The sequence below is a fragment of the Castanea sativa genome, chromosome 10, assembly GCF_040712315.1.
Source record: "Castanea sativa cultivar Marrone di Chiusa Pesio chromosome 10, ASM4071231v1".
In the NCBI taxonomy this organism is placed as follows: Eukaryota; Viridiplantae; Streptophyta; class Magnoliopsida; order Fagales; family Fagaceae; genus Castanea; species Castanea sativa.
In genome coordinates, this window is record NC_134022.1 from 14,038,053 (window position 1) to 14,105,975 (window position 67,923).

Genomic DNA, 67,923 nt, shown 5'->3' on the forward strand with positions numbered 1-67,923 from the left:
GTCCACAGACAAATAATCTATATGGTAAATCATTGTTACAATAGTGCAGCCAAAAATAAAACATTTGTACAATACTATCAACTATTACCAAAATTATCTAAATGTTGTTTTTTACAATATAAACCTATCTCACCGTCAATACCAATCCCAATATCTAATATATGAATCATAAAAAATTCAAACCCTTAATCTGTTGAATCCATTATCAATAGTAGTTGTTTCACTTCGTAAACAATTGACATACACTCTTGATCAAAATTAGGAGGGTTTTATGAACTTGATCACATGGTTTCCATCAAATTTAAGAGGGAATCCTCTTTTTTAGTAAAATAATAAAACTTTCTAAAAGCTTGGATTCCTTTGAAGTTATTAAGGGTAAAAAACTCTAATCTTAATGCACAAACACACCATGAAATAAATCATTAAAAAAATCAAACCTACTTCTCAAACGGAATCATATCAAAATCTCTTCCAAGACTCCACCAAACCCACATATCTGTCATGCTTAGAATTGGGACCATAGGCACTTGAAACAACGACTTGTATTGATCATCCACACATCCAAACTTACATAAACTGAATAATTTCCCACATCCCCATCAAATTTCTCTACTACTCTTCTAGTCCACAGCAATAGTTGCCCAACAGAGGCCCCTAAAGTTCCAAAGTGACACCAGTCCACAGACAAATAATCTATATGGTAAATCATTGTTACAATAGTGCAGCCAAAAATAAAACATTTGTACAATACTATCAACTATTACCAAAATTATCTAAATGTTGTTTTTTACAATATAAACCTATCTCACCATCAATACCAATCCCAATATCTAATATATGAATCATAAAAAATTCAAACCCTTAATCTGTTGAATCCATTATCAATAGTAGTTGTTTCACTTCGTAAACAATTGACATACACTCTTGATCAAAATTAGGAGGGTTTTATGAACTTGATCACATGGTTTCCATCAAATTTAAGAGGGAATCCTCTTTTTTGGTAAAATAATAAAACTTTCTAAAAGCTTGGATTCCTTTGAAGTTATTAAGGGTAAAAAACTCTAATCTTAATGCACAAACACACCATGAAATAAATCATTAAAAAAATCAAACCTACTTCTCAAACGGAATCATATCAAAATATCTTCCAAGACTCCACCAAATCCACATATCTGTCATGCTTAGAATTGGGACCATAGGCAGTGGAAACAACGACTTGTATTGATCATCCACACATCCAAACTTACATAAACTGAATAATTTCCCACATCCCCATCAAATTTCTCTACTACTCTTCTAGTCCACAGCAATAGTTGCCCAACAGAGGCCCCTAAAGCTCCAAAGTGACACCAGTCCACAGACAAATAATCTATATGGTAAATCATTGTTACAATAGTGCAGCCAAAAATAAAACATTTGTACAATACTATCAACTATTACCAAAATTATCTAAATGTTGTTTTTTACAATATAAACCTATCTCACCATCAATACCAATCTTAATATCTAATTTATGAAATATAAAAAATTGAAACCCTTAATATGTTGAATCCATTATCAATAGTAGTTGTTTCACTTCCTAAACAATTGACATACACTCTTGATCAAAATTAGGAGGATTTTATGAACTTGATCACATGGTTTCCATCAAATTTAAGAGGGAATCCTCTTTTTTAGTAAAATAATAAAACTTTCTAAAAGCTTTGATTCCTTTGAAGTTATTAAGGGTAAAAAACTCTAATCTTAATGCACAAACACACCATGAAATAAATCATTAAAAAAATCAAACCTACTTCTCAAATGGAATCATATCAAAATCTCTTCCAAGACTCCACCAAACCCACATATATGTCTGGCTCAGAATTAGGACCATAGGCACTTGAAACACCAACTTGTATTGATCATCCACACATCCAAACTTACATAAACTAAATAATTTCCTATAGCCCCATCAAATTTCTCTACTACTCTTCTAGTCCATAGCAATCGCAGCCCAACAGAGGCCCCTAAAGCTCCAAAGTGACAGCAATCCACTAACTAATAATCAATATGGTAAATCATTGTTACAATGGTGCATCGAAAACAAACATTTGTATTGTAGGGTCATTAGACCTAGGAATATGTGTGGGGATGGCCCAAGAGTATTTCTTGGGCTAAAGGCCCAATCCGATGACACTATATGGTCCGAGGATGTAAGAATGTCAACTCATAAAGCAACACTAATAAGTAAAGAGGTTATACATGAACAAGTATGTCCAATAAGATAGCCTGAGGAAGATTGTGTCCTCGGCTATGTAGAGCCAAGGTAGGAGAAGGGCTGGTTAAACATCCACATGTAATATGCTAGAAAATCCTATAGATAAGGGTAAACATGGTAAACGGGGAAGATGAGAAAGAGGACGGTGGAATATTTAAGATAAAGCTGTTACCACCACCCCTGCATTGAATTCTCTGCAAATTGCTATTCTGGCCGCATTAATGGGGAAGTGAAACCTTAGCATCGGAGTTTGGCCTTGCTCCTGTTTCCAAAGACTTCAGGGAGGTGGATGGGACAAGTATCTAAACCAAACAATCTAACCCTTACGTGGAGGATGAAGAGGAGAAAAAGGATGGGATATAAAAAGGAAGGAGGGACCTTGAGAAAGGGAGGGAGAAAATAAAAAGAGAAAAACAACACTGTATATCTCATGATCCATAGTTGTAATCTATCTGAGGAAGAGATAATATAACTGATCCTCGGCGCATGTCTGAGGAAAAGATTCTTTAATATAAACAGTTCCTTGTGTGTATCATTGGGAGGAAGCCCATCATTTTTGTTATCTAACATCACTAAAACCTAGATTCTAGGCCCACTCTCTACAAATTTTATTGTAAAAGGCCTTTCAGGCCCATTCCCTTCTGACTGTGGGTTTTGGCTCAAATTGTGTCCTTAAAATTGGCGCCATCTGTGGAAAATCTTGTGTTTTAGGAGGTTTGGCATTATGGTAGGCTCAGGTCCACACCGTGCGGAGTCTGTGGGGTCCCAGCATGAGGATTACTCCTTGCATCTTGAGCACGAAGAGGACCGAGAGGGTAGTGTACATACAACGCACACCAGCAAAAGTAGGAGTCATTCACGAGGAAGAAGCAGAGTTCCTCACAGGGAAAATGCTAAGGCCATGCAGAAGGAAATTGACCACCTAAAAAAGAAGTTACGTCACGAAAGGCAAAGGCGAAGGCGAACTCCTTCTTTCTTTGATCGTTCTTCTGAGGGCTCTAGGGATGACAATTATAGGCCGAGGTCAAGGACTCCCCCGGATGAGTCTTTCTCTTATGAGAAAGACAACCTACGTGAACGGAAGGGTAAAAATTCTTTTTCTGGAGGCATTACATTAAATCTCCAAGTCACCCTTCACACGCAAGTTGGAAGAAGGGAAACTCTCTCGGTGCTTCACACAACCAGCATTCACCATTTATAATGGCCGAACAGATCCTGTGGAGCATGTGAGTCATTTCAGTCAGAGGATGGCAGTACATTCTAAGAATGAAACCTTTATATGCAAGATCTTCCCCTCTAGCCTAGGACCTGTGGTGATGAGGTGGTTTGATGGCTTGAGGGCAGGTTCTATCAATTCTTTCAAGGAACTTATATAGGCATTTGGCTTTCATTTCATCACATGCAGTAGGGTTCTTCGGCCATTGGATTCGTTATTGTCCATGGCCATAAGAGAAGGGGAAACCCTAAGAACATACTCAGACAGATACTGGGAGATGTTCAATGAGATTGATGGGGACTTTGATGATGTGGCAATAAGGACCTTCAAGTCGGCCTACCTATAGAGCACGACTTGAGGAAATCTTTAACCAAAAAGCCTGTCAGGAGCGTACGTCGACTCATGGACCTTATTGATGAATATAAAAGGGTTGAAGAAGATCAACAGCAAGGTAAAGGAAGGGTGAAGGTTATCTCTCAGGAGAGAAGGGATTTCAGGTCTGACAGATACAACAATAACAGGCCTGGGAGAGATTTTGCCAGGCAAGTTGGTCCTACCTCCCCTCAGGTGGTTAATACCGTCTTTAAGGAACTGGTGCACCAGTTGTTGGAGAAAATTAGGAATGAACCATACTTCAAGTGGCCCAATAAGATGGCGGGGGACCCCTCGAGGCGCAACCAGAACCTCCATTGCCATTATCACCAGGAGAGGGGTCATACCACTGAGGATTGTCGAACTCTGTGGAACCATTTGGAGTAGTTGGTTAAGGAGGGAAGATTAAAGCGATTCTTGTATCGGCCTAATGGGCAGGAAAACCACTCAGGGGCAGTGTACCAGGGTAGCACTTCATCAAAGCCTCATTTGGGTACGATCAATGTTATTTTTGCTACACTTGGAAGAACTGGCTCTCATCCTTCCAGGGTGATGTCTGTGGCTCGAACCTTGGCCGAGGATTCTAGGGATGAGCCGAAGATGATTAAAGCGAATATCCTACCAATATTAGGTTTCTTAGAAGAGGAAAAAATCGGGACTATACAACTACATGATGATGCTTTGGTGGTTACACTGACGATAGGGGGCTACGATGTGAGGAGGGTAATGGTTAATCAGGGTAGTGGTGCAGATATCATGTACCCTGACTTGTTCAAAGGGTTAAACTTAAAGCTTGAAGATCTTACGGCTTATGATTCGCCTTTATAAGCTTTGAGGGGAAGACTGTCATACCAAAGAGGCAAATTAGGTTGCTTGTGCAATTAGGTCTAGAAATGGTAAACGTGGATTTCATTGTGGTAGACACCTATTCTCCCTATACGGCCATTGTGGCAAGACCTTGGTTACATGCTTTGGGTGTTGTGTCCTCAACTTTGCATGTCAAAATCAAATTTTCATCTGGGGATCAAATCGAGGAACTGCTTGGGAGTCAATCTGTGGCTAGATAGTGTATGGTGGCTGCAATTCTGCATCAGCCTAGGCCAGAATCCTCGGCCTCGGCTGAGGGAGGGCCATAGCAGTCAATGTCTCTAACCACGCCCAGGGTACCATCTATAGAAGAGCGTACATGTGAAGAATTGGAAAAGGATCTTATAGATGACGACCCTGAGAAATTCTTTCAGGTAGGAGTTCAGTTGCCACCTGAAGAAAAAGCAAAACTGGTTATGTTTTTGAAGAAGAATGTGGATGTATTTCCATGGAATGCTTACGAGGCCCTCAGGGTTGATCTGAGTTTCATTTGTCATCATTTGAATGTCAATCCAGCTGCAGTACCGAGGAGGCAACCACCTCGGCGATCCTCTAAAGAGCATTCTGAGGTTGTCAAGGAAGAGGTGCTAAAACTCAAGAAGGTTGGTGCTATCAAAGAGGTGTTTTATCCTGAATGGTTGGCTCATATAGTGGTAGTAAAAAAGAAGAATAGAAAATGGAGAGTATGCGTAGACTTCACAGATTTGAACAAGGCTTGTCCTAAGGATTCTTTCCCAATGCCTCGGATAGATCAATTAGTGGATGCTACTGTCAGGCATCCTCGGATGAGTTTTTGGGACGCTTTCCAAGGTTATCATAAAATAACTTTAGCTTTGGAGGACCAAGAGAAGATTGCATTTGTGACTCCTACGGGAAATTACCATTATAAGGTAATGCCTTTCGGTTTGAAGAACGCTGGAGCTACCTATCAAAAGATGATGACTAGGATGTTTGAGCCATAGCTGGGAAAGACTATTGAAGTATATGTGGACAACATGGTGGTGAAAAGAAAAGCGGTCTCCACACATGTGGAAGATCTTAGTGATACTTTTCAGACGTTGAGGAGGTACAAGTTGCGACTTAATGCCTCTAAATGTTCTTTTAGTGTAGGATCAGGTAAATTTCTAGGTTACATGGTAACTCACCGGGGGATTGAAGTTAATCCAGCTCAAGTCAAGGCAATTAACAACTTGCACCCACCTCGAAATCCTAAAGAGGTTCAGAGGTTGACAGGGATGACTGCTGCCCTCAACCGGTTTATTTCTCGGTTCGCGGATAGGTGCAGACATTTCTTCCAGTTGTTGAATAAGTGGAAGGGATTTGAGTGGACCGAGGAGTGTGCTTCGGCTTTTCAACAACTTAAGGAATATCTTTCACAACCACCCATTATGTCTCGGCCGGAAATCGATGTGTTCGCATATATTGCGATGGCTGATCATGCCGTTAGCTTGGTTCTTATACGAGATGATAATAATGTACAAAGGCCAGTTTATTACATAAGCAAGTCTCTCCATGAGGCCGAGGTGCATTATTTACCGTTGGAAAAAGCAATCCTGGCAGTGGTGCATGCTACGCATAGGCTTCCCCATTACTTCTAATCTTATACAGTTATTGTTTTTGACTCAACTCCCTCTTAAGTCTATACTTAGGAGTGCTGACTACACGGAAAGGATTACCAAATGGGGTACCATCCTAGGGGGTTTTGATATCAAATATATGTCTCGCACCTCTATAAAGGGACAAGTCATTATAGATCTGGTGGCAGAGTTTGCTGAGCCCTCATTAGATGAGAATGTTAAGGGATTGGCCATGGATGAAAAATTAGTTGGCATGATCTCGCGCAAAGAAACTTTGTTGTGGAAAGTGTATGTTGATGGAGCAGCGAATCAAAGAGGATCTAGTGTGGGGCTAGTTTTTGTGTCCCTTGAGGGAATCACTTTTGAGAAATCCTTGAGATTGAGGTTCTCGGCCACCAACAATGAGGCAGAATATGAAGCTTTACAAATGGACATGGTTTAGAAAATGGGTGGAAAAACGGTACAAATGTTCTCGGATTCACAATTGGTAGTAGGCTAAGTGGAAGGGAAGTCAGAGGCAAGAGATCCAAGAATGCAAGAGTACCTAACCCGGGTCAAGTATATACAGTCCAAATTTGAGTCTTTTTCCTTATTACATATATCCAGGAGTGAGAATACCCATGCTGATTCTTTGGCCACACTTGCGACTTCCTCGGTGCAAAGCCTACCTCGGGTCATCCTTGTTGAAGTTCTGTGGAAACCCACTGGGACGAGTGGTAATGCCATCCGAATTCATCAAATTAGGGTGGGACCTAGTTGGATGGATCCTATAGTGTCCTTCCTTAAGGATGACATATTGCCTAAAGAAAAGTCCGAAGCGGATATGGTACGCAGGAAAGCACCTCGGTTTTGGCTGTCCGAGGATCAGAAATTGTATAAACGCTCTTTTTCAGGACCATATTTACTATGCATACACCCAGAAGCAACGTAATTACTTTTGGAAGAGTTGCATAAAGGAATTTGTGGAAGTCACACAGGAGGAAGGTCTTTAGCTCATAGAGCCCTTACCCAGGGGTATTGGTGGCCTAATATGCAGCGAGAGGCACAAGATTATGCAAAGAAGTGTGACCAGTGTTAGAGATTTGCTCCCAACATCCATCAGCCAGGGGGTGTCCTTAACCCTCTGTCTAGTCCATGGCCTTTTGCTCAATGGGGCTTGGACATTGTAGGGGCTTGGACATTGTGGGGCCTTTCCCAAAAGCAGCAGGGAATAGGAGGTGGCTCCTCGTTGGAACAGATTATTTCACTAAATGGGTTTAAGCTGAGCCATTGTCGAATATTAGAGATGTGGAGGCGAAGAAGTTTGTCTGGAAAAACATTGTCACTAGGTTTGGAATCCCTCATACTCTCATTTTAGATAACGGCCTACAATTTGATAGTAAGGCCTTTAGAAGATATTGTTGTGATCTAGGCATCACGAATAGATATTCCACTCCAGCTTATCCTCAAGGGAATGGACAGGCCGAGGCGGTCAATAAAGTGGTAGTCAATGGACTCAAGAAAAGGTTAGATGATGCTAAGGGAAGATGGGTGGAAGAATTGCCACATGTCTTGTGGACGTATCGAACTACACCTCGAAGGTCCACTGGAGAAACACCATTCTCTATGAATTATGGAGTCGAGACTGTAATACCTCTGGAAACTGGGTTTCCCACACTAAGGATGAGTTCTTTCACCCCAAGCAATAATGACAATTTACTGGAAAAAAGCCTAGACCTAGTTGAGGAACGGCGGGAGAATGCCATGGTTCAACTGGCTTACTATTAACACAAACTCAAGTAGGGGTATGATTCCCATATGAAGCTACGACCACTTGCACCTGGAGATTTGGTATTGAGGAAAGTTTTAGGTACTGCAAAGAACCCAGCATAGGGAAAACTAGGGCCCAACTGGGAAGGACCTTATCGCATTACCTCGGTTGCAGGCATAGGGGCTTATTATTTTAAAGATCTTGATGAACATGTTGTACAACGTTCCTGGAATGTAAACAACCTACGAAGGTATTACTATTAACAAAGGGCATTTCTGTCATTTTTGTTAACATTGTGTTGACTTGGTTATCAAGTTTCTAAATATCAAACTGAAGCTTGGTCATGCCTGGATCCTCGGATCATATGCCTTGTATAAATTGATATTTTGTTAAGTGTTAAACAGAACCTTAGTTATGTTTAGTCCTCGGATCATCTACTTTGGGGAAATTAATATTTTGGTTCTTGTTTCTATGTATCAAACTGAAGCTTGGTCATGCCTAGATCCTCGGATCACATGCCTTGTATAAATTGATATTTTGTTAAGTGTTAAACAGAACATTAGTTATGTCTGGTCCTCGGATCATCTACTTTGGGGTCCTCGGATCATCTACTTTGGGGAAATTAACATTTCAGTTTTTGTTTCTAAGTATCAAACTGAAACTTGGTCATGTCTGGATCCTTGGACCACATGCCTTGTATAAATTGATATTTTGTTAAGTGTTGAACAGAACCTTAGTTATGTCTGGTCCTCGGATCATCTACTTTGGAGAAATTAACATTTCAGTTTTTGTTTCTAAGTATCAAACTGAAATTGGTTATGCCTGGATCCTCAGACCATATGCCTTGTATAAATTGATATTTTGTTAAGTGTTGAACAGAACCTTAGTTATATCTAGTCCTCGAATCGTCTACTTTGAAAAAATTAACATTTCAGTTTTTGTTTCTAAGTATCAAACTGAAACTTGGTCATGCCTGGATCCTCAGACCACATGCCTTGTATAAATTGATATTTTATTAAATATTGAATAGAACCTTAGTTATGTCTAGTCCTCAGATCATCTATTTTGGGGAAATTAACATTTCAGTTCTTGTTTCTAAGTATCAAACTGGAACTTGGTCATGCCTGAATCCTTGGACTCCATACCTTGTATATATCAATGTTTTATTAAATATTGGTTAAAATCATGATTATGTCCAATCCTTGACAATTTATTCTTGGATCAATCCAATCGCATATCTTGAAGACCCCTAAAAATGTGATAAGTAGATGGGAGTTCATGAGCATCACTTAAAGCATTTGCAACTATATTAAACATTTTTGTTGCCTGGATCATGTTGATTATTTCCTTGGAATTATTAATGGATATGGAAGGTAAAGTGGGTTATTATCCTATTATGATATATGGACTTTTCGATTACAGAGTTACTTCACCAGATTTGGTTAATTAACTAGTTTTGAATTTATCAGAAAAGAATTATCATTTATGAGAGGAATAAATCTAGGAGTACATCATTGCATTAGAGGTGATAAAAGCAAACATAGTGAAAATGATATATCTATGATAAGTCTCAAAAACATAAAGGGAACAAGCTCATCTCTTCATTGATTTAAAGTTCTATGGAAATACAACTTGCTGGCAAAATGCTTTAAATAAAGAGAGAAGGAAAAGGCTAAAGGAAAAATGATCAATCAGGGCTTCAGTTTTATCTTTAGGTTGCCCTTAGGTTCTTTTGGAAGCTAGGTTGGGTCCGAGGAGTTAGAAGCAGTCCCTTTGCCTTTTGGATCTTCCTTTATGGTCATTGGAATGGTTGCTAAGACCAGTTCCAATGTCTTGTCAGACCCTTTTTCTTTGGAAGATTCTTTGGGAGCGTCAGGAGGCTGCGTATCCACATAGGCCACTCCTGCTGGTTCAGTGTGTTCTTTGGTGGCTTCAGGTTGCTTAAGCTCTTCGGATTGACCTTCAGTAGAGGCAGGGTCTTTGGCTGGGTTACTTTGTTCGACGTCCAGCCTTTGAGTAACAATGTCATCATTGGCACTGGGTGGAGCAGAGACTTGGATGGCTGGGGGGTAGTAGACATTTTCTGTCTTCCATAGGGCAGAGGAAGCATCAACCCTAGCTCGACTGAGTGCCTCATTCTACACCTGAAGGCAGTAATGTCTACATACCTCCGAGAATTGTGATTTAAGGTCTTCCGTTGTCTCAGACACACCGACCTCATATCCATCTTGCTCAGCTTTGTCCACTGCCTTTTCAGCCTTTTCTTTTGCCCTTATAGCTTATTCTTTAGCTTTGTTGGCCTCTTCTCTAGCCTTCTCAGATTCCTCCAGGTTTTTCTTTAAGGCCTTTATTTGTTCCTTCGCCACTACGTTTTCCTCATCGGCCTGACGAAGTTGCAAACGTTGCGTCTCGACCTGTTTCTCGGTCGTTTTTAACGCCACCTCGGCGCTCTTTCATCCACTTTCTGCCTTGGTCAGTTCGGTGGTGACCTTTAGCAGCTTTCTCTCTGATACCTCGAGGGTTCTCTGGGTGTTGGTGTGCCTTGTCTCCTCACTCTTTAGGGCTTTGTAGGAACTAATAGCAATTTTTTCAGCCCTATGAGCATATTGGACAGCCTATTTACAAAATATAAGGCAGACCACAGAGAGATGGTTAAAAACAAAAAATCTTAATGCGAAAGAGAAAAGAAATGAGTAATAACTATATAGAATTCTTACCATGGCGAGCTCCTTTTTTAACGTCATGAAGATGTTTTGATCTCGCATCATTCTCAACTCGTGCATGTCCTCTGGCAGCAGGAGAGCTTGCTCAAGTGCGTCCGCCTCGCAAGCAACTGTTCCTTCATTAGATTTCCTGATAGATGCATCGGTGGTAACCGCATGGTCATCCATGGTTATTTCTGGGGCCCAAATTGGGGCAGATACAAGCACATGAGTCTCGGCCTGTTTCTCCGACCTCGTCTGCATTGTGTGAGTATGTTTTGCTCCCTTCTCGGGCACCACATCTTTTGGGGGAAGGTCTTTTCCTCCCTCAATCGCATCCTTCCCCTTGTGCTGATCCCTTTTTCACTTAAGATCAGCTTGATCAGTGCGTTGGGACTAGGTGGGTGGGGGAGGAGGAATTTTAGGCTGAGAAGACTTCTCTTGGCCTTTATCCTTAGTCTGAGGCGGCTTGGTCTGAGCTATCTTCTGGATCTCTTAGCCTCCCACCTGAGCTTCCATTATTTCTTTTAGAAGCGGCTTGGGCTTACGTTGGATCCCCATTGCATCGGGATTGTAAATTTCTCCTTGGGTATGGGTTGAGAAGGATCTGCCGAGGTCACCAATTTGACCCTTAGAAGAAGGGGGTTGGTTGAAGACTTCAAACTCGTCCTCGGAATATGAAACTTCAACAATGTCTTCTTCTTCCTTTATGATGGGTTAAGAGGAGGCCGCTTCACCAATTGTGTGTTGTGTGGGATTTGGGATGATGGGAATATCCTCCGGTACGAGTTGTAAGGGTTATGTAACATGGGTGCCCTGAGGAATGGAGGCGCCCTCGGGTAGAAGAAAACCCTCGACAGCAACGCTTATCCGGTGTAAGTGTGGGTCCTTGGCTCTGATCATGCACTTTGGCACCTAGAAACCTTTGGATATAAGATCGTAGCTGAGGATGAGGTGAGCTGCATGGAGTTGGTTGTCTGTGTGCACAAACACTTCAACCTGCAGTATTCTATCTAATCTTGTGAAGTCAACGAGATTGGGATGGTGATCCGCTGCGTGTGGGTCTGCAAAACCGTTGAGAAGAAAAACAAGGTTAGAATAAATAAATGCTTATATATAAACCCAAGTTTAAAAAGAGTGACTGTGAAATAAGACAATCGGATCCAGAACTTCACTTAGTTCCCCCTCCCTTGTCGGACAGGGAAAACCATCGTGCCAATCCCCTGATATGATTAGGAAGTCTTTTTTTAAACTCTTGTTGGAGTCAGGGAGGCATTGGATTAATCTAACTTCGGGATACCTAGATTTTAAGTAATATCCCTGTCCTTTTTGGTGGTGGAGGTTGTAAACCCAGTTCACATTGTGATGGGTAAGTCCCAGATCCATCTTTTCATTTAAGGCATCTACGGAACCCAAAATCCTAAACATGTTAGGGGTGCATTGGGTAGGAGCTAACCTAAAAGCCCTAAGGTAATCCCTCATAACTGTCCCCATAAGGATTTTCATCCCTCCCTCTATGAAGGCGATCATTGGGATTACTACCTCTCCCTCTCGCCTTTTTATGAGCCATTCCCCTTCCTTACAATATTTAAGGGACACCCCCAATGGAATCCTACACTTAGCCTTAAATTGTTCTATTTTTTTCATTTGAATCTACTAGGGATTTAAATCTACCCATTTGTGGGAGCAGGGTGTGGGTATGGTGGAAGAACTAAGAAAATAGATGAGCCGAGGATAAAGAAACACAACGAGAAAGAGGGAAGAAAAAGGATGATGAAAAAGAGACTCTGGGAGAACTTACTTTAGAATGACAAAGTCACCTCACCCCGGTACTTGGTAAATGTGAAGGCGCGTATAGATCGTAAAGGGTAGTAGCTACGTTGTACGAGTGTTGTAGTGTATAAAAAAGGGTTTTGAATTGTTAGTGTTTATATTAAATGGGAATTATGAAGCGGGAAAATTCCCGCCTATGTCCCAATGCAATCCTCAACAGTTAGATGCGCATCATGTTGATGAGAGTGGGGGACAGAGAGACGCCAAAATTTAATTTGGGAATGCTCCGCATTCTGAAACGTCAGGAATGTGTAATGGACAGTTTAAAAGTCATTATCCCTGTCAGCAAAGATGTGTGGTGTACACAGATTAACGATGACAGATGTCAAGATCCTCCTTTCTTTACGAGGTAGCAAAATGAGAATCTCGAGGGGCTATTGTAGGGTCATTAGGTCCAAGAATATGTGTGGGGATGGCCCAAGAGTATTTCTTGGGCTAAAGGCCCAATCCGATGACACTGTATGGTCCGAGAATGTAAGAATGTCAACTCATAAAGCAACACTAATAAGTAAAGAGGTTATACATGAACAAGTATGTCCAATAAGATAGCCCAAGGAAGATTATGTCCTTGGCTATGTAGAGCCGAGGTAGGAGAAGGGCTGGTTAAACATCCACAGGCAATATGCTAGAAAATCCTATAGATAAGGGTAAACATGGTAAACGGGGAATATCTAAGATAAAGCTGTTACCACCGCCTCCGCATTGAATGCTCTGCAAACTGCTATTCTGGCCGCATTGATGGGGAAGTGAAACGTAAGCACCAGAGTTTAGCCTTGCTCCTGTTTCCAAAGACTTCAAGGAGGTGGATGGGACAAGTATCTAAACCAAACAATCTAACCCTTACGTAGAGGATGAAGAGGAGAAGAAGGACGGGATATAAAAAGGAAGGAGGGACCTTGAGAAAGGGAGTGAGAAAAGAAAAAGAGAAAAATAACACTGTATATATCATGATCCATAGTTGTAATCTATCTGAGGAAGAGATAATATAAATGATCCTCGGCTCATGTCCGAGGAAAAGATTCTTTCATATAAACAGTTCCTTGTGTGTATTATTGGGAGGAAGCCCATCATTTTTGTTATCTAACATCACTAAAACCTAGATTCCAAGCCCACTCTCTACAAATTTTATTGTAAAAGGCCTTTCAGGCCCATCCCCGTCTGACTGTGGGTTCGGGCTCAAATTGTGTCCTTACATGTATAATACTATCAACCATTACCAAAACTATCTAAATGTTGTTTTCTACAATAAAACCTATCCTACCATCAATACCAATCCCAATATCTAACATTTAATCATAAAAAATTCAAACCCATACTAATCCCAATATCTAACATATGAATCATAAAAGAATTTCAAATACACAATCTCAAAGAATTAGAAATTAAAATTCCTTATGAATTTCGAATTTAAATCCCCAAACTATACACTAAAATCAAGTTTTTAAGCAGTCACCACGTGAACCCAGATAAAAATTCACAAAATTATTCCAAAAAAATTGAAGAATTATAAAGAGAGCAATAAAAATTTAGAATTATAAAGTGAGCAAAAAAATTTCAAAAGAGAGGAATGAAAAATACAAATTTTCAACCGTGAGTTGCATGGTAACAAATAATCCCTAAAAAAAAAAAATACTATTTATACTATAATATAGGGTTATGGATTCCTAATCAAATTTGGTTAGGGTTATGGATGCCTAATTAAAATATAATATAGGGTTATGAATTCCTAATCAATTTTAACACATAACTGAATATCCCAAATACTTTACAAGAAATAGCTTTATCCGAACACAAAAACTATGATAATTTTTCAATAACGTTATGAAATACCCAGATCGGAAAATTAAACACTTATATTTATTGGGAAAATTATAAAAATAAAATATGTTAATGGTATAGAAAATTATTTACCAGTAGTGGCGGTGACTGATTTGATTTTCTCTTCAAGCTTTGTTGCGGTCCCATCGTCACCTTCGCTTCCGAAAAAACTCTCTGAGTGTGAAACCATAGTTGTATGTATTGCCGAAGGACCAAACCATATGGTTGGTGATGCCTTCTTTCTATCTTGGACTTGACATTGTGGGGATGGCTTCTTGGTAGGATTGATTTTCAGTGTTGGGTTTTGGGGAAGGAGAAGGTAGAGATATAGAGAAGAGAGAGGAATAGCAGAATGTGGGTCTGCGTTTTGGAGGAAGGATAAGGCAAAGGGCTGGTTTTGCATTTATAGGGTTTTAGAAAAGTTTTTTTTTTTTTTTGCACTTATTATTATTATTATTATTATTATTATTATTTTGGTTTTTATCGGGTTTAGAAAAGGTTTTTAAAATACTGTGCTTACGTGGAAAATTGTGGAAGCTTCAGAGGCTTCAGTTATATATATATATATATATATATATATATATATATATATATATATATATATATATATATATATATATATATATATATATTGATAATTATTATTATAATGTAACTTAATAAAATAATTGTTAAGTGGGTTAGGGCAGTAATACTGTGCTGTATGAATTTTTTTTTATCATAAAAAATTATTATTGTGCATTTGTATAATAATTTTTTTTTTTTTTTGAGAAACTGTATAATAATATTCAAATGACATAACAACCAGCCAATGTTACTCGATAGTCAAATAGCGCCTCCGGTTCAAGATGTGGGGACGGAGGTGGGGTAAATTTAGGATTTCTGATTACAATAAAAACAAAGTGACATGAGTCACACGACAACTATGCATGCTGTAATCTTTTATTTTCAATTACTTTTAGGTGTAAGAAAACATAATTTACTTATTTAATTAGATTTAGCTCAAATCATCGTGTTTCATGTATCTTTCTCATTCTATTGTAGTGCTCGAAGCCCTTGCCGTTGGTAGAGCTTTAAAATTCTCTCTTGACTTAGGCATTAGTTCGGCTATTTTAGAAGGGGATACAGAGATAATTATAAATGCTCTAAAGGAATCCTCTCCTTCTGTAGCTTCTTTCAGTCTTTTGATTCGGGATGCTAAAATTATTGAAGAGTATTTTTATAGTATTATTTTTTCTCATATTTGTAAAAATGGAAATCCATAACTTTGCTACAGAGTTCATTCTAAAAAAAAAAAAACTTACACAAATCAGATCCCTTCAACAGGAAATTGCATTTTTAATAGATCATATTTTTTATTCTTTTTTTTTTTGTTCATTCAATCCCCCCCCCCCAAAAAAAAAAAAAGAAAAAGAAAAGAAAAGAGAATAAAATTTTGTAGAAATCCTCATTCATGCCCTTTGCCTTGACGAAAACACATATACAGTATCCAGAAGAATTTAGATCGGAGTGAAATAATTAGTAAAGTTTCATGCATTGTGCTGCAAAACCTCCTACATCTATTGCAAAACAATTTTACAGAAGCATATTACATTGTTATTCACTTCTCTAAGTTTTCAAAGTAACACACTAACACTAAATTTCACAACTTACATAAGGTCTTTATGACTTTTTTTTTTTTTTTTTTTTGATAAGTACTTAAGGTCTTTATGACTATAAGTCTGTTCTGTATCATAGGCCCCAAAATACCGCAACATATTATAAAAATTCGGTGGTACTAAACCTCATAGTACCTTAGCAATATTCTTTATTATTATTATTATTTTTTTAGAATACTAAATATTTTTAACACATACACGGAGAGAGGAAAGAAGGTTTTTGAAAGCTTGTGCTGTGTATCTAAGAGTTAGACAATTTTAAATACTCTTGGATATACACCATTGTAATATTCTTTATTATTCAATTTCATTAATTGAGATCATTAAATCCTCTTGATTTTGGAATAACATATGAAATACAGTTAATTTATTTGCTAATAGAAAAATATCAAAGATTCAAAGCTCCTACGGAATTATTATAGAAAGTTCCCAAATTGACCTCATAACGAGTGAATGAACCTTTATTTGTGATTTTCAATTTTTTTTTATTTGCTTTGTTTGTTGTTTTTAACTCTAAATTAAGGGGAAATATTGGTTTTATGCAATAACCAATTTAGTTATTTAACCCCATGCCCAGCCATATATACCTGCAGGTATGGCCATGTGATTCGTGAAGCACAGGAAATGCTTTAGTGAATTGAATGTTGCATTATTTGATACATTAATAAAAACTACTAACCTTTTCCGCAAAAAAAAAAAAAAAAAAAAAAAAACATAATCACCCGTGACCCATTTGATTAACATTGTACTGTAGGAGTAGGGGCCAGTAGTAATTTAATCGACAACCAATTACGTACATTATTCAACCTATTTGACACCGTGAATGGATTAATTATAGGAGACAATACAACTAGCTGCAACCAAGTTAATTCTTCAACCATTTTTACACTGGAATAGGGACAACTCGTAGAGGATGAGCTCTCTGTAAGGTTATGCCAAACTTGTCATCCATCTTCATGTCAACAGGTTTAACCCCATCTTCAAGTTTCCAATTGAATGCCTGCACAAGCGAACCCAACATCAAGTGTAACATTCGAATTGCCAGTAGCAAACCAGGACATGTTCTTCTTCCACCACCAAATGGTATTAGCTCAAAGTTCAGTCCTTTAACATCAATTTCTGACCCTAAAAACCTTTCTGGCATAAATGATTTTGCGTTGTCCCATGACCTCCGGTCTCGTCCTATAGCCCATGCATTCACCAGCACTTGTGCACCTTTTGGGATAATGTAGCCACTGATTTCTACGTCTACTTGGGCTTTCCTAGGAAGCAAGAAAGGAACTGCTGGATGCAACCGCAATGTTTCTTTGACTATTGCTTGTAAGTAAGGTAACCGAGGAATGTCTGATTCTTGAACTGGGTTACCTTTGCCAATTACTTTCTCTAGCTCTGCTTTGGCTGTTGACAATGCCTCTGGGTTGTGGAGTAGCTCTGCCATTGCCCATTCTAGTGTGGCTGAAGTTGTATCAGTGCCCGCAACAAATAGGTCCTAATCCATGTTCACAAACATGTTCATCATTCATAAATACAGTAAATAAATAACTGACTATTAAAGAGATTGTACTAGTGGACTTTGTCTGTGGCAGAGTTTTGGTAGAGATACTGATGTTTTGATGGAAAAAAACATTCCACTCACCTCACTCCCTTTGTCAAAGCTTATCTTTAGCAGTTGTTGAAATTAAAGTGGACGCTGATTTCCAAATTTCTCAAGTGGGGAAAAATCAGTGCTACAAAAGCGAATAAGTGTGTATACACCTTAGCTAAAAAGTGGACAAGTCAACTTGTTGCGCCTCTGAAGATTTTTGTTGCTCTGTATTTGGAAATTAATATGTTTTGTTCTGAAACTTCTGTTTCTATTTCGTTGAAAAAAATGTACTATTTCCATCCAAAAGAGTTTAACTTCGGTAAGGAGTTGGTGTAAAAGTACCAATGAAAGAACCTCTAGGTCTGTTGTGTGTATTCGTGTTTGAGGATTGTAAAATTTAATTGAGTTATGATTGTGACGTGGTGTTCTCCCATTGGTAGCGTAAAACTTCGCTTTTATGCCAGCTCTTGACTGAAGTTAAGCTTAAGTGTGTGTTTGGTCAAAATTATTTTTACCAATTTATTTTCAGTTTATTAAAATCTTATTACATTTTTTGGTACTATTCATAAATCTTACTGTACTATTTTAACTAATTTTTACTTTTATTTACTATATTTTCAGTAAAAAGTTTTCAATTTTAACAAAATAAACAAATCTCAAACAGATTCTAAATAAAAAAAAGTGAGATGTTATTTTATGTGGGGTCTAAGTAAAGAAATTGTTTGAGAGAGTGAAGGTGCTCTAGCAAAACGAGCAAGGTTACATGCAAGCAAAAATTTCACAGCAATTAAGTTGATGAGTTTTAAATGATTCTTATTTATTGACGTCACTTAGTACCATTAACATTTTGACAAATCGACAAATGTAAATTTTTTTGTGTAATATTACTTTTTCCAAGCAAAACTCTTGGCTGCATGTACTGTTCTTTGAATTTGAATAAAATTTCTTATTCATCCAAAGAAAAAAAATTGAAAGAAATTCAAGAAGAAGCAGAGAGGGTAAGAAATAATACTAACCAGGAACAAACGCTCTATCTTAGTTTTGTCCATCTCCTCACTGTTCTCTTCACTGATGTTGAGAAGAGTATCTAACACGTCCTTGTTCGTGTTAGAACCACACACTTTTCTCAAGTGGAGCCGTTGGCTAATAATGCGGTCAAAGAGCTCTAAAATCTTTCCAAAGTGAACTGCCAAACGGTGCCTTACGCGTTGGGGGTCAACCTTTTTTAACACGGGAAAATAATCTGCCAAGTTTGGTCTCCCAATCTCTTTCATGACATTCCAAACGATCTCCTTGTACTCTCTAGCCGTGTCAGAATTTGGGTCAGCCAAATCCACCGAAAAAATGGTGGTTGATAATAGATTAAGCGTGGTCTTGAAAGCAGCGCTCCCAACATCTACTGCCTCACCGTTTAGGCTGCTTTGATGAGTATCAACTAGGAGGTCTTGCACTTTCATGTGCCTGATAGCTTGGTTAGCATCAAGAGTCTTGTTGGAGAATATTTGTTCCATGCACATTCTGCGAAGGTTTCTCCACCGGGTTGAAACAGGTATCCATGGCAAGCTAAACTCGTCATGTCTGTGGGCTCGGACTGCATCTGGGATGGTTCGATTAGACAAGTGCTGGTCATGTATTTGAAGGACTTCTTTGGCCATAGCTGCTGAAGAAATGACTACTGTGGTTACTTGGCCTAGTTTTAGGCTCATTATGGGACCATGGACCTCGGAAAGTTTTGCCAGGGACTTGTGGGGTTTGTCACCAAGCTCTAAGAGGTTTCCAATCAATGGAAAAGCTTTTGGACCTGGTGGAAGCCTTTTGGGGATTTCTTTGCTTCTTGAAATTACATGCAAGGCTTGGATTAAGAACCAAGTGAGGCAAAGACATATTATACCGCTAAAGAAATTCATCTTTATCTATGAACTCTGAATACCAGGAGAAAAGAGCTAAGTGAAAAGTGATACAACACTATACTTCACCGTTGTTCCTTTATAATAAACAAGCAGAGCAGAAAAACACACCCACTTGCTCTAACAGTACCAAAAAGCAACACCTATTTTTGGAAGGACAAAAAATAGATGAAGGTATCCAAGTTGACGTATTCTATCCAGACGTGGCGACAACGACACTACCACATTTTGTTTTGATTTTTTGAGAGGTATTTTGTTCCTTTCTATCAACCCAAAAAAAAGTCCAAGATTCAAAAGTATAGTTCTAATAATAATAATAATAATAATAATAATAATAAGGGTTGTGTCAACGGTCACAACACCCACTTGCTCTAACAATACCAAAAAGCAACACCTATTTTTGGAAGGACAAAAAATAGATGAAGGTATCCCAGTTGACGTATTCTATCCAGACGTGGCGACAACGACACTCTACCACATTTTGTTTTGATTTTTTGAGAGGTATTTTGTTTCTTTCTATCAACCCAAAAAAAAAAATCCAAGATTCAAAAGTATAGTTCTAATAATAATAATAATAATAAGAATAAGGGTTGCGTTAACGGGCACCGGAAGGTGCCCGTTAATAACAACTTTTTTTGTAACTTTATGACAGTTTTTTGTAGCTTTTGACAATTTTTAATTTTTTTAGTAATTTTTTTGATAATTTTTTTCACTTTTTTTTTAAGTAAGACCCATAAAAAGAAACATTAACGAGCACCATCCAGTTAACATTTCCCTAATAATAAAATATATTGAAGAGTACTGTAATGCGATGTTCAAAAATAAGTGGTTAGATAGAGAACCAGTCGACTAGAAAGAGACACGAGCAGATACTACAGCGGATGATGGTCAAGAGATTCTAAAGATCAGATATTTTCCAAGTCTCTTGTCCAGTCGACAAAAGTTTTTTAATAGCAAAATGATGTCATATTTTTCATTATCTTTGTTAAACTCGGACCGGACCATATAGTCCAACTGGATTAACTGAAACCGTTCACCAAAGCGGTTCTTTTAACCTCAAAAGCTGACATATATGAAAAACTCCAACCTCAGGCTAAGCCTTTGATGAAGCTTCAACCTCAGACATTGAGATCGCACTACTATTTTTTTTATTCTTCTTTTCAATCTCGCTCGCCTTCTCTCTCTGTGTTTTTACCGATTGCTGTTTCTGCATTTTCTCTTTCTCTACATTTTTGTTCGTTTGTTGTTTCTGTAGTTTTCTCCCTCCTTGGGTTTTTCCTTTGAACCCTAGAGTCTTTTGGTCTCTTTGAAGATGATTGACAACTTCCACTCTGTCACCCACTAAACACATGCTGTCAACTACTCTTTTTAAAATTTTATTGGGTTTAATCAATTTTTTAATGGTTTGGCTGTGCACTCTTCTAGCTTTTGTTTTTTTTTTTTTTTTAAATTTAACTAAGTACATGCTGTCAAGTGTCAAGTGTCAACCACCCTTTTCAAAATTATATTGGGCTTTGTTCTTTATTTAATCAATTTTTTAATTCTTTATCCGGCCACTCCTAGGGCTTTTGCTTATTTTTTATTTTAAAATTTTTTATAAATAGTTGAATATTCAAATTAATGGACTTTGGCATAAAACAATTTATTGAATAGTCAAATGGGCTTGAGCATGACTTGAGATAATTTAGATATAAGCTCTCATATTTATTTTTGCTTAAGATTTAATATTTCTTATTTGCCTTATGAAAGTTATGATATATAAAAGACATTTGAAAATGAGATCTCTATATTTATTTGGACTATTTTAGTTCATTTTTCTAATTATATTAATTTATATTTTAAATAATTATTAAATTAATTATGACGTTATCACGGTTCAACCTCGGTTCGACCTCAGTTCAACCTCGAAAACCTTGAACCTCTCCTTCCGGTTTATTAAACAGTCCGAGTTTTAAAACCATATCATGCATCAAGTTGCATGATATCATTGTCGCGATCCTCATGGAGATTAAGAGTCTCCAACTGTCATACTGCTCATAGACTTGGGCGAAATTTTTTTCCACAAAAAGTGTTCTAAAAAAATGTTTGATTTTTATATTTTTTGTCATGTTCTTGAAAATGTTGTATGAAAATTAAATGTCAACCTCTTGCTCGTGGTTAATTTAAGATTTTATCAACTTAAATTAATCAATTATGTATGGTCGATTAGCATATGTTAATTTTCATAGATTAATTGTCATGCCCCAAACCTAAAAGGGTCCAAAGCGTGATAAAAGAACTATCAGGAGAGATTACAGGAGATTTTTCTTTTCTTTTCCATAGAATAAGAATGTATAACTAATGGTGAACTAAGAATCAGACTATCTCCAGTTCATCCATAGTGTCATCCAGGACCAAAAATGTTAACCCAGCATAAGAAGGTCGTCCACCATCATTAGGTCGTCTGTGGGTATGAAGGTCGTTCATCAGGGAAGCACCTAGACGACCCCTCAACACTTAGAAATTTTTAGGATAAGTTTATAACCAAAAGCTTATAATCCGGACCACGTTCTTCTACTACAAATTGTGAGCAAAATCCTCACTCATCACTCTAACTTCTCACTAAGTTTCTAACTTCTATAATAGTTGTAGAAGATAAGACTAAACCTTCTAACTTCTATAGTAGTTGTAGAAGATAAGACTGAACCTTCTAACTTCTATAACAGTTGTAGAAGTTAAATCTGAACCTTCCAACTTCCATCCATGTGGAGGAAGTTACTAAACAAGTAACCGCTCCAAACCTCACTATAAAAGGACTCATCTATATCAAATGAAGGTAAGTTTCCACTACTCCTAAAAAGTTGGAATTCTTGAGTTCTAGAGAGAAAACTAACTTAAGTATCGGATGGTTCTTAACCAGTTCACCCCAGTCACCTTTGATCTTGTGTTTCTTATTTTTCCAGCCTTCCAAGTATCTAATAGCCCATTGAATTCCAGAGCATTCAGCCTACTGATTTTTTGTGCATTATCAATAACTATACTAAAATCTCCGCATTATAAGTCAGAACTCTATAACACATTTACGAACAATAACTAAAAAATATGTGTCTCTTCATAATACATGAATATATTACAAAACTCCAATTGGATTACACAAAGTCACAATCTTATCAAGAATAAGGAACCTTAACATCAAGTCTAGGCCTACCACGCCTAAGGCTAACAAACCTCAAGTGCCTAACCTCCTATTGAAGTAATCAAGACCTTGTTGAACATAGTAAGATCGAGTCACCAACCATTTACAGCACAAATCTCCAAATTTAACATAGCAGTCCAATCATCACCAATGAAGTAAGCTCCATACCTGAGGTATAGCTAATTGATCTAAAAAACTGTTAGAGGATGGGATGAGCTAAAGCCCAGTAAGTAGCATAATTAATAGGGGTGAGAGAATGCAAGTTTCATGATGATAAACAGTTTACAAAACATGTTTTAGTTTGAGAAATTTCTAACTGAATCCTGCAAGATCATTTTCAATAATAATGTGACAAGAATGATTAAATGATGAAGCATAAAGTTTCTCAATATAATATCATGAAACTATATACTATAATCTATGAGTACTAACAATATAATTCCCAAACCATAAAATCTAATATAAGGTAATTTATCACAAATATACCATACTACCACATAGACCGGTCAAGGGATCCACCCATTCACAATTGCCATGATAAATGTCCTCTCTGGTATGCAATTGCTTGGCCCCATGGGCAACAGCTTCACTCATACTCTCAAGGTTTTGTCTCTCTCCCCATAGGCAATAGGGAGAACGTGTCAAATAGGACATCTTTTGCATGTGGTCTTTTGGCCCCATGGGTAGCAGTCTCACCTGCACACAATTAAGGAACCACTTCCCCCCACGAGTAGCAGGGAAGAATACGTCACCCAAACTGAAAAGGCATTGATCTAGATCTAATTCCATTGTCACAATGACTACGGAAACTAAATCGGGTGATCATCGGGAAATCACACATGACATAAGGTTAAAATAACATAAAGCTCACAAGTATGCATGTACTTTCAAATACATAGTTTGCATTTAGGTATTTTCAGAAAAAACTTTAAATAATCTAACTTCTACAAAATTTGTAAGGTTTTCAACTTCATTCTTGTCAAAAAGATTTTCTATCAATTTCCCAAGTAACAAAACAAGATAAGCATCTTTAAATTTTCCATTATACCATAAAATCCATGATTTCCTTATCAAATATTAAATAAAAGATGCTCATTTTTCCATGTTAACAATTCATGCATTTCTCCAAATGCAATACCAAATATGATGCACTTTTCATATATAATAGTATATAATAGGGTCACAACACAACACAACACAACATTTTTAAGAAAACATATATCCATATATAATTTTCCAAAATATGTTTGACCCAAAAACAACGTTTATGCAACATGGTTATTTTTCAAAAATCCCATTAAAAAGCTACTAACCTTACAACTGGCAGAAAACCTAATTCTCCAAGTTCCAAAGGAGATAAGCTAGAACCTAAACAATATCAAGCAAATTTATCACAACAAGCATAAAACTTGAAATTGTATTTAACTACAAATTAGGAATTGCCAAAAAAGCACTTAATTAGGCAAGTCTAGTACTTAACCTCATCAATAATGTATTCTACTTCTAAAGTATCTCAACAATTTAATTCACAAGACGTAGACTCCGATTTATAATGTTAACTCATTCAATATCATCTCCAACAATATTATGACTAGCTTCCATAAGATTTTTACAATATCATCAAGAGATCAGTGGAAGCAAAACCACAATATCCTCCAAAACAAACAATTTATAACTTCAACTAACTCCAAATAATCAATAAAAATTATATTTAGTATGAGTTTGAATTGGGCTGAAACGCAGTGCGTCTACGTTTTAGCCCCCTTTTTTTTTTTTTGCTGGACGCACACCTGTCACTGTTCATTGGCCATGAACAGTGATTTTAGGCGTGAATAGTATTTTTCACACATTAAAAAATTATTTTGCTATAGTGTTTTTCAGTTTTCAGCTGTATCCAAATAGACCCTTACCATCTATTTCACATTAAAAAGCCAAAGCCCCAAAATTTTCACCACTTAGATAATCACAATTGTAAAAACTACAAATTCACTCATCAAACAAATCCACCAAAACAAAACCCATACATATAAACATATAAATATCACTTCCAAATCTCATAGAGCTTAGATAAAAATATGACCTCAAGAAAAAGTATAAAATCCCAACAAAAAGATTAAAAATTTTTACTTTAAATAAAAGATGTGAAGGTGCTTAAAAGTTCTTAAGAATTTCCTAGTGATTTTGTGGGAAAAAATAATGATGGTATGGGGTGGGTACCGTGGGAGAGTTTGAGCGAGTGAAGAGAGGAGTGTTAAGAAAAGAAAAAAAAAAAGAAAAAGTGAGGAGCTTTGGCCGGCCAAGAGAGAAGATAAATTGAAATGAGTGGCAAAGGTTTACAAAGTAGAGAAGCAATGGAGAACAGTCGAAAGAAAAAATTATTCTGAGGGAAACCTTATTTATGCAACATACAATTTACTATAATAAGAGAAGATTTTACAAAATACTATAAAATCTTTATACCTAGACTTTACTTGGTAGATGAAGTTATAGTTGAATCCTTCTATTAATCCAAAACCCATGAAATCTTCAATATATGAATGCCTTCATAGGTGATGCACTAACACTAAGAACCTCTTAAAAATTTGATTTACCGTAGTGACGTATTAGACCAGTAATTTTTGCTTTGATCCTTACTATAGCAGTAGCAACATTGTAGAACAATTTTTTTTTCCTATTTGCCGTGTACTCACATGTTAGAAGGTGGACTGGTGGAGGCTTTGATGTTCTCTCTGAATAGCTCTAAAAAGTTGGCTTCGCAACAACTCTTGAAGTCATGCATAAAGGCCCCTTATATGGGCTTTTAATTAGGGTTCAATATGCTCGTGAGTCTGGCTTCATTAAAACACCCCAGTCACAAGTTCTCCAATCCTAGATTTATCTATACCCTTAATTGAGAAGTATTCCTGTTTTGATCGTTCGAAGGTCAATTGAAGGGCAGTCAAATTCTACAATTTGTTTTCAAAAGTGTAATAACGAAGGATTGTAGAGAGGGCCTAGAAAAATAACTAGTCAACTAGGACAAGCCACAAAATATACCATAAACAAAGGACTGGTGAAGACATTATAAAGAAAAGCTAATACCACAATCAATTCCACACACCTATGCATTAAGCAGTATTTTTTATATATATTATATTAACTACATAATTGAAAATTTTCCGATGTGTTATCTCTCCAACATACACCTTACTTTAATTTCAAATATGATAGTTTTAAATAATAAAGATGTAGTTAATAAGAGCTTTTCATTATGAATTTATAATTGTACGCTATTAGACTAAACCATGTAATTTCCTTTCTTTATCTTTTAATTTTTTTTTTCTATTTTAGACTTTGATTATTTTATAAGTAAATGAAGCTAAATAAAATATGATAATTTGTAATTGGTATATATTATTTCTAAGTTTTGAAATACAGAACTTGATACAGATTGAAAAAAGAGTGAAATAAAAATATTAGAAATTCAAAAAAATGAAGAAGAAAAAAGCAAGAACATATATAGAGGGAGATTGTTGGAAGCAAAATTAACGAACCTAGGCATAATTGTTAAGATTTTAGACTCGATTGGAAAGGAAGAAACTCTAAACGTTGAAGCTTGACAAGCTCTATTGCGTTGTTTTTTTTACCTTCTAAGGCAGGGAAACCAAGGGTTTTACTGGATGAGCAGCTAATAGACCAAACAACAGGCAAGGTACATCAACCATCAATAAAACACCCAAAAATGATAAAAATATAAATAGATTAAAAAGGAATATTGAAAAAGAAGTTATTGTTTATTCAAAAACGCTAAAAATGTGATAGGATTTCCAAAACTGGTAAAGGTTGTCAGAGTTAACAAATTTTATATACTTGATGAAAACCCTTATTTGGTTCTTCCTATAAGACACATATAAAATCTATTCAGTTTAGGTTGAGAATTATGTATTTGTATATGATTCTAATTCATAAAGTCAAATCGATCAACCTCAATCAAAACCAATAATCCAAATACCTAATTTAAAGATAATCAAATCAATAACCCAAAGACCTAAATCTAAGACAATCAACAATCAACCCGAAAGGACAAAACTTAAATCTTATTTAGTGTCTGTTTGGGAACAGCTTATTTAGTTGAAATTGAAATTTTTTTGTTGAAAGTACTGTAGATAAAGCTAAAAGGTAGTTGAAATAATACAGTGAGACTCATGAATAGTATCAAAAGTGCAATGAGATCTATGAATAGTAGAAAAATAAGTTAAATAGTAAAAAAAAATTGGCTTTTTAAGCAATCCCAAATGCACACTTGATACCAATTTTCTTGTTTGAAAAACCTACACTGGTAGCAGTTTTTTCAGCGATATTTAATGGTGGCAAGAGGCCAGGCTGAAGGTGGGTAATGTTTTAACATGGTGGTGGTTCTCAGATCTTGCTTTCTCTCTTTGCCACTGATGGAGTGAGAGAGTTGCCATGGGCTACGGTTTTGACAATTGAGGGAGGTAGAAAGAACGACTTTGTTGCATTTGAACAAAGGTTTTTATTTATTATCTATTTGTAAAGAAGAAGGAATGGTTTATTGGGTGGGAAGTAAAAAAACTTGGACAAAATATTTAATTTATTAAAAAAATAACAATGAGGTGTAAATTTGTGGAAGCCGCAAAACTGAGATGACAAACTCTTATAAGGTCAACAAAAAGTTAGAGGTTTTAGTTTTATAGTATATATAGATAAGGATGTAGTTTAAATAATATATTGAGAAAGGGGTTGTAGCAATAGTTAGAAGAAAGAAGAAAGAAAAGAATAAAAAAGGGAAATCTTAAAAAAAAAAAAAAAAAAAAAAAAAAAAAAGAAAGAAAAGAGTTGGTATACCATGGTTAACATTATTGTTACGAAATTTTTAATGAATTAGTATCATGGTGCCATTGTAGGACAAGTCAGACTTATATGTTGCATTTATGATTTGTCACAAATTTCAAGAGTTTCAGGTAAGTTTGATATAATTGACTCTAAGAATGTATTTAGATACTGTTTATTTGCTGAAAGCTAAAAATTATTATAATAAAATATTTTTTAATTGGCAAAAACACTATAGCAAAAGGGAAGGTATTAGATGAGACGGGCGTATAAGCGCTATGTATCACTGACATGTGAGACCCACACACATGGGTCTTACATGTTAGTGAAACATAAGGCTTATACGCCCATCTCACCCAAATTTTTTTTGTAGCAAAAAGTCCTCACGCATTTTTAGTGCTTGACTGGTCTATGAACAGTGCCATTAGACCAGCCAAACACAAATGCAAATCATCAAATCATCACAAAACAAACGCACACTTAAATATAATTTTTGACGTGAGTGCATGTGAATGTTATTAGATCCAAAAACTTTGGCATATCTTTCACCTCTTCCACTTGAGCCCTCCCCTAACTAGTACTCCTATTATGTATATAATATTCTAATGACATGACAACTGTACTATAACTTTTAATTTAATTACTTTTTAGGAATAAGAAAACATAGGTGGCGTTTGGATACACGTTGCGTTTTTGCGTCTGCGTTCTTGTGTTTCACTTTTTTTTTTTTTTTTTTTTTTTTGCTGCAGCACGTGTTTCAGGAGGACAAACGGTTACTGTTCATGAACAGTAGCCATATATTTCTGACTTTTCAGCCTTTTTCTTTCGTGAACAATGCATTCGTGCACTGTTTACGGACCCACAAACTTCATTTTCAGCCACTTTTTTATTAAAAATGGGTTCTACAATACTATTCACACATTTAAAAATTATTTTGCTACAGTTTTTTCAGTTTTCAATTTTAATAAAATAAGTTCTATCCAAACGGACTCACATGTGTGTTTTCGCCAAAACAAAAGGCATGAACGTGGACTAGAGCAAAATTTTCTTTTCTTTACTTTTCTTTTTTTAGATTTATTTACTTTTCTTTTATGTGGGAAGAAAAATTGAACCAAAGAATAGAATAAAAATATAATCTATTAAAAATACAACTGCGGCTGAACCAAAAAAAAATACAAGAATAAAAACGTAAATGTAAAAACGTGGTATCCAACCGGGCAATGTTTGCAAAAGAAAAGGACTAGTAAAGTTTCGTACATTGTGCTGCAAAACCTCGCACATCTATTGCAAAACAATTTTATAGGAGCATATTACATTGTTATTCAGCTCCTTCAAGTTTTTCAAGTAACAATTTTAACGTAGATAAACAATATATTTCGGCAAATGCAAAACAATATTAGAAAGGCATAGGGAAAGCTCGCAGTGGCTGAGCCATGTCTAACGTAATGCCAAACTTTTCCTCCATGTTCATGTTCTGTGGTGTGACCCCATCTTCAAGCTTCCAATCAAAAGAGTGGACAAGGGAGCCCAGCATCAAGTGCACCATTCGTATCGCCAATGGCAATCCAGGGCAAATTCGCCGCCCACTACCAAATGGAATCAGCTCAAAACTCCGACCTCTAAAGTCAATTTCAGACCCCAAGAACCTCTCTGGCACGAACGAGTCTGGGTTGTCCCATATGCTTGGGTCCCTGCCAATGGCCCATGCATTGACCAGAACTTGTGCACCCTTTGGGACTGTGAACCCACTAATTTCGACATTTGCTTCGGCTTTATGTGGGAGTAACAAGGGACCTGTTGGGTGCAACCGGAAAGTTTCTTTGACTATAGCTTGTAAATAAGGTAACTTAGGAATGTCTGATTCTTCAATTGGTTTGCCTTTACCAATGGTTTGCTCGAGCTCTTCCCGAGCTTTTGATAGAGCCTAAGAGAGAAAAAATTATAAACTATAATCACTAAAAAAACGAAATCAAGGACCAGAGAATAGTGATAGCATCATAGCTATTACTGACCAGTAATAAATGTAAAATTTGAGACTTGTCAATCTCCCCGCTGTTTTCTTCACTGATGTTGAGAAGATTATCTAACATATCATCGCTTGCTATAGAACTAGGAGATTTTCGAAACTGCAACCTTTGGTTGACTATGCCGTCAAAGAGGTCTAACATCTTGCCAAAGTAAATCGTCATGCGCTGCCATATGCCTTGGATATCAACCTTTTTGAGGATGGCGAAATAATCCCCCAAGTTTTGTTTTCCAGCCTCTTCCATGATATTCCAAACAATTTCCTTGTACACTCTAGCCGTATCTGAATTCGGGTCTGCTAAATCCATTGATAAAATGGTATTGGATAACAAATTAAGCGTAGTTTTAAAAGCTGCTCTGCCAATATCGACTGTGTCACCCGCTAGGCTACTTTTATGGACCTCAGAAAGGAGCTCTTGCACTTTCTTGCGCCGGAAATGTTGGTTGGAATCAAGAATCTTAATGGCAAATAGTTCAGAGTTGCATATTTTTCTGAGGACTCTCCATTGGGTAGAAACAGGCAGCCAAGGCAGGCCAAAGTTTTGGTGGTTGTGGGCTCTGATGCAATCTGGTATGGTACGGTTTGATAAGAATTGGTCATGGGTTTGGAGAACTTCTTTGGCCATGGTTGCTGAAGATACGACTACTGAGGTTATCTGGCCTAGTTTTAGGCTCATTAAGGGGCCATGGGTCTTGGCAAGCTTGGCAAGAGACCGGTGAGGTTTGTCACCAAGTTCCAAGAGGTTTCCAATGATGGGAATAGGTTTGGGCCCTGGAGGAAGCTTTTGAGGAATCGCTTTGCTTCTTTTTACGATGGAATGGAGAGCTTGTATTGTGGTCCAGGTGACGAGAAGAAACAGTATACCACTCAAGAAATCCATTCTCTCTCTTTCACACTCTTGGGTCTCTAAACAAACAAGAAAAAACTTTAATAAAAGCTCCTCACTCCCCCTTTTTTAGGAACTCAAGGAATTGGGACTTCGAGAAATGTTTCACTCTTGGGAGTAATCCACTCCCTCCTCCATAAGGAAAATTATTTATTAGTTTGTTAATAATGAGGTACCACTTACATTTAGTTTTATTCAATTTATAAGCAGTTTCTAATAAAATTTAAATAAATTTAACATTCACCTAAACTTAGGTTGCGTTAACATTCAATGTAAATCGAATTCCGAGTGTAAAATGAATGTAGGGGAAAATGAATTCCCGTAAGGAAAATAAAATCCGGGTGTTTGGTTGTGCAATGGAAAATAGTCCGGAAAATGATTTTCGGTGTTTGGTAACATTCTAAAAATGCTATTTTCCTACCAATTTTTCACATTTTCTCAGCATCCAAACAAATTTTATTACAGAAAATTTCAATATATACACTTAAAGAAACAAAAATTTGCTCAAAACAATTCATTAAACTAAAAAATTTGGTCAAACTGAGAGAGGGAGGAAGAGACAGTGATCGAAAATTGAGGGAAAGAGAGAGATCGGTCATGGGTCATGGGCAACGAGATCGAGATGACGAGATCGGTCATGGGCGATGAGATTGAGACGACGAGATCGATGGCGCCGATGAGCTTTGGGTCGAGAATGAGAACGAGAATGATCTCGGCGATCGAGAACGAGAGCTTTCGGTGCGATCTCGGTGGTGGTGCGATCGAGAACGAGAACGAGAACGATCTCGCCGATGAGCTTTCGGTGTGATCTTGGTGGTGGTGCGATCGAGAACGAGAACGATCTTGGCAATGAGCTTTCGGTGCGATCTCGGCGGAGCGAATTCGACGGCGCGATCTCGCCAGCGCATCTGGGGTTAGCTCACTCTATCTACTCTCTCTCTCTCTCTCTCTCTCTCTCTCTCTTTGCGCGTCTGATTCTGGAAATGGTTTGAAGTGAAAATTTTCACTTCAAACCATTTCCGGGTCAAACCCATTATTTTTACGGTCAACAGAAATGCATTTCCGAAAATTCTATTTTTCATGCGCAACCAAACACTCACTTTTATGGAAAAGCATTTCCGAAAGTGGTTTGAAGCCAAAACAAACACAGCCTTAATGACTAATGTAAATCTTGAATCTTAATGAAAATGGTGTTTGTGTATATAAGCCACAAGGCTCACCCTCCCAAGGTAGAAGCTGAACTATGTGAAATGTTGACTTGTCATTAGGCATTGAAGAATGATTTTCAGACCCAGATCGTTTAACAAACCGAAAAATGGAGAGGTTCAAAATTTTTAAGGTGGGACTGAGGTTCTATCGAAGTCGAACTGTAATAATATTGTAATTAATTTAATAGCAATAAAATACAAATAAAGGTATTAAAATGGCAAATTTTAACAAAATTTTATTAAAAATGTGTCTTAAAATATTAAACAACTTTCAAATGAATTTCACAATTTTTAAAAGGTTACTAAAAAATAATAAAGCATAAAAAAGTTTTAAAAAATTTGTGTTTAGTAATCTTTCAAATAAAAAAAATATCTAAAATAAAATCATTTTCAACATAAATTAATGAATTTTATATTTACATGTAAATAACATATATTGAACCACTAATAAAATTATTAAATAATATTAGATTGAGAGGGGGTAATATAATAAAATTGAAAAACTATAATCTAAACTAAAAATAAATAAAATACTGAATCATAGAATGGCACATCAATTGAGCATAGTCTATTGGTTATTGTGTTGATATGATCTTATCTTATTGCTAATCCTAGGTTATATTACCTACCTCCGCCTATTTGAATTTTTTATATTTAAAATAGTATAACATTGGGGGATGTAAAAACCGCCCAGTTGTTATTTTAGCAACCAGGGCAAATCACACTACATCCAGGTATATAAACCTATTTATTTTTCCATCCAATTTACAACTTATATTTAAAATAGTATAACATTGGCGGGTGTAAAAACCCCCTCAGTTGCTATTTTACCAACTAGAGCCTTCAAATCACACTACATCTGGGTATGTAAACCTATTTATTTTTCCATCCTAGCTACAGTAAGTTGCTATTTTACCAACTAGAGCCTTCAAATCACACTAGGTCCGGTTATGTAAATCCTATTTATTTTTCCATCCTAGCCTATTTGAAAATTTTTTATATTTGAAATAGTATAACATTGGAGGGTGTAACCCCCCCCCCCCCCCCCAATTGCTATTTTACCAACTAGTGCTTTCAAATCACACTACATCCGGTAATGTAAATCCTATTTATTTTTCCATCCTAGCCTATTTGAAATTTTTTATATTTAAAATAGTATAACATTGGAGAGTGTAAAAATCCCCCAGTTGCTATTTTACCAACTAGAGTTTTCAAATCACATTACATTCGGGTATGTAAACCTATTTATTTTTCCATCCTAGCCACAGTTTATATTTAAAATAGTATAATATTGGGGGGAGGGGGGTGTAAAAACCCCGCAATTCCTATTTTACCAACTAGAGCCTTCAAATCACACTACATCCCGATATGTAAACCTATTTATTTTTCCTTCCTAGCTACAACAATATTGGGGGGTTTTTACAGCCCCCAATGTTATACTATTTTAAATATAAAAAACGGGTATTTATTTCTTTATTTTTTCGATAAAGCAACTGGAAAAAATTTCATTACCCAATAGAAAAGAGAGTACAACAAAGCAAAGGAAACAGCTCAACACAGTATAGATTAAACACAATCTTCCTAAACAACATGAACCACCATAGGAGGACAAACTCCCTTCCAGACATGGGACTCTTCCTTTTGCCTTGCATACTACACAAGCTTATGAGCTACCTTGTTGTAATCTCTTTTCACATGCTTGATTTTCCAGCTACTAAACAAAGAAAGCAAACTAAGAATTCCTTGATACACATGACCAAGACAGCCATTTGTTTCAGCTGCTATGACACTATTCACAACAGTTAAAGCATTAGATCCCAAAATGTTTTAAGATAGCTTCATCTCTTTAGCAAGAAGTAGGCCGCACTCCATAGCCAGCGCTTCAACTTCTTCCACTGAGTATTGTCCTTGAAAGTATTTACAACAAGCAACATGGACAACACCTGTAGCATCTCTTATAACAACTCCCACACTTGAGTTTCTCCCATTTTCAGATGTAGGACCATCGACATTGATCTTAAAAACGAGGTACTGTCCATTTCTCCTTTGTCCAAGCCAACTATTGAGAGCAAGCTATAGAGGCACTCTTACATTCAAGAATATATTTTCTAGCAAAACTCCAAATCTGATTAGGAAACTGACATGAGGACTTGTGCACAATTTTATTCCTGTTATACCAAATCGCCCACGCTACACCAAGGAACAACTCCAAATCATGAGTCGTACCAGCTTCAAAAATTTTCATTGCAATATCTATAATATCCATATTTACATTCAGCGAATCAACAGGACTATTCACCAAATGTTTTCACACTCTCTTTGCCACTTCACACTTAACAAGGACATGGAGAGTTGATTCAGGCTCCTTCCCACAAGCCAGACACTGTTCACATAAATTAACTCCCCTTTTTTTCAAGTTCACAAAGGAAGGAAAAGCATTCATACACATTTTCCAAGCAAAGATACGTACCTTAGGAGGAATGTTCAAATGCCATAGCTTCTTCCAAAAAGGACTCCAAGGATCACCCGAAGAACTTGGATGAGGGCAACTTATCAAAGGTTGGTTAATCATATGTTTCTGTTAGGTTCTAAGACTTTTAGGTTTAAATGTATTAGAACTCTAATTTGTAATGTTGGCAAACCATGATCAAAACGTTTTTAGTCTTGTTTAGACTACTCAAAGTATGTGTCTTATATGTAAAGTTGAAATCGAGTTGCTGCAGAATTTATTGTGCAATTCTGCCTGGCTCAATCGATCGAGAATTATACTCGACCGATCGAAACTCGTGCAGATTATTTTTCTACAGAATTTTCCAACTCAGCCCAAGCCCATTAAGAATTAGGGTTTCTGATCTACTTCTCCTACTATATAAAGGAAACCCTAAGCACATTTTTAAAGGCTTTTTAGAGAAAGAAGAGTGTGCCTCTTTTGTAGATCTAGAGTTTTGTACCCAAAAGCTCTCTAAGGTTGCTCTTTATGCTGTGTGTGTGAATCTCTTATGAGATCTAAAGGTGTTTGTCTTCACATATACTTAGGGTTATCAAGAATCAAAATTATGTCAAGAACTTGATGATTATTCAGTTGCTGCATTAAGAGCTTAAAGATATACAAGCGGGAGTGCTTGTGCTTGCTGAGAATCCAAGAAAGAAGTAGTCCATGGATTCGGAGCTGTCACGTGGTCGTGGTAGTAAGTTTCCTACTCGAGGTTGCAATAGGATATTAGTAGTCTAAGTCGCTATTGTGTAAACTTCAATTCTTTCATAGTGGATTTAATTTTACCTTGAGGATAGCTAGGTTAAATCCTCCCCAGGTTTTTTACCGATTTTGTTTTCCTAGGTCATCGTATCATTGTGTTATTTATATTTCTGCTGCTTTGCATGATATGATATATTTGTGTTAACCTAGATCTGCATAATTTACCTAAGTTGATAACTTGGCCAAATAACTAGGTTAATCTGGTTGTTTTAAGGGGTCTAAAAACGCACAATTTCAACCACAAATTCGACGGAATGTGGAAGTTTATGTAGATAATATGTTGGTAAAGAGCTTAGACGAGGAAAAGCATCTAGACGACCTTCAAGAGACCTTCGATACGCTTAAATGATATAACATGAAGCTGAATTCGGGCAAATGTCCTTTTGGATTTTTGTTAGGAAAATTTCTTGGGTTCATGGTTTCACATAGGGAAATTGAAGCAAATCCTGATAAAATCCAAGCTATACTGAATATGGAGCCACCAAGTAATATCAAAGAAGCCTAGCCTCTCACTGGACGAGTTGCCGCACTTAACATATTCGTTTCCAAAGCTACTAATAAGTGTTTACCATTTTTGCAGGTTCTGAAGAAGGCATTTAAATGGATGGACGAGTGTCAAAAGGCCTTCCAAGTCCTCAAGGCCTACCTCATAACCGCTCCTCTACTAAGCCTGTCTATACCAAGTGAAGAATTATATTTGTATTTGGCAGTGTCTCCATATGTAGTGAGCTTAGTATTAATTAAAGAAGAAGGGAAGATATAGAAGCTGGTTTATTATACGAGCCAAGCGCTGAGAGGGGCGGAAGGACGATATCCCATAATGGAAAAGCTAGCCTTTGCTTTGGTCATAGCTTCTAGGAAGTTACAACATTATTTTCAGGCTCATGTCATTAATGTCTTGATAGATTATCCACTCAAAAAGGTGATGAACAAGTTGGAAGATGCAGGACAACTAATCCAATGGGCCATAGAACTTAGCGAGTTTAATGTCAAGTACCAACCAAGAAGCGCTATAAAGGCTCAAATATTGGCAGATTTCATTGCAAAGTTCACTCCCAACCAAGGTGGATTAGACAAGATTGATGGAGCTCAGAAGTGGGTCGTCTATGTGGATGGTTCATCCACATTACACGCAGGAGGAATTGGAGTTGCACTAAACTCCCCTTAAGGGGACAAGTTGAAATATGTAGCTCATCTACAATATCAGATAACCAATAATGAAGCTAAATATAAAGCTCTCCTTAAAGGGTTGGAATTGGCTAAGTCCTTAAGGGCAGAGTCAGTAGTTGTCCAAGGAGATTCTTAGTTGATCATAAATCAAGTGAATGGAATATGTGAAGCTAACGAAGACCGGATGAAGAAGTATCTTAGTAAGGTGAAGCGGCTTGTCAAAAAATTTAAGGAAGCCAGTTTTGTTCAAGTCCCAAGGGAGGAAAATATGGAAGTAGATGTTTTGGTGAAAGAAGCTTCAGCAGAGGGGGCTATGGACGAGTATGACAAGGTCTAGTACATGCCAAGCATAGACCTTCCAAAGGTACAGAAAATTGAAGGTGAAGAAAATTGGATGACTCCAATAGTAGTTTACCTCAAAGATGGAAGGCTTCCGGAGGACAAGGATGAGGCTAGAAAGTTAAGGATCAAAACTGCTAAGTATGTCCTCATAGATGAGGTATTATATGAAAGAGGCTTTTCTCAACCCTACTTAAGGTGCTTAGCTCCAGACGAGTCAAACTATGTGTTAAAAGAGGTTCATGAAGGAGCTTGTGGAAACCATTCAAGAGCAAAAGCTCTAGTCCATAAAGTCGTCCGTGTAGGGCATTACTGGCTGACTATTCATGCAGATGCTAAGGCTTATGTGAAGGTGTGTGACCAATGTTAGCGCTTTAGCAACATCCCTAGACAGCCGTCAGAGTATTTCACCCTAATGATGGCCCCATGGCCGTTTGCGCAATGGGGACTGGATATCTTGGGTCCGTTCCCACTTAGAACCAAGCAGATGAAGTTTTTAGTAGTAGGGATCGATTGCTTTACTAAATGGGTGGAAGCCAAACCCTTAGCCAAGATCACGTCAAGAACTTCGTTTGGAAGAGCATTGTATGCAGGTTCGGGGTACCTAGGATACTAGTGTCTGACAATGGATGGCATTTTGACAACACACCTTTCAGAGACTTTTGCAAGCACTTTGGAATCAAGAATCATTATTCCTTACCCTCCCACCCGCAAGCAAATGGACAAGTAAAAGTTGCAAACTGATCCTTTTTTTTTTTAAATCATCAAGACTCGACTTGAGGGGGCAAAGGGTATATGGCCAGAAGAGTTACCAGGTGTTTTATGGGTTTACAAGACGACTATGAGGACCCCCACAGGGGAAACTCCTTTCAAACTAGCCTATGGGAGTGAAGCAGTGATACCTGTAGAAATGCATATGGCAAAACACAGGGTGATGAAGTATCAGGACAAGGATAACGAAGAGCAACTTCGTCTCAACCTTGATCTGATAGACGAGGTAAGGATGGACGTAGAGCAAAGGACAGGAAGGTATAAAAACCTCATGGCCAGAAAATATGATGCAATGGTGAAACCCAAGTGTTTCAACCTTGGAGACCTCGTCCTAAAAATAGGCTCTTTCGCAACCAGAAACCCGGCCTATGGGAAACTGGGACCTAATTGGGAAGGACCTTATAGGGTTATTAATTGCAAGAGACAAGGATCTTATTACTTAGAAGCCTTGGACAGGAGAAAGCTGGAGCACCCATGGAATGTTGAGCATTTAAGAAGATATTACCAGTAGGATATCAGCCTGGACAAGCACCACTTTAGACGGGATCATCCTAGACGTTGTGTCTATCCTAGATGAATCGAAGTTATGTATTGCTTTTCATTACTTGTGTTGGTTATTAGTATTATATGTTGTGTTTTAATTCCCTAAAGGTGCATGTTTCTAAACTATGCACTATCTATGGACTATGGATGAAGTCATGGACTTGGTTTGTTTGTTCGTATGTATTTTTGATTCCCTAAAGGCACCAGCTTCTAAGCATGTGCCAAAACTTGTGGACGATGTTTGTAAGTGGTGTTTGGGTTTCCAGTGTATAAGGTTATCTGAATTTCCAATTCTCATTAAACTAATTCACAAGAAGGCTAAAAGCCCTAGACGAGTAAAATCTCGGACGCAGGGATGTAGCGTCTACATGCTTTCCTTAAAATAAGGATAAAGTAGAGAAATAAGCTCAAGGTGTGTTCGTCTAACCAATGGACGAGGAACAACCTAAAGCATATCTGTCCAACCAATGGACGAGACAATACATGCACGTAAGAATGTTAAAAAATCCATGGATAAATATAACCAGCCAAAACAATCCAAATCTTTGGGTGAGTAAAAGCTGGAAACGTCTTGCCTAAAGACAATTGTACAGCCTATGGACGAAAAATTAGACCCACTGTCAAATCTCTAGACGAGTAAAGTAGGTAAAGGCAACGCCATTCGTAAGACGAGTTACACTTGTGAAATTTACAGAATGGTAAAAACATTGAACATGAGGAAATTTTTAACATGGATGAGCTAAATGCCTTCATGAGTGGACGGACCACACTTAAAAACCAGTATAATATGGATGATATAAATAAAGAAAATTCGTCCATATAATAACATGTTCAATAGTAAATAAAAGTGATGGAAATAAACATTCATTCATAAAAGTTTAGAAAAGGGTAGACGACCATCGTCCAAAAACCCTTATAAAGTAAAGCCTAAAAAGCAATTGTTTGGAAGCTCGTCCTAAAGATTATAGACGAGTAAAGTGTACTTAGATAAATTTAAATGGTCCAAAACAACATATCTCATACTTAAGAAGAAGAAGAAGAAGAAGAAGAGAGGAGAAAAGAAACTAAAATGATAGAATTTCAATTTTTTTACTGTGGGGGGTTATCTCCAGTTTTAGGCTTGTCCTGGGCAGGCTGGGTGGTAGCATCGTCCTCAATGTTAACATCTTCAAAACTCATTTGGAGGAGAGAGCTTACAGCACCAAGGTGAAGTTTGATGGAGCTAAAGTCAACCTTAGGGAAGCGTTCTACACCGTCCATACGAAAATCTTCAAAGCCAGCAGCGTAGTTCGTGTCTAGAAGGTCAGTGAATTAGCTGGAAGCTCTGAACTCCTCAACATCGTCCTTTTTGGCATTCTTAAGAAGGGTGCTTAGCTCGTCATTCCTTTTCTGAAAATGGTCAAGACGGGTATCCTTTTCGACGATGTCAACCTTAAGCTTCTCGACGAGGTTTTTCAGTTCCTTGACCTCATCTTTAGCCTTGGTTGCCACTTCAGCCCAACCCTTGAAGTCGTCTTTAACCTTTTAAATCCTCGTCTCAAGCTTGATCCTCTCCTAGTCCATCTCTGTGGCCTGCCTAGACGTTGCAATGAACTTTGACATTGCCTACATAAGTGGTTAAAAATTCTGTTAAACGAGAAAAAATGTAAGATGACAAGGCGAGGTAAAAGTGAAATTACATACCTTGAAAAGCTCATGAACAGCGGAATGTTCAAACTCTTTCAAGGACATGTCATAGCACGCAGCCACGTCCTCTTTAGTCACAGCCTTCTGAAACCTTTCCCAAGCCAAGTCCTCATTTTCAACAAGGTTCATGGGAACTCTTTGAGGAGGCTGAGATGAGGCAGGAGCAGTAGTTATAGACGAAGTAATTCCAACAAGTTCAGACAAGTCCACATCATGAATTTGGATGGACGACTGTTGAGAGGTAGGAGGGACAGTAAGACCTGGCTTGACGACCCCAGGTTTGGACGACCTATGCTTCACCTTCTTTTCCTTTTGGTGACTTGGAAGATTTTCCAAGTCAACTGTCTTAGATAAATTCTTTCTTTTATCCCCAACAGAAGGACGAGGCTGAGACTCCGTCTCTGGTAAGGGTTACTCATTCACTATCACCCCTTTTCCTTTACTTTCTTTCATGGTTGCCATCCCTGAAAAGAAAAATGTTAGAATTGATTAAAAGATAATATTCAAACAAATTTCCTTAAAAAAAAAAAAAAAAAAAAAAAATTAAGTCTAAGAACAGTAAGTTCGTGGGCTATAGCTTTAGGAGAGGGTTTAGGACCAAGTCCTCAAGTTCAAGACGATTAAAGGTGACTAATGAATGGAAACTCCTGTCAATGTATAGACGAGCTCTCTGGACGCATTCAAGATGGAATTTGTTTAAGTACAGTCGTCTAACAGCTATAAAAATAAAATTAAAAAAAAAAGAAAAAGAAAAAAGAGGAGAGGGTGCGAATGGATCTCTGCCAACCTCAACAAGGTGTCCAGCCCAAAAATCAGAGACGAAGAAAACTCCACCTTCCAATTTCTATCAAAAGTTAAAAGGGACTTTATCAATTTACAGTCTTTGCCCTTGGCTGTGAACTGGTAAAAACCAAGGGATTGACTAATCTTTGAGGACTTATAGCAGTAGAGGAACTCGTCCACAGTGAGAGGACGATCCCCTTCAAACACTTCCCTCCACAAAACTTGCATAGAGACAACCAACCTCTATGCATTAGGATTAAATTGACATACTCCTAAACCTAACCTAGTAAGTGACTCCCTCGCGAAGGCATTGAGGGTAACCTAAGTCCCCCTAGAAGGTAAGCTTCATAAACACCTATTCCATGACGAGGGTCACAACACTATTCCCGTTGGACGGCTAACCTAGGGTTAAGGTCGTAACTCCTAAGGGAAGCAAGTCTTTTTTCATCCGTCTTGGAATGGACGCCTACAACACAACTGTATACGGTCTCTACCTTGTCTAAATTAGTGGACAAAGGAACACTAGTCGAGGTGCCAGCTTGTAACCCGGAAGCTACCCTTGTCCTAAGCTGTTCCTAAAAAACCTCTAAAGGAATCCCAAGAACACCATAAGTGTATTGCTCATCCGTGGTATTCCCTCCACTACTACTGTTGCTACTCCTACTGCTATCATCACTACTAAAACCACTATCACTAGTACTGTCATGGTACTCATCTATCTCCTTTTGCTAGATGAGGACATTTTGAAGAAACTAGTGAAGGAAAACCTAAAGACGAGGATAAAGAGAATACCTAGATCTAGACGAAGGAGGCCTAAAGACGCAAGAAGACTCCTAGACGAAGATGTTGGATGACAAATGTCAAAGGATAAAATTTAGGAAATGTGAAAGGGTAGGAAAGGAATTCTACTATTTATAGGAAGCGAGATTTGGCATCTAGGATAGTGCAACCAACTAGAACATGCCACGTGCCCTTTTCCTAGAAAAATTAAATTGACGCGACAAGTCAACCAACGAGATTATGACATGTGGCACAATTTGGAACAATCAAAATTCGACCAAGGCAATGATGACATCTGGCACAACATTTTAACATTAAAATAATGGCACGTGTCAAAAGTCAACAGTAAATTCAACAGTGCTCTAGACGACCCTTGGACAAGGGGGCAACTGATAGGGAACTAAAAATCAAACCATCTCTAGTTCATCCATAAGAGTTGTCCAGAGCCAAAGGTCAGCCCAAAATAAGAAGGTCGTCCATGGACATAAGGGTCGTCTATCAAGAAAGCACTTGGACGACCCCCTAACACTTAGGAAATTTCCAGAAATGGATTAATCTACAAAAGCTTGTAATTTGAATCACGTGCTACTATCTTAAAACATGAACCAAATCTTTGTTCATCGCTACTAAGTACTTAACTTCCAATGGTAGTTATAAAAGATAAGATCGAACATTCTAACTTCTATTGCAGTTGTGGAACTTAAGTCCAAACCTTCTAACTTCTACAAATATTGGGGAAGTTACTGGACAAGTAACCACTCCAAAGCTCACTATATAAGGACCCGTCCACATTAAATGAAGGTAAGTTTTCACTACTCCTAAAAAGTTGGAATTCTTAAGTCCTAGAGAAAAAACTAACTTGAGCATCAGAGGGTTCTTGGCCGGTTCTTCCTGGTCTCCTCTGATCTTGTGTCTTTTTCTTTTCAGGCCTCCAAGCAATCACTAGCCCATTGAAGCCCGGAGCATTCAGCCTACTGATTTTCTGTGCATCATCAAGTACCATCATAAATTTATAGTAGTATTATAGCAACGTTCTAAAAATTATAATATATTTTAATCCCAAAATATCAGCCTCTTTTTCATCTCTTCACAGTCTCATCCCCTCTTTCTGTCCTCTCTCTCCATAGCTCATCTCACCAAGCCTCTCTCTTTCTCTCCCCTGCCTCTGCCGAGCACTCTTTCCCTCCCCATGCCACTCAACCCATCGCTCTAGCCACTATCCGTCTACCCATTTAATTCTTCACTATATCACTCTTTCTTCAAATAGAAGATTCAAGGATTTTTGGGTTTGGGTTAAGATTTTCTTGGCAAAATCTATAACCAAAGCTCCGTCGGTGTTGGGGGTTTTGTGTCCTCTCAGTGATGCAACTAGCTTTAACTGTTTGGTTCAGGTGGATTAATTTTCTCAACTTCATCACTATGGGCTTTGGTTCTGGTGTTTTGGTGTCTCTAGTTGTGGCGGAAGAGGTGGATACTGGTGGTTTGAATTTCTATGGGTTTTGATGTGCATTTTTCTTTGATTTTTTTTTTTTGTTTTTTTGCTGTGGAGGTGGTGGATTTTTCTTTGATTTTTTGCGTTGTTACTGTGCTAGTTTTGTAGGTGTGTTGTAAAATGGTATGGTATGGTTTGGTATAATAGATAAAAGTTAGGATGTTAGGTGTGTTGTAAAATGGTATGGTATAATAGATAAAGTAGTTTTTGAGATGGTAAAATGAGATTTTTTGAAGAAACCAAGTACTAATGCTCTGAGCAAGCTTCCGTTGAAAGTTGGTGGGGACGACAACAACAACACCCACTGGTCACTACCCAATGTCTAGAAGTTTCGAGGTGAGATAGAGATTGTTAGGTTTTGAGTTTGTAGTGTTGGCAAACTATGACAAAAAGTAAGTATTATTGAATTAAAATGGTGAAGTTTCAAGTCCAAGACAAAAAACTTAAGTTCAGGATGAAAAAAAGTGAGTTAAAATCTGGTTCTCTCGATTGTTGGTCGATTCCTTTTAATTTCTTTTCGATTGTTGTTTGATTCCTCTCGATCGATCAGAAGTTGCATATCAGCAAACGTTAAAAACTCATAACTTGTCCGTTTGAAACCCAAATCGCAATCCATTTTTTTTATCAATATTTAAAGGATATTATAAGCCAACCCTAGATGGGGGTTTTTAGAGAGAAAAGAGTGCATCTTGTGCCTCCAATTGTAGATCTAGGGTTTTTGTACCCAAAGCTCTCTAAATTCTTCTTCCGAAAATATTCCTTGAAGAATCTCAAGATCCGGTGTTGTAGAAGTTGTTGCTATAAGATCAACAAGTGAAGGCGATCTAAAACCTTTGAGTGGGATCTCAAAGTCACAAGCATGGATGCTTGTGTGCTACAAATCCAAGAAGAGAAGGAATTTGTGAATTCGGAGCTTGCACGTGGTTATGTCAATAAGTTACTATTTGAGGTAGCAATAGATTTAGGGTTAAATCTTTTGTAAAAACTTCAATTCTCATATGGTGGATTTGCTTTACCTTGAGGATAGTTAGGTCAAATCATTCCCAGGCTTTTACCTTGAAACGATTAGTTTCATCGGTTTTCTTAGGTTATCATATCGTGGTGTTATTTACTTTTTTGCTTTTATGCATGATATGATATATGCTTGTTTAACCTAGATTTGAATAATAAAACTAATAATCAACTTGGTTAATTAATTAGGCTAAACAATATGGTTTAAGGGGTTTAAACGAATAAACAAGTGGTATCAGAGCGGGTTCACTCTGATTGGATTAACATCCTGAGTGAGATCCTTGATCTCTTCTGTCATGGATAATTTAAGTGTCTTTCTACTCATATTTGTGATAATTTGAATAAAGAAGATGCTAATGTTTCTATTGATCTTATTGATGCCTGTGAAACTCTTTGTAGGGAATTAACTAAATCTATGAATATTGCTAAGAAGATCAAGGAAGAGTTAAAACTGGCTAATCTTGAAAAAGAGGAATTGATTGTGAGATTGGATGAATCTAATAAAAAGAATAAATTTTTTAAAAATCAATTTTCCTCTCAAGATGAAAAGTTTGGAACAAAAGTTAGCTGAGTTTGAAGCTAAACTTGAAAATTTGTCTAATACCAAACTTGCTGTTGATAACAAATTTGTTTATGTTTCTGTTCCTGTTAAGCCTAAAGAAAAAATTATATTCCTCCTTTCAAGAGGAATCTTAAAGAAACGACTTATGTTACTAGGTTAGACAAAGGTAAAAGTTCTGATGTAGACGCTGAAGTTTCTAAACTTATGTCTAAATCTATTGTTAGAGTGCAAAATAATTCTGTTTTTGTGCCTACCTGTTACCTTTGTGGTGTTGTTGGTTATATTAGATCAAATTGTTCTTTGTTGTGGCAAAAACCAAAATTTGAGACTAGATCTGCTATTAGGAATACTGACTGGTGACATTCGTCCTAGCTATAATAAATTGAAATTCAAGCATTCTGTGTTTCAGTCTAGGATATATGATAATATTTCTCATGCCATAAGTCCCGATAAATTGATTCAAATGCTTTTGAAAAATTTAAGTTTGTTGGCTTATGAAAGGAAATTGTAGGATTTCAGTCTCTCTCAGAAGAAGTGTGTAATCCCTCAAATACACTCTGGTTCTTATGGTTTTTCACCTGCAAAGCCAAAGATGCATGCTATATGGGTGAGAAAAGATTCGCTAAGGTGATTGTTGTTTACTTGTCCCTGATTTAATTCTTTGAATTATTTGTGAACATGTTTACTTTCTTTTTCTTTTTCTTTTTTTGCTATTTTGTTTTTAGGTTATTTTTTTTATAAAAGGAAAAATCCAAAAACATTGAAAATTTTCAAAAAGACAAAAATATTTTCTTTTGTGCCTTGTTTTATTTTTCTTGAGAATTATATGAATAATGATATCTTTCTCTTGATTTAGAACATGCTTGATATTGTGGAAAAATATAGAAAGTATGTGTTGCAAAATTGAGTGTATAAGCTATTTTTGATTTTGTATGAGTATGTACTAGATTGTACATGTACTCATGGGTGAATTAAGAAATTAATATTTCTTGTATGTGTACCTTCTATAGCTTAGTTGAGCACTGGTCATTCATTGTTTTTGCATTTTTTTTTTTAGTCATTTAGCATAATGTGTGCTTTTTTATTTTTGGTCATTAAAATTTTGAAAATTAAAAAAGATTTGTATTTTTGTATCACACATCTCTAATGTGTAATTAAGGTTGACTTATGAAATTTTTACATTTCATGATTGTGTACCTCGTTTAGCTTTGATGAATTTTATTTTTCTGCACTTTGCTAATTTTTGCTATGTAGTGCTTATATTGTGTGAGTTGTTTATGGTTTTTAAACACATGCTCTTGATTTTGAAGTCACATTCTTTTGTTTATAAGGACTACAAATTCTTAGGAGAAAGGCATAAGTAACCATCTCACTACTATTACTCACCAATCATGAACACATGTGTGCAATTTATAAAAGCCGTGCTTGGTAAGGTGTAGCACTTGCACAGCAAGATATATGAGGTGTTGCTGTATAATAAATAAAAGAAGCAAAAAGCAAAATGAAAAATAAAGAAAAATATGCTTCAAAAGAAAAAGGAAAAAGAAAAAAAAATCTGCTTAGTTGCAAGCGTGTTTTCTAGGAGATGCAGCAGTTATATGATGTAACTCTTTAGATGATAGTCACTTTCAAACTAATGTGATGGATGATGTAGAAATCATGTTTAATTTCTATCTACATATCACCTTTTATGTATCTCATACACATACTAGTTGCACACACTACACACAAATCTTTGCTAAACTCTGTACATATGATTGTGTGTTGACTAATCTAGCCATCTTTAATTGCATATAAATTGATGTGTAAATGCAAATTTTTTTTTTGTTTGGAATTTGAAGAAAAATGTGTTTAGAAGTTGAAATCTTGTGGTTTTAACTTCTTGATTGGTTTTGATATTTGCATTTAAGAGGCATTATGTTTTTAAAAACTTCTCTGGATCATGTTCATCTGCATTGAGTCATAAAAACTGCTTTCAAGCTATTTTTCTGAATAAAATTTCTAGATTTTAAAGTTTTAAAATTTTTAACTGTTTTGACCAATTGAATATCTCCCTCGACTAATCGAAAATGTGAGGTTTTGTGTTCAAAACTCTCTACCTCTCTCGATCAATACTTGATCGATCAAAATTGGAAATTTTTCAATTTTTAACCGATCAGCCTTTTCATGCATTGCACATATCAATTAGGACATGCATTGCATTTTTTTCTCTATCCATCTTGCATTTTTGAGTTCTATACATGCTAGAACATGTTATTTTTTCTTAAATTGTGAACGGTTAAAATTGAAATTTTTTTGAGATATGGTGGATAATATATGTGCAAATATTTTCTTTACTTGATTTGAGTTCAAAAACCATCAATTTATGGGTCACATAGTGTCAAGATTGCATATTTTGAAAGAGAGAATATTTGTATCCATGTGTATCCTCAGATTATTTTTCTAAGTTTGGTCCGTATCTTTTTAGTTTTTCCCCACCTCTTAAATGTTCCCCTAAAAAATTTTTTAACTTGTTTTGTTTTTCCTATTTTTATAGGCAGAGAAAGTTTTTTGAAAACCTACGTTGTTCATAGGGGGATTTGTTTCCTTAGTTCTCTATTTTCTCTTATCCTTTTGTTGTGTATGTTTACTATCTACCTTTTAATTGGGTTCTCTTTGTCAATACGTGATAAAAAGGGGAAGAAATAGATAAAATTTGAAATTTTGAAAAGTTTAAGGGTTCTCTTTTCATTTAGGAGGAGATGAAATTGTTTTTGAAAGGGGGAGAAAATAAAAATTTTTGATATATCTAACTTAAGGGGAGAGTTAGTTTGCTTTTGATGTTATAATTGTGTTTCATATTTTTTATTTGTCTTAATTTCCACACATGCGGTGATGTCCTCTTTTGAGTCTTTCAAGAAAGACAAGTACATTCTAATCAAGACCTTCTACCTCTTCTTGCAACTTCTAGGTTAGGAGTCTTTGATTGGGATTTGTTATGTATTCAGACATTTTATTGTATATGGGCATTATGTTGTATGAATGTTTTGTCACAGATTGCCAAAGAGGAAGATAGTTAGGTTTTGAGTTTGTAGTGTTGGCAAACCATGACAAAAAGTAAGTAATATTGAGTTAGAATGATGTACTTTCAAGTCTAAGACAAAAAACTCAAGTTCCAGATGAAAAAAAGTGAGTCGCAATTTGGTTCTATCGATTGATATCCGATTTGTCTCAATTCCTCTTGATTACTGTCTGATTCCTCTCGATTGATCGGAAGTCGCATATCAACAAAAAATCAGCAAATGTAAAAAGCCTATAACTTGTCCATTTGAAACCCAAGTCGCAATCCATTTTTTCCAGTATTTAAAGGACATTATAAGCTAACCCTAGATGGGGTTTTTAGAGGCTTTTAGAGAGAAAAGAGTGCATCTTGTGCCTCCAATTTTAGATCTAGGGTTTTTGTACCCAAGGTTCTCTAAAGTCTTCTACCGGCAATATTTCTTAAAAAATCTCAAGATCTGGTGTTGTAGAATCTCAAGATCTAGGGTTGTTCAGTTTCCTCCCTTAGAGTTAGTTCACATCACCGCCCCCATAGAAGCCACCTTTCTTAGACAGCGACAATCATAGATGAAGAGTGTTAAGCCAAGCAGATCACGAGGAGAAGCTTCTATTACAGCTCTTGCCTCTGGTGCTATGCCTGTTGCTGAGGAGACTTTTGTGGATCCAACTGCAACTGTGAATCCTTCTGGTGGTGCTGATGATGCAAACCCTACTATTGGCCCTCCTCTCTCACTCCATGGCATGATGGAGTCTTTCATGACTACACGGGCCGCTCATGGACAGCTTCTTAATGAGTTGTTGACAAAGGTTACTTCGTTGAAAGCAGATTTTATGGAGTATAGGAGTGCTTTTCCACCTCCTTCACCCTCTGATGACTGATTTTGTCTTTGACAATTCATAACAAAAAAGGGGGTAGGTTTTTGTACTTAGGAGGAGTAGAGTTTGATGTATTTCCATGTTTTTTTCTTTATTTTCTGTAGTTTTGATGTTTATATCTCCTTGTTTATATCTATTTAGTGTTTATGTACTTGATTCACAAATATTGTTATGTGCTTATTGGTTATGATATCTATTGATGATGATATTGATGTGATGAATGTTTTGTGAATTAAAATTCAGATTTTACTTAAATTATGGTACTGTATCTTCCACACATGCATTTATGGTTTGTTTTCAGTGTTTTGGGAATTTATAGGTTAATTCTTTCAAAAATTGTTGTCTATACTAGCAACTAATAGTTAGTAGTTGTGTAAGAATTGTATTAGGGCAATAACTTGTATTTGGGCTAGTATTTAATTTAAGCATTACATGTTGTATGTGTGTTTTATCACGGATTACCAAAGGGGAAGATTGCTAGGTTCTAAAGATTTAAGTTTAAATGTTTAGAATCATATTTTTGTTGTGTTGGCAAACCGAGAACAAAACATTTTTAGTCTAAGTGTTAGGCAATGCTTAAATGAATAGATTTCAAGTTTCAAGTCCAGCTGACTACAGAAAAGGAAGTAAGGTTCTGCCTTCCTCGACCGATTGAAAATCCCAAGTCTACTTTTTCTGCAGATTTTTGAATAGGCCCAAGCCTGCGAAAAGGTTTAGGGTTTCATTTAAACTTCTCTACATATAAAATGGAAACCCTAGCCATGTTTTGAGAACTTTTGGAAGACTTGTGTGTTACTCTTTGTGAGATCTGAGAGGTTCTGTATGTTCTAACTACACAAGAATCTACCGGAGCATGATCTACAATCAAGTGTTGGTAGAATATAGTTGCTGCATCAAGATCATTACTAATGGTGATCTGAAACCTTTGAGTGAGATCTCAAAGTCACAAGCAAGACGGCTTGTGTTGGTGTAAATTCGAGAAGAGAATGAGTCTGTGGTCGTGTCAATAAGTTACTACATGAGGTAACAATAGATTTAGGGTTAAATCTGATTGTAAAAATTTTAATTCTCTTATAGTGGATTTACTTTACCTTGAGAATAGCTAGGTCAAATTCTCCCCAGGTTTTTACCTTGAAACAGTTTGTTTCATCGGTTTCCCTAGGTTATCATATCATGATGTTATTTATTTTCTGCTACTTTGCATGATATGATTTATTTGTGTTTAACCTAGACCTAAATAATTAATCTAAGTAATCATTTGGTTAATATAATAGGTTAAACAATCTGGTTTAAGGGAGTTAAACGAACAAACAGAAAACTCTTCCAAACATCAAAATAACATAAACTCAACAACTATAATTGAAAACCCAAATCAAAATTAACCAAAGCAATACTAAGATAGACCCATTAACCAAAATCGAAACCTTTATTAGAAATAGCCAAAAGAAAACTCTACCAAACCTCAGAATAACACAAACCTAGCAACTAGAATTGAAAATCCAAATCAAAATAAACCAAAGTAATAATAACGCAGACTCAATAAAAAGAATTGATATCCATATTATAATCAATAAAGAAAAACTCTACCAAACCTCAAAATAACATAAACCTAGCAACTAGAATTGAAAACCAATAATGAGATTCAGCCAATACATACCAACGGATTTTCTTAGTGCCAACCAACCAATTTACGAAAACAGAGCGAGATAGAGAATTCAGAGAGATGGATTCATCTATTTCATCTAATTTGAGCAAGAGATAAGGAAAGAAAGAGAGGAACAGAGAGCGTCATAGACAAATCTAGGAGCTGGTGAGTTTTGGGGTTTTCTCGCAAGAAGTCTTAGTCTGAAACAGGGGGTAAACAAAAGAAGGAAAAGAAATAAATGGAGAAGAAAACGGTAGTTTCATTGTTAAGTAAGTAAATGGGTGTTTTAATTTTAAAAGGGGTACCTAAGGTATTGTACCTAAGGTATTGCATCTAAGTTTTGCCCAAAAATTAATAAATGGAAGGATCTAAGGGGTGTTTTATGTAAAGAAAAGTTAAGTTGGACTCGAGTCTTGACATGAATTCACAAACTTCAGGAAACACCTTCAAGACTCATCTAAGAGCATTAGCATTAGTTTTTCTTAAATTTTCTGTCTATTTTACCTCAAGAATCCACTTTTTCTATTTTATACAACCACTTCTCAAAAACACTCACATCAATTTATCCATTATACACCTTATCTTATTTAAATAATCAGTTTTTTTTTATTACTATTTTAATTTAGTATCCGTTTGGATCCGCGTTTGCGGATCCACATCTACGTTTTTTTCCTTTTTTTTTTTCCAGCAGCATATTTTGACTTTTCAGCAATGAACAGTGCACAGACGCACTGTTTACGGGTCTCACAAATTTTACTTTTCAGCAATTTTTTCATTAAAAATAGGTCCCACGATACTATTCACACATTTAAAAATTATTTTGCTACAGTATTTTCAGTTTTCAATTTTTAGTTTCAGGAAAATAAGTTATATCCAAACGGAACCTTACTATATACCTCTCTCTCCTCTCACATCTAAAAAATAGAAACACATTTTGTGCACTAATTTTGTGCTTATCCCATACGTTTACAACAGACTTTTTCTTTTTTCTTTTTTCTCCTTTGTCCCTTGAGGTTCTTCCTGCCACTGTGTTTGGCTAATTTTTTTGGTTGCTTTCTCGATGATTTTTTTTTTTTCTATTTTTCTTTTGCTTTCACTAATATAATTATATCGTTTTTCAGTATAATAATAATAAATAAATAAATAAACAGAGAGTAGAAACATGGTAAACACTAAACACACATATCCTCACAGATCTCTAATCTCTCTCACCTCTCTCATCCAAACCCGTAATCTCTTTCTTCTCTCTCAGCTGTCACCCCTATTTCTTCTTCTTCTTTGCTCAGATCACCTCTCCCACTCTACCTCGCAGTCAGACCGGCTCTCCCTCTGTTCAAACCCCAAGCAGCCATAAGCATCCATCTCCACAAGCAGTGTCAAGCACGGAAACTCATTCCAGTCGACCCACAAACACCCACCTCCTTCACAAGCACTGAGACATGTTTCAGTTGACCTCCAATCACCGACTCACAACCACAATTTCACAACAATACTCTCTATCTCTATTGGTGTGTCTGTCTGTGGGTCTGTTTGATTTTCCGTTGATTTTGAGATAGGATTATTATGTATTGTAATGTTGTGGTGGTGGGGGTTAGCTGGTGCTGGGCTGTGGCAGTGGGTGGACGTATTGATCAGGTGTAGAGAGAGAGAGAGAGAGAGAGAGATGGAGAAGAAGAGATGTAGGAGAAGAGAGAGCGGAGAGGCGGTGAGAGAAAAAAACTAATAAAATATTAAAATGCAAAGCCATATTATCCGTTTATATATACACAGTTACTCTAACCTCTCTTTCTCTTTCTTTTTTTTTTCTTTTTTTTTTTTTTTTTTTGCTTGCATATAGCAATGTAAAACTCACCACTTTTTGTATTTTAGAATGACCGGTGTGATTTCTCTAATTGCAGCACAATATGAAAATACAAAAGCCTATCGCATTTGTTATTCAGTTCTTAAAGCAGCGAGTTCATCAAAAAAAGTTCTTAACGCAGCAAGTTATTTTACATAGCTAAGCAAAAAGCAAAATGACATTAGCAAGTGATAGGAATAGCTCGTAATGGTTGAGCCATATCTAATGTAAGGCCAAAATTATCCTCCAGATTCATGTCCTCTGGTGTAATCCCATCTTCAAGCTTCCAATCAAATGAGTGGATGAGTGAGCCCAACATCAAATGCACCATTCGTATAGCCAATGACAAGCCAGGACATATTCGCCGCCCACCACCAAATGGAATCAACTCAAAATTGTGGCCTCTAACATCAATTTCTGACCCCAAGAACCTCTCTGGCATGAATGAGTTAGGGTTGTCCCATATGCTTGAGTCCCTGCCTATAGCCCATGCATTGACCAGAACTTGTGCACCCTTTGGGACTGTGAAGCCCTTAACTTTAACATCTGCTTCGGCTTTACGAGGAAGCAGTAAGGGAACTGCTGGGTGCAATCGGAAGGTTTCTTTGATTATAGCTTGTAGATAAGGTAACTTAGGAATGTCTGATTCTTCAACGGTATTGCCTCTGCCAATGGTTTGCCTGAGCTCCTCTCTGGCCTTTGATAGAATCTCCGGGTTGTGTAAAAGCTCGGCCATTGCCCATTGCAGTGAGGATGATGTTGTATCCGTGCCGGCAGAAAATAGATCCTTTTAGAATTTGCCACGTGATTGAAACAAGTTATATATAAACAATAAGTCAATGCTATTAACTTACTATGAAAAACATTTATGTTAAACAGAAAAGAGACAAAATATACAGACCAGTAAGAAATGATTAATCTGATTTTTATCAATCTCCACCCTGTTGTCCTCACTGATGTTGAGAAGAGTATCTAACACATCTTTATTTGACGTAAAACCAGGTACTTTTCTTAACTTCAACCGCTGGCTAATTATGTTGTCATAGACGTCTATCATCTTCCCAAAGTGAATTGTCATACGCCGCCTTATGCCTTGTATGTCAAACTTTCTTAGAATGGGAAAATAATCCCCCAAGTTTGGCTTTCCGGCCTCCTCCATGATGCTCGACACGATTTGCTTGTACACTCTAGCTGTATCTGAATTTGGATTTGCTAAATCCATTGAAAAAATGGTGTTTGATAACAGATTCAGTGAAGTTTTAAAGGCTGCTATGCCAATATCAACTGCATCACCGGCAAGGCTGCTTTTATGGATATCAGTAAGGAGCTCTTGCACTTTCTTGCGACGGAGATTTTGGTTGGCATCAAGAATCTTACTGGCAAATAACTCAGAGTTGCATATTTTCCTAAGGTTTCTCCACCGAGTGGAAACAGGCATCCAAGGGAAGCCAAACTCTTGGTGTTTGTGGGCATGGATACAATTTGGGATGGTACGGTTTGAGAACACTTGGTCATGGGTTTGGAGAGCTTCTCTGGCCATGGCTGCTGAAGATATGACCACTGTGGTTATTTGGCCTAGCTTTAGGCTCATTAAGGGACCATGAGTGTTGGCAAGCTTGGCCAGCTTCTTGTGAGGTTTGTCACCAAGTTCAAATACATTTCCGATGATGGGAAATGGTTTTGGTCCTGGGGGAAGCTTACTGGGTATTGCTGTGCTTCTTCTTGGGATGGAATGAAGCGCTTGAATTATGGTCCAGCTGAGGCATAGACAGATTACACAGACCCAAAAGTCCATCTCTGTTTGTGTATCTCCTAGAAGACCACAAAACAAGTGAACTTGTAAGCACCTCTCTCACTAGGGCTTTAAATAAACCAATCCGATCATGAACAACTCGAGATCGGTTTGATAAAAAGCTTATTCATATTTGTTTGTTTATAAATAAACCAAGTTTGAGCCTTAGTTTTAGGACCGTTTCATAAACAAGCCAAGTCCAAGCAAAAAATTTTGTTCACAAACAAGTTTGTGAGCCATTAGGCTTGATACACAACAATTCAAATATAGACTCATTTATAAGTATACGTATGAGCTAAATATACTCATTACACATATCTTAATAATGACATAACCAACATGAGACCACTATCTATATTACCTTAATTTTTTCCTTCTCTTTAAACTGGTCAAGAACTACTTTAGACTATAGTTACATTTAAAAATAAATAAATAATTAAGTAGGCCACATATGATCCTTTCCTAACAATCATCTAAAGTAAAGTTATGAAACATGTTAGTATTTTCTCATTCATAATAATTACAAACAGGTATTTTTCTAGTCATTCACCATCTAATGTGAATGTAAAAATCGTATTTTGAAAAATTGCTGAAACTGTAGATAAGGAATGATGAATGAATGAATTTAATTAATTATGTAAATTATTAATTTGAATAATAGCTAATCATAAACAAGACTAGATGCATGATAAAATGAGTATACTATTTTTTTTTCTTAATTTTAGAGATTTAAGTATTTAATAATGTAATATTTTTAGATCTCAAGCTCAAAAACTTGACCTGAGCTCGAGTTTAAGCTTGATATTAAGCTTGAGTTTGGCTTAACTAATTAATTAAATCAAGTCAAGCCAAGCTCAAACTTTTTTGGTTTTCTCACGAGTTCAAGCTCAAACACTATTTTTAGGAGTTTAAGCTTAAACACTATTTTTAAGCTTGTTACAGCCTCAAACCAAGCTCGAACTTTTGATTTTTCCTGACAAGTCAAGCTTGAACATGTCAAATACTCTATTCGATCACCTATCTCGCACTACCAACAAAATTGAAATGACAGTCACTTTCTTTGACTAGATTAAAATTTCTATATAAAAAAAAGTTTGGTTAGTGTGTGCTCTAAGGGCACACATTAAATTTTCTATTTTTAAAATATTTTCTCGAGAATTGAAAAAATTATTAATATTTTTTTAATTTTCAAAAAAATATTTTTAAAAGTGATTTATTATTATGTGTCCTAACAGCACACATCCACAAAATCGTATAAAAAAAATGTTTCTGACTTTTGACTTCTAATTGAACCCGGCTTGAAAAAAGAAAAAAAGAAAAAAAGAAAAAGAAAAGTCCAACTACAACTTTGCACGGCAACGTATAGTACACGGAACACATACTAGACAATCTCAATCTGAAAAGTGTGTGCCATTGATTCAACATTATCGTCTCATCCTGTAGCATTTTCTCTCACCTCATTCATCTGTTGTGTTGCATGCACGGTCCACCGTTCCTCTGGTGGGTCCAATCCGCATTAGCACAGATGAATGAGCGAGAAGGTGAGGGAAAATTAATGCTAAAGGATGAAACGACAATGTTGAATAATAGGTACACACTAGTTACTTTGCTATGATGAATGAGTGAGGAGGTGAGGGAAAATTAATGCTAAAGGATGAAACGACAATGTTGAATAATAGGTACACTAGTTACTTTGTGAGGTGGGTATGATAGAAAAACGTGCTGAGAACCTGCCATCTCAATAACCCGTCAATCGTGTAGGGCATATGTCTATTACACATAATTTTTTTTTTTTTTAACTTATTAGAGCAACCACATCAGCTCGTTTAAAAGATTTTGTCTATTTTACACAAAAAACTCACTTTTAAAGTTTTACACATTCATTTATACAAAATACACACATCAGTCTATCTATCCTACCATCTCTATTAATTAAATAATCAATTTTCTCACTTTTTTTATTAATTCTCTCAACTACCTATACACGCGCCTCTTCATTTCTTCTCTTCATTTCTGATTAATTTCTCTCTCTCTCTCTCCTTCTCTTCATTTCTTCTCTTCATTTCTGATTCGCTCTCTCTCTCTCTCTCTCTCTCTACCCAGATCAACACTCCGAGCACGATCCGATCTCCGATCCAGTCGCTCCGAGCACCGATCCGAGCTCTGATCCACTCCGATCCAGTCGCTCCGAGCACCGATCTGAGTTCCGATTCACTCCGATCCAAGCTCCGACCGCTCCGATCAAGCGCCGATCTGTATTTGTGTATCTATGTTTTTTTTTTTTTTTTGAGCAAGTGTCTGTGTTGATTTTTTGTGTGGGTGTGTTTGTTGAGTTTTAGCTGGGTTGGTTAAGAACGGAAAGGAGAGAGAAAAAAAATGAGCGAACGAAAATGATAAAATAATGGTATAAACGAGCTACAGTAACCGTGGAAATATACACGGTTACTGTAGCTCGGGTTGGGTTTGCACAATTTTGCATGTTTTTACACCCACTAATGTGTGCTCAAAATGTGTAAAATTGGTAATTTTTTGTATTTTAGATGATTTTAACTGGACTGATGTGGTTGCTCTTATACATAAGTTGTTGCATACAATTTTACATGTCCTTTTTTTTTTAATAATAGTTTTGAAGTTTAAAATTGTGATTTTGATTGAAAGTTGAGATTCAAAAATAGGTGTATAACAACTTTTGTGTAACAAGTAGAGGAGGAGTGGTTTGAGTGATAGCTTCAGTAAAACTTGTGTGGTACACGAAGTATTATTTATTGTTGTCATGTAGCGTAGGGTCGATGAGTGCACACCAAAAACTCTATTTTTTTTTTAGCAAAAAAAAAAAGAAAAAAAAAGAGAGGATAAGATCACCAACTCTGTCACCCACATTAAACTAGTGGTAAATATCCCCTTTCACCACCAAACTCAACAAGCGAACTTGTAAGCACTTCCCCCACTACTGAAAAATGAAAGAAAGTCACTCTGTATGAGCTTACAAAATGTTTTGAGTTAATCCGAATTGGAAAAAGGCAAATGGCCAAATACATTGAACCCCTTCGAGGCTTCATGGATTCACTATTTGTTTGGAAACTTTTGACGTGCAGTAACAAAGTTAGTCACTTTGTCATTTATCGGTATTATTAGATCATATTAAATTTAGTGAGAGCATTCACATTCCAACTATTCTATTTTACCATCTCAAAAGTTATTTGATTTATTATACCATACAATTTTACAATACATTCAACATCTCAACTTTTATTTTACAATACAACATATTAAAATAATATAAATTATACAATAAAATAATAAACAAATTATCTTCTCTCCCCTCTCTCTCATTTCTGTCCCTGCCTCTATGTCCCTCTCTCAACAACCAAATAACCCAATTACCACCACACCACCACTGCCCACCAAAATCCCACCGGAACCAAAAATCTAAATTTAAAAAAAAATCTAGCAAATACCCACCAAAAACCTAGCAAACTCATTAAAATAAACCAAAAAACCCAATCACAACCACCATGCCACAACCATGCCCACCATGCCACCACTGCCCACCAAAATCCCACCCAAACCAAAACCCAAATTATAAAAAAAATAATAATAAAAAAACAAAAAACAAAATAAAACCCAACAAACCCATAGCAAAAACAACCCAATCACCGCCACGCCACCACCACTGCCCACCACACTAACCCAAACCAACAAATCCAAATCTAACCCAAACCCCATCAGAATCCAACCATCGGAATACATAGCCCCTCAAACCATCGCACCACAACACCCAAAACCATTGGAATCCATTGCCCCTTAAACCACCCACACACCACAACCCACCACTGGACCCACGCTAGAAAAATCATAGCCCATCATTGTCAAGCTTAAGCAGCCCATCATCGGAGGCAAGGTTGAGCACCTCCATCAGAGGACCACGTTGCCGAAACCACCAAACCCACAGCGCTACTAGATCCACGCCACCGCCAGACCCCAAACCCACGCTAGAATATGCCCACTGTGAGAGAAAGATGTGATGAGAGAGAGAAAGGTCAGGACAAAGATGTGATGAGAGAGAGGCCAAACGTTGTGGAGAAAGAGAAAAGAGGTGAGAAACAGAGAAAATGAAGAGAGAGAAAGAGGCAGATATGTTAAATGTAGGAATAAAAAAAGTATTATTTTGTTTTACAATTGTGCTACAGTTCCGTCACAAATTTGTGATGATACTGTAGCACAATTGTAAATTCTTTTAGGATACAAGACCGAGTAATGTTGCGTTTTTGTGTTTTGATGGTAAAACATATCTACATATGGCATATGACAATGCGGGTGTGAATGCTCTAAATCCATTAACTTTTAGCAGTTTTTCTTAATTATCTTTTTCATTTGGGATAAGCTCACATAACATAATGATTGATTGCCTCGAAACTAATGGTTGGCTTTAAAAATCAAGAACATCCAACCAATATTAAGAACATCAACCAAAAAAATCATGGTCATGAAACATCACATTTTCCCAACAAACAAACAAATTTAGCCATCATCAAACCCAAAGAGAGAGATAGCGAGTTAGAAAGAGAGACTTGACAAGCTTTAAGATTCAACCACCAAATCAACAAAAAATTAAACCCATAAATCTTGAACATAAACACCAAAAAAAAAAAAAAAAAATCAAACCCCAAATCAGCTACACCAAGACTATGTGCATCTTGTTGGATTACACAGGGACTTCTAAGTCTGGGAGTAAAAACAAACAGGTGGTGACTTTGGTGGAATTCCTTGTTTTCGGAGCTGGGTTTTGTGTGATTCTTTTTGGGTTTTGCTTATTGAAGTTTAAAACATAAACAACCACTTCAAAATTTTGAAAAGAAAAACTTTTGGATTTTGATTTAGGGCATTATTGTAGTAGAGAAGTAAGAGAAAGAGTAGAAAATTTCAAAATCACATTATAATTTTTCATTAATTACAGTCCGTGCAGTAATATCTACAATAATTTATTGGAGGATCCAAAGCTAAAAATAAAATAAATTCTTTAACTACATAGTTAAAGATTTTATTTTTCTTTAACACTCATAAACTTGATAATGGCTCTAAACAACATGTTTTTCTTTAAGATAAGGTGCAATACTTACCTAAGGTATTGCACCTGATGCAATTGCAGTGAGTGGTTAAGATTCAGAGTTGGAAAAAACAACGTTCAATCTAAACCAATAAATTAAAAAAATATATATTAAAAAGCAGTAAAAAGTTAATGTTAAAATGTTAAGAATGTAAAAAATTTTGTGAAGGAAATGGGGTGAATCGCATGTGCAATTGCATATTGCAATTGCTCCGGATGACAATCCAACTATCTCCTCTCTCAACGGCCTCCTAATGACATGTCAACATTACCAACTCTTCCTAACTCAACTCAGTTGTCTTTAGAGCATTAGCATTAGGGGGGGGGGGGGGTAAAACTCCCAAAATTGCTATTTTACAACCAAATATGCCTAAATGCAACTTTACCAGGGTTTCTATTGCTAAAGAGTTTTAGTAATTATGAACAATGAGTTGGTGTCTTTAGGAATTACTGTAGTAGTAGTTGTAAAATAATATATATTATTTCTCTCTCTCTCTCACCCACCTCAGACCTTGCCACCAGCGTGGGTTAATTGCCAAGTGTCGTGGGTATTTTGGCAGATCGGTGTTCGGTGGTGGCGTGGGGTCTGATTCTTCTCACTCTCTCTCTTCTTTGTCTCTTCACTTTGTGGCATTGAATTGGTGGTTGTGGGTTTGGAATAGTGGTTGAATAGGTGGTTGTGGGTTTGGACCTGTGGGCGAATTGTTGGTGCTGGGTGGCGGTGTTTGCCATTATCATTCACGCCTCCGATTCCATTACATGTTTCGCTAGTCATTTCTTTTTTTTTCTTTTTTTTTTTGGCGTTTGTGATCTAAGAGTGAGACAAAATTTGAGTTAAGGAAAGGAATATTTTTTGGGTTTAGGGGTTGGACAAATGGTTTTTTTATGTATGTTTTACGTTTTTTTTTGTTTGATTTCTCTATCTCTCAAATTGGTGGTGGATGTCGTGGTGGATATAGGTGGTGGCGAATTCCAGTGGTGGGTTTAATGGGTTTTGATGGTGGTTGTTGATTGTGATGTAGTGGTGCTGATTGTGGTTGTTATGATTGCTTTGGTTGTTGTTGGTGGTGGTGGTGGTGGTGGTGGTGGTGGTTTCAGTTTTGGCTGGTGATGGTTCTAGGTAATTTTGGTTTGGGTTTGGTGGTAGGTGGTTGAGAGAGAGAGAGAGAGAGATGGGAGAGAAGAGAGAGATAAGGTACCTTATATTATTTTATTAGGTTGTATGTAAAAATAAGAATTGAGATGTTGGGTGTATTGTTAAATGAGTTGGTAAATAGAAAAAGTTGTTTTTTAGAATGTAATAAAATAGTTATTTTTTTAAAGCCCCAAATATGAATGCTCTTACAACATTAGCTCTCTGCCAACCCTCGTGGTTCTTTTCCTTCACATTGCCTCTTGAATGTTCATGTCATATTCCCTGTAACAGGCAACAACTTGACCCAACGTGTCCGTTTCTAAATAACTTATCTAGTTTTTGTTGAAATTATTTTGCTAAAAGTACTATAGATAAAAAGTAAAAATTAAATAATATAAGTAGGTCATTCAGGTGGGAGCCGCAAATAATAGGAAAAATAAGAGGTAGTATTCCATGTTTCGACTACATGTATCCACCCTCTCATATATTGTATACATGAAATACCGTCTTCTACGAATTACTTGTTGTCACCAATTCTTGTGTTACTGAACCAACCTCTTTAACAAATGCTTCAAAATATGTTGCATGGCATTGAGCCATGAATGAAGAGTTTATTGCTCTTATGCATAACGGCACCTAGTCTCTTGTACCACCCAAACCACTCATGAATCTTGTAGGATACAAATGGACATATCGAATCAAAAGAAAAGCTGATGGATTTGTTGAGGGATATACAATGCCCATCTTATAGCTAAGGGTTTTCATCAACAGCAAGGGGGTTGATTATGGTGGGATGTGCATGAAATATAGAAAATAAAGTACTCTCATATTTGCATATTTAGCCTTACTTTTATACTGTTTTGTGACTGATTATAATTGTCGAATATGCATCGAATATATTCATCATCCCTTTCACAACATATTAATTCCATATATTTGGGAGATCTATACACTATGAGAACCAGCAATAGTATATAATTTAATTATGAATTAGCAATGGCACTTGACAAGCAAATTGGGGTAGAGGAGCCTTCGTGATCAAGAATCACATAGGACAAAGTCAATCAGTAGAGGATGTTTCTCTCGGCATGTCAAAAATAAAGAAGCTAACTATTTAATGACAACAAAATTGAGAAGCAATATATTCAGGTTGAAAGCAAGGCTTAGGGAGGCCATTCTTCTAACAGAAACGAAACAGGGGTAGAAGTTCTCCAAACATAAAACCCCATATAACATTAACAGCTAATGAAGCAATATTCAAACATACTTCAAAAGTGCTCCTAACAAAACATGATTGTTAATTTTGTTACATCATTAGTTAGTCACATTTTCATTAAAGAATATTATCAGTAAATCACCTTAAATTGAGTATTAATTCGATGGGTGTTAAAAGTTAAAACCCTATCCCTTCTCCTCTCTCCTCTGTGTGTAATTGTTTTTCCAAACAATAATTTTCATGATGTTTGAAGATTTCAAGTGAAAATTATTAGTTTACATAAATAGTATCATAGTCATATAAAGTTTACGTTTTAGGCAAATATGTGAACAACATTTGTCATTTTAGGAGAAACTTACTAACATTTGTCACATTTTTTTGTTGTATGTGAATCACTCAAATAAATTTGTCTTTACGAACGAGAATGGTCATACAAAGTCATAAAGCATGTGCCTCCATCACATTTAGCTTTAAATAAAATATAAACAAATAAAAACAGAATCTGTTGATCTGATGTGCCTAGATTTTGTACTCATGTGGAGATGCATCAATAGACATGGCAAAACGGTCGGGTCGGGTCGGGTTTGCGGGTCAAACAGGTCGCGGGTCAAAACAGGTCATTTTTAAACGGGTCAATCGGGTTGCGGGTCGACTTGACCCGTATTTTTCAAACAAGTTTTTTTTTTTTTTTTTTTTTTTTTCAATTACTAAAACAAATCAATAACAACTTGTTTAGAGAGAATGAATAAAATCAATTAAGCAAATGAATTGCACTTAATGCCACTTGTTATTATCCTTCCAATTCTGATAGTTTTGAGCATGACAAAAATTATTTATAGCCATAAATTTACGATGAAAAAAAAAGTCTTCAATGTTAATAATTCACTGTCAAAATGCATATAATTACAAGTTTACATCTTCAAATATTCAGCACTGCAAATATTCATACTTGAAAATTGTAGCTCAAGTTGGTCAAAATCTAAGACTGAAAGAGTAGAGAAACTAACTGGGAAAGGAAGTTTTATGGTTTGGTTTGACTCAACTTTCAGGTTTGCCATTTGTGGCTTTGTGCATTATTCTTTTTTTTTTTCTTTTTTTTTTATAACCATTTTTCATTTGTTTGTGTTATGCCTTTGGCTTTGGTCCTTTGGAGTTTGGACAATGGACTACATGCTATAGTTGTTGAATGAGATTTTTTTTTTTTTTTTTTAATGGTTGTCTTGACTGATGACTCTTGATAGCCTTGGCCTTTGTGTAACGTGTTGTAGGCAATATGGCAAGCACTGAAGCTAGGCTAGCTAGCTCTTATTGGTTTTGATGATTTTTTTTTTTTTGAGAAACGGTTTTGAGGAATTAAATAGTCATTCTCTATGATATATTGATTATTAGTTTTGGTACTTTGTGCTTATGCACCTAGTATCAGGACATAATTAAAATATTTTTCTAGCGAATTTTTTTAACGGGTCAAATTACGGGTTATCTGGGTCGGGTCGGGTTAACCCGCAAAAAATTAGGTTGGGTCATAGGTCAACCTGTTTTTGCTTTGGGTCAAAAAAATCGGGTTCGGGTAAGGTACTTTTCGGGTCAGGTCAGAATTTTCTGACCTATATTGCCATGTCTATGCATCATCGACAATGCATGGAGAATTAGAGGATCAGTCTCAATAGTAGGTATCAAGAAGCCTTCTAACAAACCAATGAGCAGGAGATCAACTCAAGTGAGGAGCATCACCAACCTATCACGAACCGGAATTGATAGATCCTCATCAAAGTGGCAGCTTATAAGAATAGGAAATCAAAGAGATGTGGCTACGCATTTGAAGGTTCCAAGCAGGATGGAGGTATTCTCTTCACGGGAGGAGCTACTTGTGGGAGACAAACTTAAAGCCTTGCAGTCTAGGAAGCGTTGATGGAGGCTCTGATCAAAGCAAGAGATGCAGGATTCAACAGGATCTTTGTTTTGAGCAATGACAAAAGGCTACCTCAAATTTGCAGTAACAGGAGGAAACCTTTATGGCAAGAGAAAACTTTCACTTTGGACTCGTTCAATCTGTAGTAATAGGGATTAGTCACGCATGTTCTTTTTGTACCAAAGCTAGTGGTTTTACATGTGTTACAGTTAGTGTACGGTACGAGATTCCTGAGCCCTTTGAGCCTCCAATCCTGGCCTTATGGTATGGTCTTTAGCCTAGCCCCTTGTACGGGGTAAGGCCCCAAGCCCACAAAGTCGTGGGCCCTAGCCTCGTACTGAGGTGCTTGGCCCAAAGCACATTGGTCCTATGATTTCGGTCAACTGCATCTCAGACGGAAACGTGATTGCTCAGGGGAACACGTCTTAGTTTTCCGGTAAGGCCTTGGGAATATTGCTGTCGAACAGCCTATGAGAGGTGGGAACCAATTCCAATGCCACTACTACCATTCCCAACGAAACATCCACTTCGAAACAATGGAATTGGGCCCCTATCTCCACTAATAATCAGGAATAATCATGACATTCCCACTGACCTTACACTATAAATAAGAGACTAAGATGAGAAGTAGAGGGGTCGAAAAACTTTTGAGAGAGAACCGACAGAAAAGAGTGACAAAACTAAGAAAGGAGAGCAACTGTGTGAGAGGAGGGATTGCAGAAATTGGAGAGTATTTGGGTGACCGAGCACAAGACCACCTAAAGTAGGAAATCCTAAGCCCACGATACAAATAGATTGTAAGCCCAAAGTAAAAGTTGAGCCCAATAATCATATTTTGGGTACGCATAATTGGCGCCCACCATGGGGCCCTCCTACAAAGCTGTGGTTTTGCCAAGACGTGAACGGGAAAATGTCTGGAGGTTGATCAGGGAGTTATGCTGAGAATGGCTTAGGGAGGTCTTCTCAGGGATCCACCTGGCGGGAAGGAAGGCATAAGGGATGTGAAGATAGGGAGTATGAAGAAGAAAGGCAGTCTAGCCTCTGAGAAGGCTCATTTCAAACACACCAAACAATGTCTGGTGCTTCAGGGTGCAATCGTTTCGATAGAAGGGATGAAGAGCTTGAGCGAAGGGACGAGGAACTTGAACGTCTACGTGGGTTGGTGAGGGATTTGGAGTTCGAAGCGAGAGGTGGGCGCCGGAGAAGGGCCCATGAGGAGCAGGGAGAAGGGTCGGCTAGTGCGGGAGGTCGCTATGGGGCGGGGTCCCACCAGTCCGGAACTCATCGACACCAGGATTGCTCTTCGGAGTATGCAGACCAGGACTCGATCTTCCCGGAGGAATGACAACCCGGAAATGCTGCCATGGACGCTATGGGCCGCGCATTACGCCAAACTACCCGATCACCATTTTCAAGGGACATTGAATGAGCCCCTATGCCGAGCAGATGTACACGCTTGCCGTTCAATTCTTACGATGGGAAGACGGACCCGGTGGAACATGTAAGTCATTATATTCAAATGATGTCTCTACACACTCATAATGATGCACTGATGTGTAAGGTATTTCCTTCGAGTCTTGGTCCCACTGCTTTAAGGTGGTTCAATGGGTTAAGGAAAGGCTCGATTCACAGTTTTTCCTAGTTGATCCAAGAGTTTGGTGCCCAATTCATGACATGAAGCCGACTTCCACAACCCGTAGATACATTACTATCGACGAAAATAGGGGTAGGGGTGTTCACGTAAAATAATCTGCAAGCACACAGAATCGTAACAAGTAGTAAAGTGTTTTTAGAAAACGAATGTCGAACCCACAGGGATTAACTATGTTATTGAATACCGAAATTCACTAAATTAACTACCATTTGAAAAATCGAAAATAAATGGAACGTTCTACTATCTAAATTAAATTAAACTATTTAATAAAATAAATCTACGAATAAAAGATTAACAAAATGCAAAAATCTAAAAGTGTAAAAATATGATAAGAATGGATCTAGAGCGGTTGATTTCACCTAACAAATCCCACACAATTTATTCTTCCTAATTATTAAATTCTAATAATCTCCCGTTGATGATTAAAAATTCCTTAAGTATTCAATATCTTCTCTCGAATAATATCAAAAATATCTTCAACTAACAATTCCATATCTCTATGTGAATTTAATTAATTGGAGACTCATTACGTACTTTGAATTTTCTGAAAAATCACACTAATCGCGGTAAAGCATCTCTACTTTCGCTCAACTAATGATGTTTAATTCTAGAACTAAAATAACAAATCACCTCTCGGTCTCATTGTAATTCAATTGATCAAACAATAATTCGTAAAAAAAAAATAGTAAGCATTAAGAATAAGAATTAAACACTTAATCATGAAAATATTAAAAATAAAATAACTCAGAATATAAATTGAGTGTTCATTGCTAGACTACATCAACGCTCTAGAAAATAAATTTAGTTCATAATAAAATTGAAAAGAAAACAAATAAAACTTATGTTTTTCATCTAAATTGGTTGATCAACATGAAGCTCTCGCCTTTGTCTTCAGATCCTCCTCTTCATAATGACTCCCAAAACAAGTCCTTTTATGCGGCACCCCCTTTTCCTCTCTGGTCCTTTTCTTTTTTCTTTTTTTTCCCTAAAGAGCCTTTAAATAGGTCAAGGAATCCTATTCCCGTTTGGAGAAAATTTCAGATTTTTAGGCTTCACTTAACTGACGATTTTCGCCCATTTAACGTCATAATTTGGACTTTTGGTAAACTACAAAGTTGTAGCCCTTTACGTTAAATTTCCTGATCAACTTGAATCATCTCGATTGGATATTTGAGCCGAAAGTTATGCCAAAAATACTACTAATGTGCAGGCTGGAATCCTAATCCAAATTGGACTTGGATTTGGTGCAAAATTCCTTTGATTCCGTGCAAAATTCCTTTGATTCCTTGCTCCACTTGGACTTGAATTTAATTGGGTTGGTCTTCTCTTGAATTCATGCTTGGTTGGATGAAAGTTGGCTTGATTCAATTGGCTTAGCCCCACTTTGCATATAAAACTCTTGTTACCTATAACACAAAGATATTATATAATCAGTAACAAAATAACATAAAAGTAGGGCTAAATATGTAGATATGTGAGTACTTTATTGTATATATTTCATGCACATCAAGGGGAAACCCTCCGTAGCTATGCTAACCGATATTGGGAGCTGTATAACAAAATTGGCGAAGGTAATGAGAAAATCGCCGCGAGTACCTTTCGTTTAGGGTCGCCCGAGGATTCCGAACTACGAGACTCGTTGACAAGGAGGCCACCCAAGGATATGAGGTAGCTGATCAGGCGCATTAAAGAGTACAAGAGCTTGGAGGATGGCTGTTAGTAGAACAAGGGCAAAGCTTCGATCGTGAGCCGGCCTCGGCAGGGGGGTTTTCAATCAAGGCCTTGAAGGGATTTGAGGATTCGGGAGCCGGGCACACCAATTGGGGAGGTAAACGTGACGTTTAAAAAGTTGGTGCTCAGAAGTGTAGATAGGATAAAAAATAAGCCATACTTTTGATGGCCGAATAAGATGGGAGGTGGGAGGTGACCCTAGGAGAAACCAAAACCTATACTGTACTTACCATAAATACAAGGGGCATACCACCGAACAATGTAGAGTGCTGAAAGACCATCTAGAGCAGCTGGTGAAAGTAGGGTACTTGAAAGAGTTTGTGGTAGACCTGAGGAATCAAGATGCCGGACAGGAAGCTCGGCCTTGGGGAAACCCTCTCCCACCACCATTGGGAGTGATAAAGGTCATTCATGTCACTTCAAGGGGCACCGTGGTGTCCGGAAGGAGAGGGGTATTAATTGTGGTCCCAGCAGATGGATTCCTAAGGAAACAACCATCCGAGAAGAAGTTAAAACTCACTCGGGAGCCCATTGCCTTCACTGATGATGATTTGGAAGGAATGATCCAGCCACACGATGATGCTCTAATAGTCACCACCCAGATAAACGGCTTCATAGTGAAGAGGGTATTAATAGATCAAGGGAATGGTGCTATTCAAGGGGATAGGGTTGAAAAACGAGGATCTCACCAAATACAACACACCCCTAGTGAGGTTCACTGGCCAGATGGTGATCCCAAATGGAAAAATTTCACTTCCCGTGAACATGGAGGGCAAGGATGTAACGGTGACGTTCATAGTGGTCGCCTCATTTTCGCCGTACACGACAATTCTTGGAAGGTCATGGATTCATGCAATGGGGGCGGTTCCATCCACCCTACATGTGAAAGTCAAATTCCACACTGAGCGGGGTATTACCATAGTAAGGGGAAGTCAGCAAGTGGCCAGGCAGTGCTTGGTGGCCTCTATTAACCAGGAAATCAAGCAAAAGGGGTCAATTGAGGCAGTTCCATTATAGCAATTACGGGGGCCCTAGGAGGACAGGGGAGCTTACGATGCCAAGGAACTAATAAAGGTAAGGATACTGCCTGACTATGATAAACATTTCTAGATAGGAGCAAGTATGAAGGACAAGGATAGGGTGGGGATGCTGCTGTTCCTTATGCAAAATGTGGAGATGTTTGCTTAGAGCCCGTACTAAGTGCCCGAGGTGGATCCCGAGTTCATAGTTCACAAACTCAATGTGGACCCTTCGTACCCTCCCAAGAAGCAGAAGCCAAGGAGGTCGACTAAGGAGCATGTCAGAGCTGTCAGGCAAGAGGTTAAGAAATTAAAGGAATCAGGGGCTATAAAGGAGATATTTTTTCCAGAGTGGCTTGCGAATACCGTGGTGGTAAAAAAGAAGAATGGAAAATAGAGGGTTTATGTTGATTTCACTGACCTGAATTGAGCATGTCCAAAGGATTCGTTTCCCATACCGAAGATTAATTAGCTGGTAGGTGCCACCTACGGACACACGAGGATGAGTTTTCTGGACGCTTTTCAAGGTTATCATTAAATTGCCCTGGCTGCAGAGGATCAGGAGAAGACAGCATTCATTTCCCCTGATGCTAACTACCATTAAACTGTGATGCCATTTGGGTTAAAGAATGTTGGGGCCACATATCAACGAATGATGACGAGAATGTTCAGAGACAAGATTGGGCGCACAGTCAAGGTTTACATTGATGATATGGTGGTAAAAAGAAAACGGGAGACACATATGGGCGACCTTAAAGAGGTGTTCGAAGTACTTCGACGGCATAAGCTGCGCCTTAATGCCGACAAGTGTGCCTTCAAAGAGGGGGCCGACAAGTTCCTAGGGTATTTGATCACTATTCGAGGAATAGAAGTCAACCCTGATTAGATTGAAGCAGTAAA

At 37.1% G+C, this 67,923-nt stretch overlaps 4 protein-coding genes across 4 annotated transcripts; 1 reads left to right on the top strand and 3 right to left on the bottom strand.

Annotated features, from left to right (window-relative positions):
* Positions 1 to 16,657: 16,657 nt before the first annotated feature.
* Positions 16,658 to 19,677, bottom strand: LOC142612895 (geraniol 8-hydroxylase-like). The gene is made up of 2 exons (XM_075785070.1): positions 18,652 to 19,677; positions 16,658 to 17,539 (listed from the first exon to the last, which is right to left on the bottom strand). The coding sequence occupies exons 1-2, from the start codon at positions 19,540 to 19,542 to the stop codon at positions 16,934 to 16,936; spliced, it is 1,497 nt and encodes a 498-aa protein (XP_075641185.1). The 5' UTR covers positions 19,543 to 19,677; the 3' UTR covers positions 16,658 to 16,933.
* Positions 19,678 to 28,943: 9,266 nt separating this feature from the next.
* LOC142611810 (geraniol 8-hydroxylase-like) lies at positions 28,944 to 30,453 on the bottom strand. Its single transcript, XM_075783956.1, has 2 exons — positions 29,507 to 30,453; positions 28,944 to 29,472 (listed from the first exon to the last, which is right to left on the bottom strand). Exons 1-2 carry the CDS (start codon positions 30,451 to 30,453, stop codon positions 28,944 to 28,946), a joined length of 1,476 nt encoding a protein of 491 aa, XP_075640071.1.
* A 5,980-nt stretch (positions 30,454 to 36,433) lies between these two features.
* On the top strand, positions 36,434 to 37,714 carry LOC142612077 (uncharacterized). Its single transcript, XM_075784207.1, has 2 exons — positions 36,434 to 36,784; positions 37,268 to 37,714. Exons 1-2 carry the CDS (start codon positions 36,434 to 36,436, stop codon positions 37,712 to 37,714), a joined length of 798 nt encoding a protein of 265 aa, XP_075640322.1.
* Positions 37,715 to 51,525: 13,811 nt separating this feature from the next.
* On the bottom strand, positions 51,526 to 53,311 carry LOC142613052 (geraniol 8-hydroxylase-like). Its single transcript, XM_075785235.1, has 2 exons — positions 52,362 to 53,311; positions 51,526 to 52,247 (listed from the first exon to the last, which is right to left on the bottom strand). Exons 1-2 carry the CDS (start codon positions 53,253 to 53,255, stop codon positions 51,642 to 51,644), a joined length of 1,500 nt encoding a protein of 499 aa, XP_075641350.1. The 5' UTR covers positions 53,256 to 53,311; the 3' UTR covers positions 51,526 to 51,641.
* Positions 53,312 to 67,923: the final 14,612 nt, after the last annotated feature.

What these genes read in the sequence shown, in the direction of transcription:
- LOC142612895 (XM_075785070.1), bottom strand. Translation starts at nt 19,542, where the DNA reads ATGAATTTCTTTAGCGGTATAATATGTCTTTGCCTCACTTGGTTCTTA. An exon ending in AGATAGAGCGTTTGTTCCTG is followed by an intron (nt 17,540 to 18,651) that starts GTTAGTATTATT and finishes AACATGGATTAG; the next exon opens with GACCTATTTGTTGCGGGCAC.
- LOC142611810 (XM_075783956.1), bottom strand. Translation starts at nt 30,453, where the DNA reads ATGGATTTCTTGAGTGGTATACTGTTTCTTCTCGTCACCTGGACCACA. An exon ending in TGGTCCTTGATTTCGTTTTT is followed by an intron (nt 29,473 to 29,506) that starts TTAGTGATTATA and finishes TTTTCTCTCTTA; the next exon opens with GGCTCTATCAAAAGCTCGGG.
- LOC142612077 (XM_075784207.1), top strand. Translation starts at nt 36,434, where the DNA reads ATGCCAAGCATAGACCTTCCAAAGGTACAGAAAATTGAAGGTGAAGAA. An exon ending in ATGCTAAGGCTTATGTGAAG is followed by an intron (nt 36,785 to 37,267) that starts GTGTGTGACCAA and finishes TGGGTTTACAAG; the next exon opens with ACGACTATGAGGACCCCCAC.
- LOC142613052 (XM_075785235.1), bottom strand. Translation starts at nt 53,255, where the DNA reads ATGGACTTTTGGGTCTGTGTAATCTGTCTATGCCTCAGCTGGACCATA. An exon ending in AGATTAATCATTTCTTACTG is followed by an intron (nt 52,248 to 52,361) that starts GTCTGTATATTT and finishes AAATTCTAAAAG; the next exon opens with GATCTATTTTCTGCCGGCAC.